This window comes from Nyctereutes procyonoides, unplaced genomic scaffold (assembly GCF_905146905.1).
Source record: "Nyctereutes procyonoides isolate TBG_1078 unplaced genomic scaffold, NYPRO_anot_genome, whole genome shotgun sequence".
In the NCBI taxonomy this organism is placed as follows: domain Eukaryota; kingdom Metazoa; phylum Chordata; class Mammalia; order Carnivora; family Canidae; genus Nyctereutes; species Nyctereutes procyonoides.
This window is the reverse complement of record NW_026575146.1, coordinates 69,202,649-69,274,737: the sequence shown is the minus strand read 5'-3', so window position 1 is coordinate 69,274,737 and position 72,089 is coordinate 69,202,649. Positions and strand designations below refer to the sequence as shown.

General features: G+C 43.0%; 2 protein-coding genes across 2 annotated transcripts; one reads left to right on the top strand and one right to left on the bottom strand.

Moving 5' to 3' along the window:
* Positions 1-11,980: 11,980 nt before the first annotated feature.
* Positions 11,981-34,647, top strand: NLRP2 (NLR family pyrin domain containing 2). Its single transcript, XM_055311300.1, has 10 exons — positions 11,981-12,260; positions 15,778-15,852; positions 15,999-17,610; positions 19,780-19,950; positions 21,891-22,055; positions 24,611-24,781; positions 25,142-25,312; positions 27,323-27,493; positions 31,761-31,931; positions 34,354-34,647. Exons 1-10 carry the CDS (start codon positions 11,981-11,983, stop codon positions 34,490-34,492), a joined length of 3,126 nt encoding a protein of 1,041 aa, XP_055167275.1. The 3' UTR covers positions 34,493-34,647.
* A 2,102-nt stretch (positions 34,648-36,749) lies between these two features.
* On the bottom strand, positions 36,750-70,401 carry GP6 (glycoprotein VI platelet). Its single transcript, XM_055310209.1, has 10 exons — positions 70,299-70,401; positions 67,711-67,746; positions 67,300-67,349; positions 59,623-59,770; positions 59,249-59,506; positions 56,844-57,128; positions 48,648-48,701; positions 39,417-39,476; positions 37,496-37,546; positions 36,750-36,985 (listed from the first exon to the last, which is right to left on the bottom strand). Exons 1-10 carry the CDS (start codon positions 70,399-70,401, stop codon positions 36,750-36,752), a joined length of 1,281 nt encoding a protein of 426 aa, XP_055166184.1.
* Between the last annotated feature and the right edge of the window lie 1,688 nt (positions 70,402-72,089).

Below are 72,089 nucleotides of genomic sequence, written 5' to 3'. Positions count from 1 at the left end.
AGGTGGTATCTCATTGTGGTTTTGATTTGCATTTCCCTGATGATTAGTGATTATGAGCATCTCTTCATGTGTCTGTTGGCCATCTGGATATCTTCTTTGGGAAAAATGTCTATTCATTCCTTCTGCACATTTTTTAAAATTAGGGTTATTTGTGTTTTGAGTGTTAGGTTGTGTAAGTTCTTTAAATCTTTTGGATACTAACTCTTTACCAGACAAATCATTACCAAATATTATTCTCTTATTCACTAGGTTGCCTTTTTGTTTTGTTGACTGTTTCCTTCACTGTGCAGAAGATTTTATCTTGATGAAGTCCCAATAGTTTCTTTTTGCTTTTACTTCCCCTGCCTCAAGAGACATATCTGGAAAGATGTTGCTATGGCTGATGTCAGAGAAATTACTGCCTGTTTTCTTCTAGGAGTTTTATGGTTTCATGTCTCACATTTAAGTATTTAATCCATTTTGAGTTCATTTTTGTGTATAGTGGTCCAGTTTCTTTCTCTTGCATGTTGCTGTCCATTTTTCCCAACACCATTTGTTGAAGAGACTGTCTTTTTCTCATTGAATATTCTTTCCTACTTTGTCAAAGATTAGTTGATCATAAAAGCATGGGTTTACCTTTAGGCTCTCTTTGTTCCCCTGATCTAGATATCTATTTCTGTGTCAGTACCAAACTGTTTTGATTCTTATAGCTTTGTAGTATATCTTGAAATCTAGGATACAATATCTCCATTTTTGTTCTTTTTCAAGATTGCTTTGGCTGTTTGGGGTCTTTTGTGGTTCCATACAAATTTTTTTAATAAATTAATTTTTATTGGTGTTCAATTTACCAACATACAGAATAACACCCAGTGCTCATCCCGTCAAGTGTCCCCCTCAGTGCCCGTCACCCATTCACCCCCACCCCCCGCCCTCCTCCCCTTCCACCACCCCTAGTTCGTTTCCCAGAGTTAGGAGTCTTTATGTTCTGTCTCCCTTTCTGATATTTCCCACACATTTCTTCTCCCTTCCCTTATATTCCCTTTCACTATTATTCATATTCCCCAAATGAATGAGAACATACACTGTTTGTCTTTCTCCGATTGACTTACTTCACTCAGCATAATACCCTCCAGTTCCATCCACGTTGAAGCAAATGGTGGGTATTTGTCGTTTCTAATGGCTGAGTAATATTCCATTGTATACATAAACCACATCTTCTTTATCCATTCATCTTTCGATGGACACCGAGGCTCCTCAAAGAGTTAAAAATAGACCTGCCCTATGACCCAGCAATTGCACTGTTAGGGATTTACCCCAAAGATTCAGATGCAATGAAACGCCGGGACACCTGCACCCCGATGTTTCTAGCAGCCATGTCCACAATAGCCAAACTGTGGAAGGAGCCTCGGTGTCCATACAAATTTTAGGATTATTTTTCTTAGTTCTATGAAAAACGTTGTTGGTATTTTTTTAAGATTTTATTTCTTTATTTGAGAGACAGACAGAAAGCATGAGAGAGAGAATTCTTTTTTTTTTTATAATTTTTTTTAAATTTTTATTTATTTATGATAGTCACAGAGAGAGAGAGAGAGGCAGAGACACAGGCAGAGGGAGAAGCAGGCTCCATGCACCGGGAGCCTGACGTGGGATTCGATCCCGGGTCTCCAGGATCGCGCCCTGGGCCAAAGGCAGGCACCAAACCGCTGCGCCACCGAGGGATCCCCGAGAGAGAGAATTCAAGCAGGGGGAGGTGGGCAAAGGGAGAGGAAGAAGCAGAATCCCTGCTGAACAGGGAGCCTGACATGGGGCTTCATCCCAGAACCCTGAGATTATGACTGAGTCACCTAGGCACCTCTGTTGTTGGTATTTTGATAGGGATTTCATTGAATCTATAGATTGCTTTGGGTAGTGTGGACATTTTAATAATAATTCTTCAATTTTGTGAGCATGGACTATCTTTCCATTCATTTGTGTCATGGAATCTATCATTTATGGCTCATTTAAAATGAGTACTAGGTAACAGTGTGAAACTTCAGAGTGATTCGGAGGGCTGGTGAATGAGCCACAAGCCTTATTCCCTAAATTCTCCATGCGTCAGGTCAGATATGGGCACTATTGTTTCTACCACAGATCACAACATGCCTTAGCTTCCACTACTGTGATATCAACAACAGGAGCCTTGTCTCACTGCAATTACTCATGTATAGCAATGCCAGCATCCCCACCCTGCAGCCACAAGGGGCATGGGTGCTCTATGCTCTATGTCACAGCTGGCTTATCCATCCATGTCCAGAGCAATGGATCTCATGGGACAGAGGCTGGGGGAGAACCACCTAGCATTTACTGTTCCTGTGGGGTAAGAAGTCACCACCATGCCCCAGGAAGAAAGCTAAAATGAGACTTGCCTGAACATGACATGGGTGTCAGATGCTGGTAAGTGTAAATAAACAGAGATGTTGAAGATCACCATGAAGGTGCATGTGTCTTCCATGTATCAATTGCTTTGCTCCTGAATTATCTCCATCTCCATGACCACTACCCTTCCGTTCTTAAAAAAAAAAAAAAAGAGAGAGAGACTTGACCAGGGTTCCTGGGTAGCTCAGATGGTTAAACGTCTGACTCTTGGTTTCAGTTCAAGTCATGATCTCAGAATCCTGGGATCCAGCCCTGTGTCAGGCTCTGTACTCAGTGGGGAGTCTTGGGATTCTCCCTCTCTCTGACCTTCTCCCTGCTCTCTCTTGCTCTCAAATAAATAAATAAATCTTTTAAAAAAGAGTGAGAGGGAGACTTGACTAAATTTCCATTTAACTCTTTTTTTTTTATTTATTTATGATAGGCACACAGTGAGAGAGAGAGAGGCAGAGACATAGGCAGAGGGAGAAGCAGGCTCCATACACCCGGAGCCCGACGTGGAATTCGATCCCGGGTCTCCGGGATCACGCCCTGGGCCAAAGGCAGGCGCTAAACCGCTGCGCCACCCAGGGATCCCCCATTTAACTCTTAAGTCAAGGCTTACTAGCCATTTTTTTAATAAATTTTTATTTATTTATGATAGTCACACAGAGAGAGAGAGAGAGAGACAGAGACACAGGCAGAGGGAGAAGCAGGCTCCATGCACCGGGAGCCCGACGTGGGATTCGATCCCGGGTCTCCAGGATCGCGCCCTGGGTCAAAGGCAGGCGCCAAACCGCTGCGCCACGCAGGGATCCCCTTACTAGCCATTTAATGTCATATCGGTGATTTACCTGACAGGTTGTCAAAGGAAGAGCATAATTCATCAGCTAGGAAAGGAATGAATATCAGTGGATGTATAAAAGGCCTCTGTATCCTCTACCTGAGAGGAGATCACATGTATATGAAATTGTAAGAAGAGTACTAGCATCATGTCAAGTGAAAACATGATCTTCCTATTTCCATATTTGGAAAGGAGGTATGGTTTAAAGGTGTGTGTTTAGAAACCAAGGTGACGAGGAGCAGACTGGTGGCTTTGCACTATGTCAATTTAGCTAAGCATGAACTATGTTTCCTAGAATTTTCTTCCCTCTGTGGTTCTGGGTCAGGGATGACAACAGAAATTAGCACAAGATGTAGAAGGTGGAAGCAAAGCCACAGGTATGCTGGCCCTCAGGTGTTGCATGCGGGAAGTATGGTGTCTGTTGTGTTGTAGCCCACACACATTTTACAGGACCTGCTGCCGTCCCCCCCCCCCATGAGTGTGAGCCCACTGCCATACCCACTGGCATCTGTACCAGCACTCTGGAAGGTGTGTAGTGAAGAACATCATGCATTATTGAGGTTGGAGATGGTGATAGACAGACTGACACTGATTTCTATTGAAGGTTATATAGCATGCCCTTGATCTGCCCCACACCACATCCAGCTTTTCCTCTCAACACCCAGTCTGGCTGGCCTTCAGTGGCATCAGGGTGACTACCAGATGCGTCTGCAACCAAAACCTCATCCATTCTAATCCCTGTTAAAAAAAAAAAAAAGCTGTGTTCCACATCACTCACAGTGGTCCTGATGTTCTGATGGAATCCTAACTGAAAAAGGCTTAGATCTACAGTATGATTACATGGATGACTATATAATTGGGGAAAATATAGCTACCAATCTTTTTGTGAAGATTAAATGCAAACCTACTCTATGTGATCTACCTGTGTGGAATAAAATGAAAATTCATAAAAGATTGGTTATGCATCATTTTAGGTTTTTTGCAATGGGAATATTATAGGGGAAGATTTTAAATCCCCACTACATGTTCATTCAAGAGAAAAGATGGCCTAGCTATTCAGGGAAGTTCAGCCAATGAGACCACTCCAAGAAGAAATATGTGACTTAACCTAATGTAGGTATCTTTAGGTTCACCATTGACACCCATGGACAGAATCAGTACTGACATTATGTTGGAAGTAGAGACAAAAGCAGAGTGTTAAAAGGGATAATGATTACACTACTGTCTCTAACAAGGTCTATTTGGGACAGCCTACATACTGTGTGACTGTAGCTTTTCAGGAACTCACTATCATTTCCTGGATCTTATATATAAAGAAGGGAATACAGAGTTAAGAAGCAAGGACCATAAGTTCACAGTATTTCAGAGCAGGGCTAGGACTGGAAATTATTTATTTCCTGTTCTTTATCTTGTGACTCTCTTACCCTTTGCATTATAGAAAGATTGAAATGTTGATATGGGATTTGGGAACAGGAAATAGGAATCAGATTAGACTGAGCATAGTTTGAAGCATAGTTTGAAGTCAGATAATTAACATCTTCATGATGTCAGGTGATTCTGCAAGACTCCTCCCCACCAAGAAAGGATTGCCTTTGCTCCCTGTCCAGAATGGGGTCACTCTCACACTTCCTGGGGCGTGAAGGTCTGTGTCACTTGCCAGAGAAGTCTGTTCCTCATACAAGCAGCATTGCTGAGGCCACGGGGTCTCTGGGATGTAGGAGCTTGTCCATGGTTCTTCCCATCCTGCTATTTCATGGTAAATCTGGGAGAAAAGGGTCAGGATAAAAATGGAAGTCTACAGAAGTGAAAGAAAATAGACTTGGGCAGCCCCGGTGGCCCAGTGGTTTAGCGCCACCTTCAGCCCAGGGCATGATCCTGGAGACCTGGGATCAAGTCCCACGTAGGGTTCTCTGCATGGAGCCTGCTTCTCCCTCTGCCTCTCTCTCTCTCTCTCTCTTTCTCTGTGTGTGTGTGTCTCATGAATAAATAGGTAAAATCTTAAAAAAAAAAGAAAGAAAGAAAGAAAGAAAGAAAGAAAGAAAGAAAGAAAGAAAGAAAGAAAAGAAAATAGACTTACCCCCCTTATGTTTTCTGTCAAGGGGATGTTTGTCAACATCTCATTTCATCTGAGGAATGTGAGGAAAATACTCCTATGAGGCAGGTGCTGTTGTTATCCCCATCTAACAAATAAGGAAATTGAGGCAGAGAGTTAGGAAACCTCCTCCTACCTCTTTACCGCCTCTTACTAAAAGACTCTTGACAGATAGGTCAAGAGTCCTGGAGAAATAAACTCATACCAGGAAACGAACCCTTTTGATCTCTTGACCCTCCTTCTTTCTAAAACCAGAGGTCATTTTCCTGTCCTTGGGTCTAGACCTAACCCATATGGTAGCCACTAGCCACATGTGGCTACTGAATAACAGAAATGTAGGTCATCTAAACTGAAATGTGCTATGAGTGTGAAGTACAGACCAGATTTTGAAGCCTTAGTATGAAAGGTTGAATGTAAGATATCCTAATTACTTTTACATTGACTACATGTAGAAATATTATTTTGAATATATTGGATGTAAAGTATTATAAAAAATAATTTTACCTAATTCCTTTTCCATTTTTAAAAAAATTTTATTTATTCATGAGAGACACACAGAGAGAGAGAGAGAGGCAGAGACATAGGCAGAGGGAGAAGCAGGCTCCATGTAGGAAGCGCAGTGTGGGACTCTGTCCTGGGACTTTGTGATCACGCCCTGATCCAAAGGCAGATGCTCAATCACTGAGCCATCCAGGTGTCCCTCTTTTTCCTTTTTTAATGTGTCAAAAAATTTAAAGTTACACATGTGGCTTATATTGCATGCATATTGTATTACTTTATTGTATTCCATTTATTGTATAGTATATTATATTGGCCTAGAGAATGAATTTGAGCAGATGAAAGATGTATACTTGTTCTAAAACACAAAAACTTCAAGCTCCAAAATTTTAAACTCTTATTTATATATCTACAAAAATTAATATTGTCAGTATAAAACTGGTGAACTTGGCTATTGATGTATCTTTTGTATTTACATGTCACTTACATTTAACATGAAATGTTGGTGGACTTTTAGATCTGGTATGACAGAAGGGGGTGGCTATTCACAGCTGAACTCCCTGAGCAGTGATTCTCAAGATTGGCTGCAATTAAAATCATCTGGAGATCTTTAAAGAACTTCAGTGACTGGGCAGCCCCCATCTGATTCACAAATCAGAGTATCTGGGAACCGACACTTTCAAATGATGCCCCAGGGAGGTGGGTTCTACATGTGGACAAGGTTAAGAACCTCTGGTCTAGGAGAAGGTGAGGCTCACACTAAGGAAATGGTCTCCACCTATCAGTAACCATGCTGGATGCAGGAAGTTCTTTGCAATGGGTCCCAAGGGCCAATCACAGAGCTTGAGGCAGAACAAGAGACTCCTTTATCGGAGGCTTTTTACACCTGCAGCACTCACAACCAGAGAGGAGCCCTGGTGCTGGAGAGGTAAGTAACATCCCTGCTTCTTTACTTCATTTCTCCATTTCCTTATTCAATTGTTAAATCCACAATAAAAATTCTTCCTCCCTTTCTTTGAATATTTGGGCGTCACACCTTTGAAGAGTTACTGAGATCTCAAATGAAACTCCTCTTTTGTGCAGAGGTTTCTCTCTCTTTTTTGTATATTTTTTTTATTGGAGTTTGACCTGCCAACATATACTATACACCCAGTGCTCATCCCATCAAGTGCCCCCCTCAGTGCCCATCACCCAGTCACCCCACCCCCCCCACCCGCGCCCTTCCCCTCCCACTACCCCTTGTTCCTTTCCCAGTTAGGAGTCTCTCATGTTTTGTCACCCTCTTTGATTTTTCCCACTCCTTTTCTCTCCTTTCCCCTATGATCCCTTTCGCTATTTTTTATATTCCCCGTATGAGTGAAACCATACGATGATTGTCCTTTTCTGATTGGCTTACTTCCTCTCTCTCAAGTTGAGTCTCTAGAAGTAGCATTCTATAGTCATATCCCCAAGAATTTTGTGTGTGTCTTTGTTCATTGCAATCTAGCTGCTCATCCTACTGTTCTCCTGAAATTGTTCTTCTTAAGATCTTGTCTGCTAAATGCAAAGAATATTTTTTTAGTCCTTCTCTGGCAAGTCTCCAAAATGTAGCTGAATCATTTTCTTATTAAATATGTCCTCTTGGGCAGCCCGGGTGGCTCAGCGGTTTAGCGCCACCTTCAGCCCAGGGCCTGATCCTGGAGACCCAGGATCGAGTCCCACATCGGGCTACCTGCATGGAGCCTGCTTCTCCCCCTGACTGTGTCTCTACCTCTGTGTGTGTGTGTGTGTGTGTGTGTGTGTGTGTGTGTGTGTCTCATGAATAAATAAATAAAATATTTTAATAAATAAATAAATATGTCCTCCTACAAATAAAATGCATGCTAATTAAAGACAGGGAGGCCAAGGCTGGCAATGAGAATCCCCCATTTCATTGCAATATAAATACAACTGCAGAATGTTTAGGTATATATATACTATTTCTATATAAGATCTTTGTTGCAATTGTAAGCAACATTGCAAGTATAACTTTTCTATTTGCACTCTATACAGTGAGTATTGTGTAATGGTCACTAGGCTTGAAAAATCTATAAAGTCTTGACACTTAATCTGTCTGCTGGCTTAACAGTATACTTTATTCTGTGTTTAACCAGGTGAATTTACTCTTCTGAATTGCCTTTATGTTTTCTATATAATTACTGCAGACTTTAGAGTGGCATCTATTTGAATCAATTAGAGGAATCAAGATCACACGTTCAGGGTAGAATATTGACTCAACACTTAACAGCTGGGGTGAGAACTGGCACTCACTCAACCTTTAAATTTCCCTTCACATTTTAAAGGATCACCTTTACATAATAACCCCACCCAACTCTTTCAACAAGGCTAAATATATGCTGAACACCTGACCTGATTGGCGTATAAATGGCATTTGGGAGGAGGATAATGCCATCATCGCTTTAAAAAAAAAAAAAAAGGAAGACCAATGAAAGACCTGTTGGTAAATGTGACCTAAAGTCAAATTTGAGGAGACCATAGGGCCAGGAAGGACTGCAAACTACTAGGGAGAGTCAAGGTGTTGAGGATCTTGAGCAGTGGCTCTCTCCCTTTAGAGAGAGGAAGGGAGTTGGAGAGGGAGGATCATAGTTGCCTATTAATATGAGAAGAAATGCTAAAAAAAAAAGTATTTTAAGCTGGCATAGGACTTCAGGTAGCTGATAAATACCTTAAAGTGTTGGGTGATTTTTTTTTTCCCCTTATGTTTAGGTCTTTAATCCATTATGAGTTAGTTTTTGCATACAATGTGTGACTACTTATGGGAACCTTTTAGAACAGGCAAATTCATGGAGATAGGAAGCAGACTGGTGGTGGCCAGGAGCTATAGGAAGGAAGAGAATGAGGAAAAACTGCTTAATCGATAGGGGTTTCCTTTAAGGGAGATGACAGTGTCTGGAACTAATCCAAGGTTGTGGTTGCACAACAGTGTGGATGTACTAAATGCCACTGACTGTTCATTTAAAATGGTTAATGATTACTTTTATGGTATGGCGGGGGGATGGAGTGACTGGATGATAGGCAGTGAGGGGGGCACTTGATGGGATGAGCACTGGGTGCTGTATTATATGTTGGCAAATCGAACTCCAATAAAATATATAAAAATTTATGCTATGTGAATTTTACCTTAAGCAAAGTGAAATACAGAAATTTACATGGAAAAAGAATTTGAGTGATCTACAGGATTTGTTTCAAACCCAACACAAATAGAATTATTAGCTGTGTATTCAAGCAGGCTTGGTGCCTGTGGAAGCTGGGATGAGTTTCCTGTTTTTAGAATAGGATGTTGACACCTGGGATGCTTCAGATGACTACTTCTCTCACACCAAGGTCTGGAGTAGATGCAGGTGCTACAAGCTAACCACATAGGGCCCAGCATCACTCTTGTAGCTCTACTGTAACTTCCTGCTACTTCCCAATTGGCCGTACCCTCTCCACATGCCTGGCAGGGTACAGGGACAAAGGTCAAAGGCCATCAGCTGTTTCTGCCCCCTTTTTATCAGGACAGAAATAACGTTCTCAAAAGCCCCACCAAAAAGACTTAAGTTAATCTCTTCGGCCAGCAATGTTCCATGACCACCCTTGGCTGAAACATGGTTTTGTGAATGGAGTTGGTTACAAATAAAGAAGCGAGTAGAATGGATGTGCACCTCAGGAACACCGTGGAGGGCCTGTTCTTGACCTTTACCCTAGACTCAACTGTTTCCTCACTGGGAAAGGTCATATGGAAATCCATGTGGCCCTAGCCTGGGGAGGTCCTCATACCCTCTTCCTCTCCTTCCCTCTGTGTCCAGAAAACATTGATTCCTCTCAAAAGATGTAATTCAATTAGTTCTCCACAACTGTACCTGAATCATACATCCTGATAGAGCGATTAAAACCTGGACTCTGGAGCTATTTGTTATACCTGGTTCAGAGTCCAGTTCTGCCACTTGGTGGTCCTGTGACCTTAAATGGTCTATCTGACCTCTCTGGTGCTTCAGCATCAATATCTGAAATAGGGAGATGCCTGGGTGACTCAGCAGTTGAGTACCTGCCTTTGGCCCAGGAGGGCATGATCCTAGAGTCCCAGAATTGAGTCCCACATTGGGCTCCCTGCATGGAGCCTGCTTTTCTCTCTGCCTATGTCTCTGCTTCTCTCTGTGTGTTTCTCATGAATAAATAAATAAAATCTTTTTTTAATAATTTATTTTTTATTGGTGTTCAATTTGCCAACATACAGAATAACACCCTGTGCTCATCCCGTCAAGTGCTCCCTCAGTGCCCACCACCCAGTCACCCCCACCCCCTGCCCTCCTCCCCTTCCACCACCCCTAGTTCGTTTTCCAGAGTTAGGAGTCTTCCATGTTCTAAAATCTTTTTTTTTAAATCTGAAATAGGGAGAATATAATACTTGGGGATATTGTAAGGATTAAGTGAGTCAAGTCTAAAGGACTGACTGCAGTGCCTAGGACCTTGCAGAGGTTACCAAGGTGTGACTTGACCCCACCATCCTCAAGATGAATTCAAAATCTTTGTCAGGCACTGGAGTCACCGTCTTGGGTGTTCTTTTACACTAGCTCTAGTCCTTGGGCTCTGTCCTTGGCCCACTTAGTCTAGCTTGAGCCAGAATCCTGCTGAGTCAGCTTAGCAAAAATTCCCTCACCTCTGGTATCTGATCACACCCCTCCTCTACCAGGTGACATGTGCTCACCCTGGTCTGCTCTCAGCATGAATCTTGTTGAATGGATCTACCTCTTGGTGACTGTCCACACACTGACCTCCTTGAATCTGCCCCACTTGTCCTGACTGCTCAGAACTGAGTTTCATGTCTCTCCCCTACCTCTGAACCCCAGCTGTAGTCCCTCTCTCCAGTAATGCCTTCCTTACCATATTCAATGGTCATGAAAAAGTTTTCCAGCTCCTTGGTGTATATCTCCATTCTCCCCTTGCAGCATAAGAAAGTGCCTCTGAGTTTTGGTCAGATTGTGGGGCATCCCCACTAGAAACCTCAGAATTACTTCCTGCTGTACCTGAAGTCAAATTTTGAAAATCCTAGTATAACCTACCACTGCCTTCATAATCAGAGGTTTGATCCTAGGCTTTGAGTCACATCCTGCGTTCCTCTGCTTCAGCGAGTGCACATGTTGAACTCCACTCAGTCCCAAGCTTTAGCACTTGTTCGCTCTGCTTAGACTTTACCCCCACAAAACTCCCTCAGCTGGCAGCTCCTTGCCTTCATGTTCTCAATGACCTATTTCCTCTGAGAAAATGTCCATACTCACATGATGCAAAATCCCCTGCACTCTACTTCTCTGTCATCCTGTCTTCATATTTTTGTCACTTGTTTTTGTTTGAATTTATCTGTGAAATGTCTGCTCCCACACCCTATATGCGTACCCAAATTGAGTATAAGCCCCAAGTGGGCAGAGTTCTTACACATTTTATAGCTGTCCCTTCAGTTCTAAAATTGTTCCTGGTACTCAGTGGGAATTTTTATTTGAATAAAGGAGTGCCCATGGGCACCTAATGAGTGAGTGATGACCTATTTGTTTTACAACTGGAAATCTGGTCATTTGAACTTTGGTTCAAATGCTCAACTGTTCAATGAATAGAATTTCAAATCCAGGTCTGTTGAGGTCAGGAAATGACTCTGTAAACAATGGTAAATTGAGAGGGTGTACCACTCAACTTCTTAGTGAGTTTCTGTTGAGATGTTTTCAACTCAAGATGGCTCTTTAGTCAAGGTCCATAAACATTAAGATAATGACATGTCAGGTTGTTCTGGAGAGCTAAAGTGGGTAGTTCTCATTAGGTCATTTGTATACCAAATTTACTAAAAGCTGACAGATGATCTGCTAGGTCCAGGAGATGTATCTGCATGGACTTCCTACCTACACTCAGGAATTTTTACGCTCTCTAAAGGGATCCCAGACTCTCAAAATGGGAACCACTGTGTCAAGACAAAAACTAAGGGAGTTCTATGTGAATTTTTTCTCTTTTTGGGAGTTGGTTCCTAAAGCAGCAGGTTGGGCAGTGATAATTGCCCAGTTCTTGGCACAGAGGCAACTGTCATTTGAGGTAGGAATATTGATTCGCTCTCTTTCATTTCTTCCCTTATTCTTCTTTAATGCCCAAAGCTCAGATCTCTCATGTAGAACAAGATGGAACCTTCTGCACAGCTGGGTTTCAACCTGCAGCCCCTTCTAGAACAGTTTGCCCAGGATGAGCTGAGCCAGTTCAAGTCTCTGTTGAGGTCCCTTTCCCTACAAGATGAATTACAGCACATCCCTGCGACAGAGGTAGAGGAGGCCAATGGGAAGCAGCTGGCAGAAATTCTTATCAACCACTGCCCCAGCCACTGGGTAGAGATGGTGACCATCCAGATTTTTGACAAGATGAACCGAACTGATCTGTCTGAGAGAGCAAAAGATGAGCTCAGGGGTAAGTAGAAACAAGCCCACATGGTGTCCTAGGAGGAAGGAGTAACCTCCAGGGTTTTTTATATGTAGGAATAGCATTGAACCTTGGAGAGGCCACCCACCTGTCCTGAACCCAAATGCTAGACCTTCATAAAGTCTAGTGGTGTCTTCCATTCTAGCTATTTCTGCTCTGTCCTGGTATTGTGTACCTCCCCTGGCCTCCTCACTCTATATCCCTTCTCCCGTCCAAGACTGCTCGCGGAGGATATTCAGGATCCCATTCTCTCATACATCCAAGATGTTAAATTATTACACACCCTCTGTTTGGTTTTTAGCTACCACTCATGTTTCCTCATGCACACTCACAAATGAAACCCTTACCTTCCCTTCAACCAGCACTAATAGCATTTGGAGCTGGATGAAGAGCTGTCTTTTGCATTGCAGGATATTTAGCAACACCTCTTGGACCCTGGTGCTAGCATCCCAGCACCTCCACCCATTAGAAGCTAACAGCACATTCTCTTCACTTGCAACAACCAAAAATGTCTCTAGACACTGGCAAATGTCACTTGAGTGGAGAACCATGTTTTAAGTCAGTGGTTGTCAACTTTCACTGTTCTGGGCAATCTCCTCAGGAACTTATATATACTAATGGCCAGAACCTATCGCCAGAGACACTGATTTAGCTAAATGATCTGTGTCTCCCCTAGGTATGGGGTTCTTGAAAGCTCCTTGTGACACCTGTGTGCACCCAAGGTTTTTTAAAATCCAGGGCTCTGCTGCCTAACAGAGTAGCCACATGTGGTTAGCACATATTTGAAACATGGCTGATTCAATTCAGACATGCTACAAGACTAGAATACACACAGACTTCTAACTGCATGGTTTTTTTTTAATTTTTTTTAAATTATTTATGATAGTAACCAGAGAGAGAGAGAGAGAGAGGCAGAGACACAGGCAGAGGGAGAAGCAGGCTCCATGCACCGGGAGCCCAACGTGGGATTCGATCCCGGGTCTCCAGGATCGCGTCCTGGGCCAAAGGCAGGCACCAAACCGCTGCGCCACCCAGGGATCCAAACTGCATGGTTTTATGTACTATCTCATGAGCAACTCTTAAAATGACAATAAATCGAAGTGCCAGCATTTTAGATAGATACATAAAAATTATGAAAACCAGGGTTGCAGAGATATGCTAGTCTTACAGCTGCCCAAGACACACTTCTGTACCCTTAATAAACCATTTCTTGTCAAGCTGGACTGGGTCAGCCTTTTTCTCAGTCTTAGGGTTCCTTGGGCCTTTGGAGATTATTCTGCATAAACCTCCTTGACATGGAACACTCACTGTGTGTTCTCAACTACACAGGAAGCAACCATAGGAAGCCAGAAGAGACCTAAGCCTGAGATAGTAACTTGACACATTTTAATATTATCTCTAGGATCAGGTTAATATTCTTTTTATGTAACTGGGGGTTTAAGTATGAGACCCAGTTGTCAACATGAGCATCCTTGAAGTCCTCTCTCCTAGGCAGAAGTTTAAGTACTAACATAGTTACAAGACTATAATGCCACCTCTTTTCTCAGGGATCACCAGGACTACAGAACCAAAATGTGCAAACCTGGAAGAACCCCCAGAGCATGTAGAAGAAAAAGATTCAGGTTGGTCTTAAAACACCCAGAGTTGGAACAAGCCAAGTGACACATACCCCACCGTGTTGTGTTCTCTCCACCCCCTTTCCTTTCTGGGAGCTCCATTTCCCCAACCTCATTTTCTTCACTACTAATAGTTCTCAGTTGTCTCACAGGAAATGCCTTCCTCCCTCACTTAACAACAAAGTGAGGAATGACCACTGAAGAGAACTGGAATTCTTTCAGTTCACAGAAAATTGGTGTACTGTATGGAGTTTCTCTTCAATTTTTCAATTTCAGATGCCCAGACTTTAGTAATCTCAACTCCCAGATGAGAACATTGAGATATGCTGTCAGTAGGTGACTTGCCTCAACCAGCACTGTGGTCAGTTTAATGTAAATGCATTGCTCAAGTCAGCCTGATAGTATTTTTGTCAATAGCCCTAGTGAAATACAACTTACCTATCCATAAATCTCACTCATTTTATGTGTACTACTAATTTTTAGTAAATGTACAGAGTTTTGCAACCATCACCACTACCCAATTTTACAATGTTTACATGGCCCCAAAAAGTTCCCTCATGTCCACATGTGGTCACTCCTTGGTCTCTGTCCTCCAATTTCAGGTGACCATTACTTTAGTTTTTGCATCTCTACACTTGACTTTTCTGGATGTATGTGATCTTTTGTGTCTATCTTTCATCGCTTAGCATATGTTTTGGAAGTTTGTACATATTTTTGTGTGTATCCCTGATCTGCCCTTTTTAAAATATATATATAATATATATAATATATATATATAAATAATATATACATGAGAGAGACGCAGAGGGAGAATCAGGCTCCATGCAGGGAGCCTGACGTGGGACTCGATCCCGGGTCTCCAGGATCGCACCCTGGGCCGAAAGTGGCGCTAAACCACTGAGACACCCGGGCTGCCCTGATCCTCCCTTTTTATTACAGAATTATATTCCATTGTATGGATATGCCACAGCTGATTGCCCATCATCAATGAATGGATGTTTGAATTTTTTTTCTGCTTTTTGACTACCTTACATAACACTACCATGAACCTTCATGTGCTAATCTTGGCATACACACATTTCCATTTACCTTGAGCAGATGCTCAGGAATTGTCTGGCATTCCACACAAGCATGATATCACTTGTTTACGGAGATACTTGAGCAGCCATAATGAGTTGAAGCTCTATCTTCTGATATACTGGTGCTTATCTAGTCAAGTGGGGAAGATAGACAAGTAGTTTTGATAGATCACATTGATTTTTTTAATTTATTTTTTAATTGGTGTTCAATTTGCCAACATATAGAATAACACCCAGTGCTCATCCCATCAAGTGCCTCCCTCAGTGCCCATCACCCAGTCACCTCCCCCCCACTCACCTCCCTTTCTACCACCCCTTGTTCGTTTCCCAGAACTAGGAGTCTCTCATGTTCTGTCTCCCTTTCTGATATTTCCCACTCATTTTTCTCCTTTCCCCTTTATTCCCTTTCACTATTTTTTATATTCCCCAAATGAATGAGACCATATAATGTTTGTCCTTCTCCAATTGACTTATTTCACTCAGCATAATACCCTCCAGTTCCATCTACGTTGAAGTAAATGGTGGGTATTTGTCATTTCTAATGGCTGAGTAATATTCCTCACATTTATTTTTTGATAGAGCAATTAAAACAAATGTTTATTGTTATAGGTCCACAGAGGAGAGGCATGTAACTTGGTTTAGAATGTCATTTGCTCTGTTATCTCTATAAACCTATCTGTCGCACCTGCCACATGTGATATGGACAAAGAGATTAGATTCTGCACTTCATGGAACCAGCTTTAACACTGTATCTCTGATAAAAGAAATTCATATTTTTGAGTCATGCTCACTTTAATTTGTATTTTGCAGCACTTACACAAGTACAGGAAGAAGATGTCACAAATCCAGAAGAAGCAAAGGAAGGTTTGAAAGGAGAAAAGCCAGGTCTGTATCCTATCTTCCTGGATGAGCTTAGTGTCAGGTAGTTCTTGATAACTTCTTTATTATCATGTTCTTACTTGACACAGGTATTTTTTTCCTAATGAATAACCAGCTATATCCTTCCTATTTCCAACCTCTTATCACTGAAGGTAAACAAGATAAGTATATAAGTATATTGAAAGAGAAGGTCCAGCAAATGTGGAAGAAGAACTTTTGGCCTGGAGCCAGTGAAAACATTCACACTGTCACCCAGAGATATGAGACAATGATCCCATTCTGTAATCCTAAAATGCTTGCAGGACCATTTCCACACACGGTGGTGCTGCATGGTCCCGCGGGCGTTGGGAAGACCACTCTGGCCAAGAAGTGCATGCTGGACTGGACAGAGGACAGCCTTGCACAGACCTGCCCCACTGCCTTCTATCTCAGCTGCAAGGCGCTCAGCCGCAAGGGGATGTGCTCCTTCATAGAACTCCTAGCCCAGAGTGCCCCAGACCTGCAGGATGCCCTTGCACAGGTCCTGACCCAGGCACAGAAACTCCTGTTTGTCATTGATGCTTTCGAGGAGCTGCGCGTGCCCTCAGGGATGGGGGTGCTGGTGCACGACCTGTGTGTGGACTGGAAGACACAGAGGCCTGCGTCCACCCTCCTGGGGAGCTTACTGAAGAGAAAGCTCTTACCCACAGCCACCCTACTGGTCACCACACGGCCCGAGGCCCTAAGGGAGCTGCGGGTCATGGTGGAGCAGCCACTCTTCGTGGAGATCGAGGGGCTCTCAGAGTGTGACAGGAAGGCGTATTTCCTGAGACACTTTGGAGAGGAGGCTCAGGCGCTGCGTGCTTTCCACCTGATGAAGAGCAATGCAACACTGTTCCAAATGGGTGCAGCACCCGCTGTGTGCTGGATGGTGTGCACCTGCCTGAAGCTGCAGATGGACGAGGGTGAGGACCCTGGCCCCACCTGCCAGACCACCACATCGTTGTTGCTGCGTTTCCTCTGCAGCCAGTTTGCACCTGCGCGGGGCAGCTGTCTGGGGCTGCACCTCAGGTCTACTCTGCACGCTCTGTGCCTGCTGGCCACTGAGGGTGTGTGGACACAGACCTCAGTGTTTGATGGACATGACCTGCTCAGGCTGGGTGTGCATGAGTCTGACCTGCACCCTTTCCTGAACAGGAATATCCTCCAGAAGAGCAGAGACTGTGAGGGCTGCTACTGCTTCCTCCACCTAAGTGTCCAGCAGTTCCTGGCTGCTGCCCTCTACATTCTGGGGAGCCAGGACCACCAAGACCTTCCAGCGGGAAGCCCTGGCTGGGACGTTGGGAATGTGCAGAGGCTCTTCTCCAAGGAAGAAGGACTCAAGAACCCCTACCTGGCCCCCGTGGGGCACTTCCTATTTGGCCTCACCAATGAAAAGAGGGCCAGGGAGCTGGGGATGACTTTTGGCTGCCTGGTGTCCACCAAGTTCAAGCAGGAGCTGCTGGAATGCAGGGTAGGGTCTCCTGAGAACAGACCCTTCTCCTCAGTGACAGACACGAAGGAGACTTTGCACTGTCTGTATGAATCCCAGGAGGAGCAGCTTGTGAAGGAAGCCATGGTACAGGTGACAGAAGTGTCCCTGCTTTTCAAAGATACCTCAGACATCATGCATGCATCCTTCTGCCTCAAGCATTGTGAAAGCTTGCAGAAAATGTGGCTGCAGATAGAAAAGGGGATGTTTCTGGAGAATGATGCTGTGTCAGAATCAGAGGATCAGGCTGACCGGTAAGAATCCTCACTGTTCACTCTGTTAGCTTACTTTTTCAGCCTCATCCCCTGCTGCATTAGAAACAGGGCAGAGTGTCCCCCCACTCCCTTGGCATAGGGTCATAATTTTCTTCTTGCCAGAATTTCTTCTGCTAGCTTGCTCTTCAAAGTGGGGAACACAATGTTCAGATTAGGGATGGGATCTTTCTTTGGAACCAGACCTGGTTTTGAGACCTGCCTCCTTTTTTGTCTTTAGCTGAGCAATTTTTGCAATTGGCTTGACCTTATTTCAGTCCACATGTTGGTTGTCCAGGTTGCCTGTTTGTATGGGATTGTTCCATTTGGCACAACAGATGGAAAAGCATTAAAGATATAAAGTCGGAGATTGATTCAACAAGGTTTCAAAAAGCTTCACCCCATCGTGATCATGGCGAGTCCTATCATGGGCACCTCACCCAATACCAGTGACATCATGAGATGACCCCAGTCAGTCATGAGGCTTTGTTATTCTTGATGTAGGCTCAAGTAACATTAACTGAGCTCATACAGTTTCCAAATACTGTTTCTCACCTGGTGGCTACTGGAAACGTACAGTCTTTCATGTTAGGCATGAAGATCCTGGTTTCAGAAAAGGGTGCTTGTGTGGGATTAGAACTCGTCTACTGGTTTATGACGTTCTCTCTTGGTCACAATCCAAGATCACTGCTCACGGTCCTATGTAGGGCACACACACACATACTGCTGTTTATCTTATCAGCTCACCTCTTTCTCAACCCTAGGTCACCATCCAAAATCAGTATCTGAAATACTCATGTATATTCATGGGGCCAGAATAAAACACCCTCTTTGCTTTCCTGGTGGTTATGTCTGTTTTACATATTCCCTTAATTTTTCCTTCACATTCCTTCCCCACTTAACAGAGAGCCATGAACTTGAGTTACCCCAGGAAGCATTATGACCATGACGGCTAGGCATGAACATTTCACCGCTTCAAATATCACCAGCAGTCTACAGACCTTATCCCTTCATCAGTATCCTGATTTTGTTTCTTCTCTCATCCAAGTGTTTACACAGGCCCACATGCTAGTTTACCTAAATCTTTCTTCTACAGGAGGGTTGTCAAAGAGCTCCTTTGAATGAAAATGAAATTTCATAAATAGCATCCTCTCTCTATCCCATCCAAGATCCCCAAGTCAAATAGTCTCTATTTTTCTTTTTTTTTTAATTTTTATTTATTTATAATAGTCACTGAGAGAGAGAGAGAGAGAGGCAGAGACACAGGCAGAGGGAGAAGCAGGCTCCATGCACCGGGAGCCCGACGTGGGATTCGATCCCGGGTCTCCAGGATCGTGCCCCGGGCCAAAGGCAGGCGCCAAACCGCTGCGCCACCCAGGGATCCCTCTATTTTTCTTTTTAATCTTGGTTTGGTTCTATGCAATGGCTTGATGATCTCATCTTGATAAGACACTTGCACTAACCCTACACAGATTTCTTTCCCCAGGGCATATAGACCAGACTCTTTGAAAGTCACAACTAGGTTTATCACAACTTGTCTTCCTCCTGTTGCTTCAAGTTTTACAATAAGGTCACTTATTTTATTTTTCCCCCTTTTTAAAATTTAAGTTCAATTAGCCAATGTATAGTACATCATTAGTTTCAGATGTAGTGTTCAATAATTCATCAGCTCCATATAACATCCAGTGCTCATCACATCACGTGCCCACCTTCATGCCTATCACTCAGTCACCCCATCCCTTCACTCCCCTCCCCTCCAGCAGCCTTGAGTTTTTTTCCCCCCGGAGTTAAGAAGTGTCTTGTGGTTTGTCTTCCTTTGATTTTTTTTTTCCCCATTCAGTTATCAATGATCTGCTTCGAGCACTGGGTGTTATACTATATGTTGGCAAATCGAACTCCAATTTAAAAATATACAAAAAAAAGAATTTTGGCTTATTCTAACCCTCTGTAAGATTGTTGTGCAAGAAATTTGAGTTCTTTTTCCAGTGACATGTCTTAGGTGATGAATTGTCTGATAGTGACGCTAAGTCATTAAATCATCTGATTTTAGAGTTCTATTTACTAGGGGTGTGTGCCCAGAGCAACCCTAAATATCTTCATGATGTTGGACAAATGTTATATTTTCTCTCCAGCAATATTTGGTAAATTCCTTCCTTTGCCTTTTCCCAACAGGTCCCAGAATGATCAACACGTGCTTCCTTTCTGGATAGACTTCTGTTCCATGTTTGACTCAAATAAAAACCTGATATTTCTAGATATCAGTCAGAGCTTCCTTAGTGCCTCATCTGTGAGGATTCTCTGTGAAAAAATAGCCTCTGCTACCCATAATCTTCAGAAAGTGGTGTAAGTAGAAGCTAACCCCTGGATGAAAACCCCTATGGCATAACCAAGCACCTTACATTTTTAAGGCTTCATTTTTATTGGAGCAATATTTGAATTCCTTTTCCAGAACCCAACTGGGCATTCAAGACATAAGAAGTTGAGATGGTCCATACCATACATTTGTCTACTGAAGCATATGAAGTAATTTTTTCCAATGTTTTATTGTGGTATAACATAAAACTTATCATCTTAACCATTCTTTTTTTCTTGAAATTTTATTTATCATGAGAGACGCACAGAGAGAGGCAGAGACATAGGGAGAGAAGCAGGCTCCGTGCAGGGAGCCCCATGTGGGACTCAGTTCTGGATCTCTAGGATCACATCCTGGGCTGAAGGCAGGCACTCAATTGCTGAGCCCCCAGACATCCCATCTTAACCATTCTTAAGTGCACGGTTATGCACTTTAAATGTATAAGTATGCAACCACCACCACCATCCATCTCCAGGACTCTTCAAAACTGAAACTCTGTCCCCAGTAAACAGTAATTCCCCATGATCCCTTCTCCACAGCCCTTGGCAAGCACTATTTGACTTTTTCTGATAAAGTAATTTTAATACAGTGTGAAATATGATTGGGATGACTACAAAACACTATGAGGAACATCCAGATCCTGGGGGCAGCTTTAATCCCTTTAAGACAACCATAGGACTATGTGTAAAGCAGGATTTCTCAGCCTCTGCTAACACTGGGGTTGGGCTCCTGCACATCATAGGATTTTTTGGCAGCAGTCCCAGCCTCTACCTTCCAAATGCCAGTGGCACCCACACTCTAGTTGCGACAACCTAAAATGTCTCCAGACATTGTCAGGTGTCCTGGGGGGGAGGAGGTTACAGAATCACTCCTAACTAGGAGCACCATTGGAGAGATGGTATCAGTGTGCTGTGTCCCAGGCCTGGGGCCTGGGTTGGGTGGGAATATGATCCAAAAATCTATGTAGTTGAATGAAGTTGGGAAGAAATGATGGGGTTCAGAAGCTCCAGAAAAAGGTAAGTACACAAGTTAAATACTTGTAATCAAGAGTAGAGTGTGCCCCTATCCACCTATGACAGAGTCCTCCTGTGGAGCTCCTCTGTGCAGCTCATGTACTAGGAAAGTCCTGCAAGCTTACACGTGGGCAGGCTGCTGGAGATGTTTAGAGAAAGAGAGAAAACATGATTTAGTCAACAAAGTAGGCTTCGGGACCAAGGAGACCTCCTCCAGACACAGATGTCCTCTTTCATAGGTTTCTTTCTCAATGCAGAGAAAGAAGGAGATGTTTATGCTCACTTGTGTTTCACCAGCTATGCAATCCTGATTCTAAATGCAAGATATTGAGCAGGACATAGCACTCCTGAAATGTGCCCATTGGTAATACTTCAGGGGAAAAAAATTACCACCGTTCCTTATTTATTTCAAAAAGCCATAGAACAGCTTCTGTCTGAAACAATGTTCATGACCAACTTCTCTTTTCCCAAAGTTTGAGATCATGAAAGTATGGAACTTCCAATAGTTTCTAAAATTATATCTCAGTCAAGCAGCACCAAGTTTCAGTTAAAGCAAAATGAGTGAGTTCTGGAGACCTAACTGTGCGCTAGTGAGACAACAGTTAACAATCCTGCATTGTATACTTGAAATTTGCTAAAAGACTTGATCTCAAGTGTTTTTGCCACACAGACACAAAAAGGAAAATGGTGATTATGTGAATTGATAGGTATGTTCACTAGCTTGATTATGGGGATGATTTCACAAGGTAGTAATATATCAAAACATTAAATTGTACACTTTAATATATACAGTTTGTGACCACACCTCAATGGAGGTGAAAAATATGGACAAAGTTTCCAGTGTTTAAACCTGTTGCAGCCCTTTGTTCTCATGTATATATAAATGCAAGATTTCACCTTTCTTATCCTTTCCCTAGCCTCAAAAATATTTTCCCAGCTGACGCTTATAGAAACTTCTGCATTGCTTTTGGTGGTCATGAGACTCTCACGCATCTGACTCTCCAAGGAAATGACCAGAATGATATGCTTCCCATTTTGTGTGAAATCTTGAGACACCCAAAATGTAATCTGCAATACCTCAGGTATATCTCCCCATCACTGAAAACTTCCAGCATGTGAACAGAGTTCCTACAAGCCTATATAGCAATTTTGAATAAAGTAGGAGGGGTGGGAAAATCCCTTATTCTGATTAGAAACTGTACTCCTCCAGGCACATGCCACAGAACAGAAAATGGGCTAGACTTTAATTTCCCCTTGTACTGATCATTGAGCAACCTGGGCAACCATCCACAACAGACTTGAGTCCAAAAAAAATGGTCTGAGACTGGATACCATCCTCTATCAGAGAGAATTGGTTTATGGTTTGTTTCTCCTGCCATGATTCAGAATACCAGATTCTGTCCAGTATCCTCTGTCCAGGCAAAGATACTTTGGGAGCAACAGATTTTCCTTCTCTTGGTAGTCCTCTGGGTTGAAAGATCTCCCCTTGGGATATTCTCCACATGATTGCTCTGGTGAGGATTGTCATTACTCATCATGAGGTTCCATTGATCCTTGCTTGACCACATTTGATAATAGGAACACAGTTTAAGGTGATCTGTTGGTCTCAGATGGTGGTTCTGCCTATGCTGGTATGGTCTTGGGCTATTTAATTAGGTCTTATCCCCATCAGTAGGATGGAGTATTGCACATATCCCGAGGGTTTGAGGACTGAATGAAACAAAGTCTAAGCACACATGTATTCATTGTTGCGTTACTGATAGTAGGCACTGTCATAATTGACTATTACTAATGGCCTTCATTTCTTTTTCCAGTGAAGAATAATCAGGAAAAGAAAGTGTGCAATTTGAAGATTTTGGTCATTAGCTTGTTTCTTAAGGAGTGTAATGGACACCCAAAATGGAAGGAGGAGACTCTATATAAATTTGGCTTATTTTATTGGAAGCCATTAGATATTCTTTTTTTTAATTTAATTTTATTTTTTTAATAAATTAATTTTTATTGGTGTTCGATTTACCAACATACAGAATAACACCCAGTGCTCATCCCGTCAAGTGTCTCCTTCAGTGCCGGTCACCCATTCACCCCCACCCCCCGCCCTCCTCCCCTTCCACCACCCCTAGTTCATTTCCCAGAGTTAGGAGTCTTTATGTTCTGTCTCCCTTTCTGATATTTCCCACACATTTCTTCTCCCTTCGCTTATATTCCCTTTCACTACTATTCATATTCCCCAAATGAATGAGAACATACACTGTTTGTCCTTCTCCGATTGACTTACTTCACTCAGCATAATACCCTCCAGTTCCATCCATGTTGAAGCAAATGGTGGGTATTTGTTGTTTCTAATGGCTGAGGAATATTCCATTGTATACATAAACCACATCTTTATCCATTCGTCTTTCGGCCATTAGATATTCTATTGTGTTCCAATGCCCAGGTTAACTTTGGTTCCTCTATTATTTTTTAATAATTTTTTAAAGATTTTCTTCATTCATGAGAGACACAGAGAGAGAGAGGCAAGAGACATAGGTAGAGGGAGAAGCAGGCTCCCTGCAGGGAGTCCTGATGTGGGACTTGATCCTGGGAACCCGAGATCATGACCTGAGCCAAAGGCAGATGCTCAACCACTGAGCCACCAACAGTGCAAGAGGGTTCCCCTTTCTCCATATCCTCTCCAACATTTCTGATTTCCTGTCAATCATTCTATGGTTTCACTCATACAGGGAATATTAAAAATAGTAAAAGGGATTATGGGGAAAAGGAGAGAAAATGAGTGGGAAAAATTAGGGTGGCAAAACATGAAACACTCCTAAGTCTGGGAAACAAACCAAGGGGTAGTGGAAGGGGAGGTGGGCAAGAGGATGGGGCGACTGGGTGATGGGCACTTAAGGGGGCACTTGATGGGCTGAGCACTGGGTGTTATATGTTGGCAAATTGAACTCCAATTTTAAAAAATTTCTTTTCTAAAGGCCTAGTGATACCTCCAGGTCCTTGGAATTTTTTTTGTTATTAATACAACCATACCAAATAATGAAAAAAATAAAGATGGAAATAAGTTTTGATAAAGTTAAGTAATTTGGCCACATGTTCATATACAGTAAATGGCAGAATCAGCATTTTTTTAAAAAAAAACCCACTCGAAAGGCCATGATACACATAATGTCCCAATGAAATTCCTTTCATCCATGGTAAGAAAATTCTCTCCAGTTAATAAAGTATGGGCACCTTGTTGCCTGATATGCTTGATTGAGTGGTTTTCTAATTAAGTAGTTCTCAACATGCAGTCTCCAGATCAGCAGCAGCTGCATCACCTGGGAACTTGTTAAAACACAAATTCTTGGGCCTCACCCAGATCTTCTGAATCAACTTCTGACTATGTGGCCCAGGAATCATTGAGGTGGTGCAGGACACCCTAAAACAGAAATCAGTGGATTCTGCATCTGGAGTTTCTGAGGATTTGTGTTTCTAACTGCTTGCCAGATGATGCTGATGCAGCTGGTCCAGGGACCACACTTTGCCACTGCTCTACGTAATTTATTCTAGGACATGACATAATGTGGTAGAATGAGGGGTAAACCTGGAGACTGTTATCAAGCGTTTGGTTCTCAAGAATGATGTGTTCCCATTCTTCTGGCAGGTTGGTATCTTGTTCTGCCACCACTCAGCAATGGGCCCATCTCTCCTCCTCCCTCAAAATCAACCGGTCCCTGACATGCCTGAACCTCACAGCCAATGAGCTCCCAGATGAGAGTGCCAAGTTGCTGTGTACAACTCTGAGACACCCAAAATGCTTCCTGCAGAGACTGTCGTAAGTACTGCCTCTCTCCCTGGGAGCATCTCTTTTCCTATGTTTGGGGCCACATAGGGAAGAGCAGTGGGTAAAATCTGGATTAGCTGGACTACCCATATGGGACCTCCTACTGATGTGGACACCTGGTTCCCATTTCTGGTCCCAGGTATGTGGCTCATGCATCTTATCATTCCCTCATCCTTGTCCTTCATGATTGAGTGTTAAGCACATGATGAGAGCTATAGATGCTATAGATGAGCTATAGATGTTAAGCACAAGATGAGCTATAGATGGGGCCTCTGGCCTTTAGGGACAGCCAAGAAAATTGGGTTTTGGAAATGTTCTCACCCTCTTACCATTTGTGTGGTGCTTTGGCAGGTTGGAAAACTGTCAACTTACAGAAGCCTGTTGCAAAGAGCTCTCTTCAGCTTTGATTGTCAACCAGAGGCTGACGCACCTGAGTTTGGCAAAGAACACTCTGGGAGATGATGGGATAAAGCTTCTGTGTGAAGGCTTGAGTTACCCTGACTGTCAACTACAGATGCTGGTGTAAGTCCATGCTAGCTATTTGTGTGCATGTGCATACTGGATTCAAGTAGGACAGATGCAAGCATTTAATAGCTTCTCTGGATACCCCAAGTATGATACTGACAGATCTGATGAGACCTGGCAAGAGGATGTTTAAAAAAAAATGCAAGACATAGTGTCAGTATCCCATAGGAATTTTGGGGATGTAGCTGATTTCCAGGGTTTTTATGCATGTTTTTAGTGCCACATAACATAAGCTCTGCCTGCAACTGGCTGTAGATGGATGGTTTTTTTATAAATTTATTTTTATTGGTGTTCAATTTTCCAACATCTAGAATAATACCCAAAGCTCATCTCATCAAGTGGCCACCTCAGTGCCCAACACCCAGTCACCCCCACCCCCCACCCACCTCCCCTTCCACCACCCCTAGTTCGTTTCCCAGAGTTAGGAGTCTTTCATGTTCTGTCTCCCTTTCTGATATTTCCCACTCATTTTTCTCCTTTCCCCTTTATTCCCTTTCATTATTTTTTATATTCCCCAAATGAATAAGACCATATAATGTTTGTCCTTCTCATGTTTGACTTATTTCACTCAGCATAATACCCCCCAGTTCCATCCATGTTGAAGCAAATGGTGGGTATTTGTCATTTCTAATGGCTGAGGAATATTCCATTGTATACATAAACCACATCTTCTTTATCCATTCATCTTTCGATGGTCACCAAGGCTCCTTCCACAGTTTGGCTATTGTGGACATTGCTGCTATAAACATTGGGGTGCAGGTGTCCCGGCGTTTCACTGCATCTGTATCTTTGGGGAAAATCCCCAGCAGTGCAATTGCTGGGTCATAGTTTTTAGTGCCACATAACATAAGCTCTACCTGCAACTGGCTGTAAATGGAGTTATGCCAACAAGCTCATTAAAAACATTAAAATCATAGGACAAATTTTGAGAAAAGAATAGAGCTGCATTAACTATTTCTACTCAGATTCTATTCAGTGTTAACATCTCCAGTGTTCTTGCCATCTACAAAATCACCTTTGACGGTAACTGCATTTCCTATAAACTAGTTTTAACCTAGCATATGCCTTAAGATACACAGTATCTAAAAACTCACTCACTTAAAATTTCACAAAGCATTCAGTCGTGGTTGGAGAAAGGTGGAAGAAAGAATTTTACCCCACTATCTCAGCCCCCAAGCACTAAAATAATATGAAGTTCCACTCACCAGCCTTCCCCTAATAGAAGTTGCAAGCCAGGGCAAGATGGATATTCTCTGCCCCATAGTTAGGGTAGAAAGAATATGTACCACTTGTATTGATTCCCTAACTGTTTTTATAATAGTTTGTAACAAATTGTGTTGTTTTAAGCTTTTTAATTTGTGACAAACTCATTGTCTTAAAGTTCTGGATGCCAGAAGTCCAAAATGGGTTTCACTAGGCTAAAATCAAGGTGTCTACCAGGCTGTGTTTCTTCTGAGGTCTTCAGGGAAGAATCCATTTCGTGGCCTTCTACAGTTCTAGCCTGCATCCCTTGGCTCATGGCCCCTTCCTTCATGGCCAAAGCCAGCAGCATAGTGTCTTCAAATGTCCTTCTGTCTGTCTCATCACCTTTCCCCCTGCTGGCTTTGACTCTCATTCTCCTTCTTATAAGGATCCTTGTAATTACCTTGGCTCACCTGGATAATCTCCCCACCTCCTAGATCCTTTATTCAACCACACCTGCAAAGTTCCCTTTGTATGTAACATAACATATTCACAGGGACCAGGGATTATCATATAGACATCTTTGCATGTATGGAATGGGGTTGGGTGAGTGTGGATCAGCATGTAGACCCCTACATCTGGAGGGGATGGGATGGCCTATATAATTGCTTATATAGTGATTATAACTTTGCCATGATTTCATTTCCATGTCTCGTTGTCTGAAAGCTTGTCTAAATCCTGCAGCTTGAGGTCAACAACATTGGTTTTGGTGTATCTCCTCAGGGAAGACTCAGAGTTTACTTTCTTCATGTGATTGATTTCTAGGCTTTGGTATTGCAGCATAACCAGTGGTGGCTGCAATCATCTGTCAACACTTCTCCAGCAAAATTCAAACCTTACCCACTTGGATCTGGGGCTGAATCACATAGGGATTACTGGACTGAAGTTTCTGTGTGAGGCTTTGAAGAACCCAATGTGTAACCTCAAATGCCTATGGTAAGTTATGTTTTTTTTAATTTTAATCTGTATATGAAATAAAATATTATATAGCAAATCCCCCCAGCTCTAATACAAGAGATTGGAACAAATTTGTTTTGTAAATTTATTTTTTATTGGTGTTCAATTTGCCAACATATAGAATAACACCCAGTGCTCATCCCGTCAAGTGCCCACCTCAGTGCCCAACACCCAGTCACCCCCCACCCACCTCCCCTTCCACCACCCCTAGTTTGTTTCCCAGAGTTAGGAGTCTTTCATGTTCTGTCTCCCTTTCTGATATTTCCCACTCATTTTTTCTCCTTTCCCCTTTATTCCCTTTCACTATTTTTATATCCCCCAAATGAATGAGACCATATAATGTTTGTCCTTCTCAGATTGACTTATTTCACTCAGCATAATACCCTCCAGTTCCATCCACGTTGAAGCAAATGTGGGTATTTGTCGTTTCTAATGGCTGAGTAATATTCCATTGTATAATTGTACTTCTGAATTGGCTTTCTGACATTGAATTGTAATCCAAATTTTGTAACTCTGTGGGAGAGAGGACTGTTTCTGATTCTTTCTTTTGAGGTGAATTTTTCCTTCTAGTCATTTTGCTCAGTGCAGAGTGGCCAAAAACAAGTTGTATTGGGAAAAGGAGAAAAAGAGAGAAGAGAAAAAAGAAAGAAGAAGAAGAAGAGGAGGAAGAGAAAAAAGGAGGGAAGCAAATAGAAAACAAAAAACAAGGGGGAATATCCTCTGATTCTATATACTGTAAATCCCTCGACTTCCCCTGGAACTTTCCAGTGCTGCTTGGTCAATAACTTGCTTTTCCCCTGTCCGTCTAGCTGGTCTTCTGGGGGAGGGGCCTGCTATGCTGAGTCTCAGGTGTGAGCACCTGGGGTAGCTGCTCAGCCCCCTGCCTGGTGCCCGACTCAGTGAAAATTGTTTAACCTGTTTATCCTGTGAGGCCGCTGTGAAGCTCAGTGGGGTTGTTTATCCTGTGAGGCCCCAGGAGGAACAACAACAGTGGAGGCGGCCAGCTCTCCAGCGCTAGAGTCAGCTCCTGCAGTAACTACCAGAGCTCTCAGTCTGCAGGGACCTGGATGCTCCTGGCGGGGGCAGCTGATCTGCACAGCTCTGGGCGCCCGGTGGCAGGAATGTCTTTGCTGTCCTGTGCCCTCCTGGCCTTCTGCCTGTTCCAGGGGGCAGGGGGTTGGGAAGCGCTGGATCTTGGGCTGTGTCCCTGGCACCCTGGGCTCCGTGGCCTGCGCTACTGGAATCGCGCCTTCGCATGGAGGCTCTGCCAGAGCCCCTCCGAACTGCTCCTGGGTCCAGCCAAGTGCCCGCTGCAGCCCTTTAGGGAGCTCGGCCGTGGTGTGTGGTGCCCAGTGGTGCCCAGTGGCAGGAGAGTTCTTGCTGTCTTGTGCCCTCCCCACTTCCACCTGTCCCTGGGGGAACACAGGATCATGGGCTTTGTCGGCTTTGTGCCCTGGGGTCAGGGCCTGTGCTGCTGGAATCCCGCTCCCGGGTGCGTGCTCCCGAAGGCAGCAGGGCACAGACCCCCTCCGTCTGGAGCCCCCGCCTAACCAAGTGGCTTCTCCCAAATGTCCAGTGGGCTGTGTTCTCCAGATCTTTACCGAGATCGGTCCACATTTTGTGGTGCACTTTCCCTGGGCGCACTGCTACTAGTGGCTCTGGGAAACTGAAGGCTTCACTGTTCCTCCTGTGATTCTGCCCAATTTCCCTGCTAAACACTTTTTTGCCTGGGAAGAATCCAATGCAGATTTTTAAAATTTCCGCTTCTCCGGGACTGGGCTTTCCTGTCCTGGAGGCTTTGGTTGCCCAGGTTTACTTTAGCCTGGCTCTTCATGGTGCCCCTCCTCCACTTGATAGATAGATAGATAGATAGATAGATAGATAGATAGATAGATAGATAGATAACTATTATTTATTTGTTTGTTTATTGCTAGAAGTGAAAACCCTTCTCTCTGTAGCATTCAGGCTGTTCTCTCTTTAAATCTCAGGTAGAATTTGTAGGTATTCAGGATGTTTTGAAAGTTATCTAGGTAAGTTGGTGGGACCAGGTGAGTTGAGGACCCCTATTCTTCTGCCATCTTGCCACACACCCCCAGAAACTTCTATTTTTAAACAACAAAAAAATCTCTCAGCAAATAGTATTCTCACATTTTTTAAAAGGAATTATGTGAGTTGACAGATGTGTTAATTAACTTGATTGTGGTGATCACAGTGTGTACCTATATTAAATCATCCTTGTATGCCTTAAATACATACGACTTTTGTTTGTCAATTATAGGTCAGTAAAGCTGGGGGAGATAATTCACTAGAATAGTTAAAGGAATAGCCTCTAGTCTAGGTCATCTCAAGGTAACCCATGGACCATGTTAAAGATGCAACACTTATGGCATCAAGAAGGAATGGCTGCCTCAGATACCAGCCTCCAGAGTGGTAAGAATTCAATACTGCAGAAAATGTCACCTCCACAAGCAGATAAATGGCCTCAACTCAGTTCTGCCTCACGATCCTGCATGAGTTAGGTACCATCATTCAGACACACTTGAATCTGGAACTTTACCTGTAAAGAAGCTGGTTTTCTGGCCTCTACATCACAAGAAGGTAAGGCAGAGTCATGGCGTTTAACCTCTACCATGTACTAGAAATGCTTGCAGCTTTGAGAATCCTGACACCCAGGCTGTACCTCAGACCTCTGAAATTGAGAGCTCCACAAGTAAGACCCAAACAATAGTATCTGTAAAGTTCCCAGCATGAATACAGTTTGCATTGGTGAGGATGCCAACTGAATAAATCCTAGAGCTCACAGGTGGGAAAATTCTGATTGTTACCATTCATGGCAGGTGCCTGTTTGCAAGAGGGTGCTGATGTTAATGATGGCAGGGAGGATGCTCTCTCAACCACACACGCATACTGGCATGGGGAAGTATCTAGTGAGCTGTGACTTCCCGATGGCATAATCTGCTTTGCATTTTAGGAAATGGAGTTGGTTGTATCCATCAGAAATGTTGGTTATGATAATGAAATATGTTTGTGTGTTATTCGGGGTGCCAGGAAGTATGCTAAATGTTTGATGTTACGTTTAGCCTCTTCTAAATCCTAGGGAATTCTTTTTTTTTTTTTTATGATAGTCACACGGGGGGGGGCAGAGACATAGGCAGAGGGAGAAGCAGGCTCCATGCACCGGGAGCCCAACGTGGGATTCGATCTCAGGTCCCCAGGATCGCGCCCTGGGCCAAAGGCAGGTGCTGAACCACTGCGCCACCCAGGAATCCCGGGAATTCTTTTTTTAATAATAATAAATTTATTTTTTATTGGTGTTCAATTTGCCAACATACAGAATAACACCCAGTGCTCATCCCATCAAGTGCCCCCCTCAGTGCCTGTCACCCATTCACCCCCACCCCCTGCCCTCCTCCCCTTCCACCACCCCTAGTTCGTTTCCCAGAGTTAGGAGTCTTCATGTTCTGTCTCCCTTTCTGATATTTCCTACCCATTTCTTCTCCCTTCCCTTCCAGAATGAAATCCTTAATTCCTTCTTTCAAATGTCAAATCCAAGCCTTTTTAAAATCTGGCTACCATCTTCCTGATATCTAGAATCTGTTTTCGTACCCCTACATCTCCTGGTAACTTCTGGGTTGTTGTATAGCCCACAGCCTGGTCTGTATATGCCATCTCTACTCCCCTACAGTTTTTCAACTAAGCACTAAGAATAACTCCTAAGGTGCAACTCTTTGTCATGCTTCTGGTCAAAATCTCCAGTGGTTCCCCATCTCGTCCCAAGTAAAATCTGAAGTTTACAATGGCCTAAGGGCCTTTTGTGAGATGGCTCCCTCTTATCTGTGACCTCATCTCTTACAACCCTCCCTGGTTCACTCTCAAGCTGGCTGCCTTGATATTGTTTTATATGATAATCCTCCATGACCTCAGGACCTTTGCATAAGCTGTTTCTCTGCCTGAGGAGCTCCTACTCCAGATCTCTCTATGGTTCATTCTCTTCACCCCTGAGGTCTTCCTATTGACCTATAGGTCAACTATTGTAGTGAGCATCCCCCAATTCTCCTTTTGCCTTTCATGACCCTTATTGGATATGGCACACCACATATATCTGTTTCCTATTAGCACATGAGCTCAGAGGGAAGAGACTTCTGTTGTTCCCTGTTGGATCCCCAACACCCAGGCCTATGTCTGGCATATAGGATGGTATCAGTAAACATTGGTTGAATGACCTAATTTTGTGTCTCCCCTATAGGTTGTGGGGATGTGCCATCACTCCTTTCAGCTCTGAAATCCTCTCATCTGCCCTTGGCAGAAATCAGAGCCTGGTCACACTGGACCTGGGCCAGAATTCCTTGGGGTATAGTGGAATAAAGATGCTGTGTGATACCTTGAAACTTCACTGTTCCTCCCTCCGAACACTCAGGTATGATCCTCCTGCTGTTCAGTGTTTTTCCTCCATGATGGTAGGTTTGCAAGGGGAGCACAAACCACAGGAATTGTTGTAGGCAACTACTAATAATATTCAGCCTTCATCCATTAATGTTTGGTCACCTGATAATTCTCCCATTGGTCTCTTCTGTTGCTTTAGCCAGTAAGATGAGCCAAAGGAGGGATGCCTGGGTGGCTCAGCGGTTGAGCACCTGCCTTCAGCCCAGGGTGTGATCCTGAAGTCCTGGGATCAAGTGCCACATCGGACTCCCTGCATGGAGTCTGCTTCTCTGCCTATGTCTCTGCCTCTCTCTCACTATGTCTCTCATGAAAAAATAAATCTTAAAAAAAAAAAGATGAGCCGAAGGATGAGACCCAAACCTAGTCTGAAGTCAAGAATCTGGACTAGGACTTCTCTAAGAGAATGAAGAGTTATGGTGGCCAGCCATTGTCATGTTAGGAAAATCAGACTGCAGCTCTCCTGCAGTATTCTGAAAAAGAGTTTGTGTTGGGGCTGTATTAGTTACAGAGGTCTAGCAATTGGTCCACCTTAAAGGCATGTTCTGTGGAGTGAGTCCACTGTTGAATGAAAGGAGTCTGTTCTCTGTTGTTCATCAAAGCAAGTTGCTATTGACCTGTTGTCTACTTGCTACCATGGCAACAAAGAACAGTACAACTTTTCTTGGTCTTACCCAAGCTTGCTTAAATACTCAGATGCAAAAAAGCAAACAAAAAAAAAATACTCAGATGCAATGTAGACAACCAATGGCTTGAAATGATAATTATGTAGAAGGAACAGATTCTATATGTACTCAACAGGTAGCTTGCTAGTTAAAAGAAGGGATTTATAGACTCTGACATTTGTTTCTGTTTAGCCCCTTTTTGGTGAGCTAGTCCTCTCACTTTATGTAATATCAGTGACTTTTAATCTAGGTGTAAAGCCCTAGAGACAATATTGTAGCTGTTTCTTTAGATGTTCTTTCCTGAGTCTTTGAATCTCAAAATGAGCCATTCAAGGGCAGGGGCGGGAGTGGGGGGGCCTTCCTGAATCACAGATCCTTTACAGGCATGAAAATCCTAGATTCAGAATTTGATTTTTAGTTCTTTGACTTTTTCATCTACCCCGTATCCTTCTAAGATATTCTTTTAAGTTAACTGGAGTCTTTTCCTCTTGCTTGGAATCAAAGAGCCCTACCATCATACCTCATTCTTAGTCCTGGTGTGGTTCACACCCTGTTTCTGATTCCTTTATCACTTGACCAGACACAAATTGACTATAGGAACTAATCCTGTGCTTCTACAGCAGACCATGACCAACCTCCAACAATCACAAATAGACACAATTGCATCTGACCTTGGAGGGTCATGTTGAAAATATTTTGAAGCTCGTTGGTCCTTACTTTAAGTGAAGTTATTTTTATTGTGATTTTGGTATATGTAAACATTGTAACATTATCACCATAATCAAGTTAATTAATACATCCATCACTTCATATAAGTTACCTTTTATGTATATGTGTGTGGTGAGAACACTTAAGATCTACTATCCTAGCAAGTTTCAGGTATACTTGTCAGTATTATTGTCACTGTGCTATACATTAGACCTCTGGAATTTCTAACTGAAGGTTTATTGTGTGGATATTTTATGAATCTTAAACAGCAAAACAAAAATTAATTAATATTCTAGCAAAACCAGGGCACCTGGCTGGCTCAGTCAGTAGAGCATGTGCTCTTGATCTCAAGGCCATAAGTTCAAGGCCCACATTGGGTGTAGAGATTACTTTAGAAAAAAATATATATATATATCCTAGCAAAACCAGAACTATAATGCCAACAAGAAACATCACAGCTAATATCTTCAATCTCTTACTTTTATACATATTTTCCTTTAATCCCTCTTGCTTTGTCCTCACCCTGTTCCCCATCTCCATATCACAGAGATGAATACCAAAAGGTGAATTCCACAAATGAGGCTGCTATTATCACAAGTCAAATAAAAGGTATTGGTCAGCTATATCATGTAGCCAAGGGGGGACAAAATCTGGTCTGACTGCCTTGGTTCACGAGTGTGTGTCTTGTCCTGGGTCCACGAAATAGAAGTTACCAAAGGGAGCTGTGTAGTAGGCAGGTATTAGAATTAAATCCTGGATGTATCAATCAATTCCATCTCTCCAAACATGATACGAGATCACCCAGATCATCCAACCATGCAAAAGCATTACAACATTAACCTGGTATTCTCTCTTTCCCTACCAAATCAATATGGGACCCTGCTTTGCAGCATACAGTAATCAGTAAATATTGCCCCTGCCCCTGCTCTAAAGTATGAGACTTGCAGGCACTTGGGCATTTGGAATGAATCTCCTTGAAGCCTTGAAGACAAAATAAACCTTCCTTTTGTCCCATTGTAACTCCAGGTTGAAGATAGATGAATCTGATCCTCGAATCCAGAAGCTGCTAAAAGAAATCCAAGAATATGACCCACAACTGACCATCGAGAGTGATGACCAAGATCCAACCAATAACCGGCCTTCTTCACATGACTTCATTTTCTGAATCCCCTGGACTTATTCCTTCCCAAGTAAAATCCAGGATCATCAACATGATGGTGAACTTCCTCTGAGCCCTCTCAGTGATGTTATGTGCTGGGCCAGATGTTACTGTATCCCTGGTTGTGCCTCAGCTTCTATGAAACATGCACAGGTGGTTTACTTACCCCTATTATGGACAGAATGCCTATATCTTGAGTCTATCAAGAGCAATAAAGGTGTGAATGCATTCATGAAGGAGGTTCTTTATTAATGGATTCTGACCAAACATAGACAGAAAAATACTTTATTTGGGGAGAACCTAACACAGAAGGAAAAACAGGGACGGAAATGTTTGTGATCGCATTGGTCTGTCCACCTTGCCAGTCACTGCCCAGTTCTGGCATTCCTTGATCTGTGTGGGTAGCTGCCTGATGGTCTTCCTCAGTATTTCTCCTACCAATCCTACAACAGTTTGTAGCATTCTTAAGTGCTTCATTGAAGCCCATATATGATCATTTCTTTGCTCTGATCAACTTTTTAGTAATTCCAACCTCAGGGTACTGGGTGGCTCAGTTGGTTAAGCATCTGCCTTCCGGTCAGGTCATATCTCAGAGTCCTGGAACTGAGCCCCACATTGGGCTCCCTGCTCAGCAGGGAGTCTGTTTCTCCCTACCCTCTGCCACTCTCCCTATTCTCTCTCTCTCTCTCTCTGTCTCTCTCTCTCTCTCTCTGTCTCTCTCCCTCTCTCCCTCTCCCCCTCTCCCCCCCTCAAATACAATCTTTTAAAAAGGTACTTTAAAAAAAATAGTCCCAACCTTATAAAAAGCATAGCTCCATGGCATGCACAGCTCTCCCCCCGCCCCTAACCACTTACTTCCTTATGGTATACAGAATCCCAAAAGTCTGCACAACAACTGTAAGAATCACTTTGTTAGGCACTAATTTTTACATTTTTCTCCCTGTCATCCTACTTCCCCTTCTTCACTGGGATCCATTGGTTCATCATTCTCACCAAATACACCACATTCCCAGACCTCCCCTTCAAACCTCCCTTTAACAGGCTCACGTGCCATCATCTCCCTGATGTCCCTGTGTACAGTATGGGCTCCCAGGTTTTCCTACAATTTCCTATTTCTCGAGACCTCTTGTTCAGCTGAATATAGGTCTTTCCTAGAGATATTCTCATTCTTATGGTCTGAGGGGTGGTGGGTGCCTTCAGTGGGAGTGGGTCAGGTTGTTAAAAGAAAAAATAAAGGCACATAATTTTTTGAAGGCTAGGAAGGAATTTCAAGGTCTTCTAAGAGTTTAAGTCTCTGCTATTGACACTTGGGGCCAGATAATTTTTTTGTTATCTTAAGCATATCAAAAGAATATACTCTTGAGAGAGTGCCCTGTGCATTCATAAAATGTTACCCTCTACCTACTAAATCCCAGCACCTCCCTCCCCCAAAAATATCTCCAGGTGCTGGCAAATATCCCTTGAATGCAAATATCCCAATGTTGCCCCTTTTAAGGGAAAAGAAATCGAGTAGCCTCCCTGCATCAATTTAGGAATGGATACTCTGCCCATTTTACCTGTGACTTAGAGATTCTGTGAGGGTGGTTATTAACTATAGAGCAAGACAGGAGGAGGATGTGGCCATAAATTGATGAAACCAGAGCCCATGTCTAAGGAAATGGCATTTGGGATCAAAGGGTAAGAGAAAGGTATCCTCAGGGTGGGGAGATATGATAGAGCAAGGCCTCAGAACTCACACATGTCACCAAATGTTTCTGGTTAGGAGAGAGGCTGGGCTGATAGGCTCAGGAAATGAATACTAGTCTGAATTAACCAGCTAAGCTATGGGTTAGGTTCGTGGATACACAGAAAAAAAAACAAAAAATACTGGAGCCTACAGGGAACCATGGGAGTGTTTTGTGCAGAGGATAGAACAGGGTCATCCATGAGGCTTGGGGATACAGAGGTCAATCCATAACATGTATTAGGAAAGGCTGAAGAGGTCAGTATGATGGTCCAGTTAGGTTGCCATAATATCTGTGATGTGCAAGCTATGAGTGAAAGGATGCTGGCATCCATTAGATACTCCCTATCCCAAATGAACAGAGTCCTTGGACAGAAAACCAAATAGACACCAACAACTCCTTTATGGGGCATCACGGAGAAGACCCGTGACCCTCCTTCTCTACAGTCATAACCCCTATCTTCCTGCTCTTATATTCCACACACTCCAAGCATGGTCTTTACACTCCCTACCTCATAGATACAACCAAGCCTTGAAGTTCTAATGGTGGGACCCATGGTTATGACCATCTGGTCGACCCCCATCCTGATGACTGTGTGGTTTCTGGGTCTGTGGGAGGGGTGGAAGTGGCCTGTGGACAGCTCTGACCCGGAGCAACAGGGGTTTCTTTCTGCTGTGCCAATCTTCTGCCAGAATTCCCACCAGGAGTATTAGAATCACAGCTCCAAGGCATATCCGGACCAGATTGCCCTTGGTGTAGTGTTGGTGAGCAAGACCTGGAAGAATGAAGAGAGACAGGAGCAGGTGACAAAAGCCTATCTCCAGGACCCACTTCAAGGTGCATCTTGAGCTTCCATTAGCCATATCTCTCATTTGAGGTCCTATTATTCTCTGCTATCTAGAATGCCAGTCTCCTTCCTAGAGGGTTCCTCCCCTCCTCACCAAGGATCTGGGCTAGATAAGCCAAATTCTCTAAATATCACTTCCACACACCCTCATGGGCCTCTGATGCAACCCCTCCACACACACACAGACACTACCTGGTTATTTGGCTAATTGCATTAAAAAAAACTGTCATAAGGGGCAGATAAAGAGATGGAATTTCTCTTTCCCTGATCCTTTGGAAATTCTCAACCTTCCCACCTGATCTTATTGCCCAATTCTGAGTTCCAAGTGCTTATATTTACCCTCCCCTTAATATTTTATATACCAGGACCCAAAATCAGAGCTATAGCCTCTGCACAGGGGTGAGAATGAAGAGGGTCCAGAGAGGACCACTTACTCACCAGTTGGAGAGTCTGACCCCTTTGGAGAGACAGTGATAGTCCTAGAAGGCACTGGGAATCAAAAAGGAAAGTATAAAGGAGTAAGACCATCTCCCATACCCCGTTCCTGCCCCATCCCGAACACGTGCCCTTGTGAGGCAGAATCCCATGACTATAAGAGGAGCATAAACTACAGAGTTGGGCATCTAGATTTCAACCCCAGATCTATCCCTAATTAGATGTGGGGCCTCTACCAAATGACTTAACATCTATGAGCCAGTTTTCCCATCTGTAAATGAAAATAATTATAATACATCACAGGTTAATGTGAAATTTAAATCAATAGCAATAATAACAGCACAAGGCACAGTTCTTGACATATGATAAGCATCCCACACGTGGCAGCTTGCGTCTCATTCCAAAAGTACCTCCAGAGACTTACCAGGTGTTCAGCCATATGCATCAGACAGGTGCATATTTTAATATACTGTGAAAATTGCCATAACAGGCAGTCCATAGGACAGAGGAAGCTATACAACCCAGTGTCATAAAAGGCTTTCCTGAGAGACTGAGGCCATGAGGAAATGGAAGGAAAAACAGAGCAAGTGGCTTGGATGCAGAATCAGGAAAAGATGCCAAGGATCCAGAGAGCTTTATCTGACTCTGTGTGGCTAAGATTTGCATGAGGAATGAAGACAAGAGGATCAACTGTGTCTTGGATGAGCAGTGGCTGATCTAAGGGCATTGGGCCTAAAAGCATTGAATATCAAGCTAAGAAACCCTGGCTACTCTGACCCAGCAATTGCACTGCTGGGGATTTACCCCAAAGATACAGATGCAATGAAATGCCAGGACACCTGCACCCCAATGTTTATAGCAGCAATGTCCACAATATGTGGAAGGAGCCTCGGTGTCCATCCAAAGATGAATGGATAAAGAAGATGTGGTCTATGTATACAATGGAATATTACTCAGCCATTAGAAACGACAAATACCCACCATTTGCTTCGACGTGGATGGAACTGGAGGGTATTATGCTCAGTGAAATAAGTCAATCAGAGAAGGACAAACATTATATGGTCTCATTCATTTGGGGAATATAAAAAATAGTGAAAGAGAATAAAGGGGAAAGGAGAAAAATGAGTAGGAAATATCAGAAAGGGAGACAGAACATGAGACTCCTAACTCTGAGAAACGAACTAGGGGTGGTGGAAGGGGAGGTGGGCAGGGGGTGGGGGTGACTGGGTGGCAGGCACTGAGGGGGGCACTTGATGGGATGAGTACTGGGTGTTATTCTATATGTTGGCAAGTTGAACACCAATAAAAAATAAATTTATAAAAAAAAAGAAACCCTGGCTATATCCTAAGGTTGACTGGCAACCCAGAAGTATTTTGAACAGAGGATGGCAAAGAATCTCATCAGAGTTTTAGAATTTGCTGGCATCAGGAATCTAGCAGAAAGCTAGAGTCAGGTGGACCCAGTGGAGATATCAGAACTATCCTCAGGGGATCTGTCAAGGTTTTCTGTCTTGAGGAAAATTGATACTTTTCTAAGAAAAGGAAGGGGAAAGAGAGCTACAGCATGAGGGAAGTATGTTGCACAGAACTGCAGGAGTAAGAGGAGGCAGTGAGCAATAGGGGACAAAGCTTACACACATGGATCAGAGCAAAGTCAGAATAGCAGCGTGTAGGAATGAGCAATGGTCTTTCCCATCAGCCCCCTGGCTCCACCATCTTTGAAATGGCACATTATCCAGAAACCTTATCTGTCTGCACACTCAGAGCTCACCTCCATCCCATCCTTGATCCTCAAACCAAGGACTTTATTTGGAAGAGTCAAGTTATCTCCTGAAGCCGACTTAAAGCCTACGGCCTTAGATGATGAGAAAGAAATCTATCTACATACTCCTTTCTACTGGGTTCCGAGTGCCTGATTACTCACCAATTGTGGAGCTCTTGTTGAGGTGCAAGTTGCTCCGTTTTCTGGAGGCTTCTGGGAATTCTAAGCAAGAGTGTAATGAAAACATGGATAACATTAGATCTTCCCAGTGAGTCCCTACTCTGCATATCCTTTCTGAGCTGTCTGGGAAGCCCAGAACCCCTTTCTCTGGCACACACTGCATGAACACTGAGGAGAGACAAAAGCAGAGGGCTATAAGACATGTTCTCTTCTATCTCTCAGTGGGTGCATAAGAAATGGATCCATTCATCCACTGATGGACATTACATTATTTCCTTTTTGGGGCTACTATGAATAATGTTGCCATGAACATTTATACACATTTTTATGAACATGCATTTTTTAATTTCTTAATTTGGGGGGAGCATATAGCTACAAGTGGAATAGCTGAGTCCTGTGATAATTTTATGATATGGTCATAGGATATTCTTTTGAGGAAATGCTGAACTGTTTTCCACAGCAGCAACACGATGTTTCATTCCCATCAACAATGTGTGAGGGTTCCAATTTCCCCACATCCTCAACAATACCTGTTGTTGTGCTTTATTATTATTATTACTATTATTATTATTATTGCCATTCTGGTGGGTGTGATGAATTTCATGGTTTGTGACATATCTAAATTTAAAAAATAAGTAGAGGTGCCTTGGTGGTTCAGTTGGTTAAGCATCTACCTTCAGCTCAGATGACGATCCCATGGTAATGGATTGAGCCCTGAATCCAAGCCCCTGCTCAGTGGGGACTCCATCTCCCTCTCCATCTCCCTCTGTGATCTCTCTGGCTCTCATTCTCAAAGTGAATCAGTATATCTGTACAAGCTCAGTGGTTTATGCCATCTTCTGAGTATAAGAGGCTCCCCTCCTAACTAAGGCCATTTTCTTAACCAGGGACTGCCCTGGTTACATGGGCACCAAAACATTTCCTAAAAACCTTCAACCTATAAATATGTAGCTCCTACCAAGAGTGGGGACTATCTTGGTGGGCCTTTTTATGTTAAAGCCAGCTCATCAAAGCCTACCTATCTGTGGTATAATAAGAGCTTGCATATTATTTGTTCTGTTATTTCTCTTCCTGTAAGTCTCATTTATAAATTTTGTTTGAGGGGCACCTGGATGTCTCAGTCCATTAAGTGTCCACCTCTTGGTTTCCATCAGGTGATGATCTCAGGGTTATGATATTGAGCCCTGTGTGGATCCACACTGACCAGGAAGCCTGCTTAAGGTTCTCTCTCTCCCTCTGCCCCTATCCACATCACATGCATGCACTTTCTCTTCTCTTACTCTCTCAAAAATAAAAATAATAATAATAATAAATAAATTTTTGTTTTGAATTTAGATTAAACATGAGATGGTACATGTAAACCATGGAATACCACTCAACCAAAAAAGGAATACATTATCGATGCACACAATAACTTGGATGGATCTCAAGGGCATTGCGCTGAATGAGAAAACCCAATCTCAAAAAACATGCTAGGTGAATCTTTCCACTGATATATATAACACTGTGAAAATGACAAAATTAAATAAAGAACAATTAATACTTGTCAGGAGGTAGGAACTGTAGGAGGGGAGAGGGTAGATGTAACTATAAAGGGGTATCCTGAGGGTAATGCTCATGGGGATGGAGTAGTGGAGGAAAGTAGTGGTTACATGGATCTACACATGTGATAAATTGCCATGGAACTAAAGACAGAAGATAGCAGAAGAGTAGAGGTCCTCAACTCACCTGGTCCCACCAACTTACCTAGATAACTTTCAAAACATCCTGAACACCTACAAATTCTACCTGAGATTTAAAGAGAGAACAGCTCGAATGCTACAGAGAGAAGGGTTTTCACTCCTAGCAAGGTAGGAAGGCGGAAAAATACATACATACATAAATACATAAATAAATAAGAATCAAGCATGGAGGGGTGACGTGAAGAGCCAGGCTAAAGTAAACCTGGGCAGCCAAAGCTTCCAGGACAGGAGGACAGGAAAGCCCAGCCCTGGAGAAGTGGAAATTTTAAAAATCTGTGCTGGATTCTTCCCAGACAGAAACGTGTTTAGCAGGAAAATCGGGCAGAATTACAATAGAAGCAGTGAAGCCTTCAGTTTCCCAGAGCCACTAATAGCACTGCACCCAGGAAAGTGCACCACAAAATATGGACTGATCTTGGTAAAGACCTGGAGGGCACAGCCCCCCCCCCACGTTTGGGAGAAGCCACTTGGTTAGGTGGGTGGCTCCAGATGGAGGTGTCTGTGCCCTGCTGCCTTCCGGAGCCACGCACCCCGGGAGCGGGATTCCAGCAGCACAGGCCCTGACCCCAGGGCACAAAGCCGACAAAGCCCATGATCCTGTGTTCCCCCAGGGACAGGTGGAAGCGAGGAGGACATAGGACATCCAGAACTCTCCTGCCACTGGGTGCCCTGCAAGCTGTGCCAAGATCAGAGCACCCGCGCCGGCCCCTGGAGCATCCAGGCCAGTGCGGACTGGGAGGTGGCCCTCATTTGTTACTAGTCCTCATTAGTTACTAGTGAGGAGCTGACTCCAGAGCTGGAAATCTGGCCGCTGCCGTTGTTATTTTTTCCTCCTTGTTTCACCATGTGCCTGGGAGAGACGGGGTCACCAGGGAACAAAGACCTCAAGGATAAACATCTCCCACTGAGCCAGGCATCTCCACGCAGGCACACACGCAGGCCCACACGCCTAAGAATCAGCACAGCAGACCCCTCCCCCAGAAGACCAGCTCGAAGAACAGGGTAAGAGCAAGTTCTTCACCAAGCAGCTCTGGAAAGTTCCAGGGGAAGTTGAGGGATTTATAGTATATAGAACTAGAGTACCCTTCCTTTTTCCTCCTTTTCCAGTACAACTCATTTTTATATCAGTCTTAATATTTCCAATATTTTTTCTCTTTTCCCACCTTAACTACAATATTTTACCACCTCTTCATTTTTAAGTTTCTTCCTTTTTGACTTTCATATTTCTACAATTACATGTCTTAAATATCTTTTCCATTTCTAGATTCCCTTCAACATACTCAATTTAATTTTGGGAAATATACAAGATATGGCTTTTTGTTTTGTGTTTTTGTTTTCTCTGCTTCATTTGGTTCTACAATGCTGGAAGTTAATACCTTCTAAAACATGACCGCATGCACCCAGAAACAAGTGGTATACCATGCTGGTTCATTCTGCGAGATTATATTCTCTCTTCATTCCCATTCTGCCCCCCTCTTTTATCTCCTATATGCTTTGGTGGTCAATGTTGGGGCTTCCTAAAAGTATTGCTGGTTTATATACATTTGGGACTGAGCATCTTCTAACAAATAGAACTTAAAACACTCAGAACCAAGAGGATCACCCTCTAGGACCCGTCAGGTAGACTACATTCTCCCTCCACTACAACTTCTCCACCACCACCATCTCCCAGTCTCCTTTTTTTTTCTTTTTTTTTTTTTCCTCTTTACTTTGGTCTTTTTTTTTTCTCTTCTTTTTTTTCTTTTTTCTTTTTTTACGACTTCTTTGGGATTCTTGTCCTTTTTTTTTTCTTACTACTGTGTTTTAAAATTTCTTTTTCACCTTAGTGGTCCTGTTGTTTTATTTTGTCCTGATCTTCGTTTTGATTTTCTGGTCTTTGACCTTGTCAGAATCATCTAGGGTGAAATTTAGTTAGCTTGTGCTTGATATTCTTGACTCAGCCGGCTCATACAGTCACTCTGCACTGAGCAAAATGACTTGTGGTGAATTCTTCCTTCTAAAGAAAGAAGCAGAAACAGTACTCTCTGCCACAGAGTTACAGAATTTAGATTACAATTTGATGTCAGAAAGCCAATTCAGAAGCACAACTATAGCTATTGATGGCTCTGGAAAAAAGCGTAAAGGATTCTAGAGACTTCATGACTGCAGAAGTTTGAGCTAATCAGGCCAAAATTAAAAATCAGTTAAATGAGATGCAACCCAAACTGGAGGTCCTAACGATGAGGGTTAATGAGGTGGAGGAAAGTGTGAGCAACATAGAAGACAAGTTGATGGCAAGGAGGGAAGCTGAAGAAAAAAGAGAGAACCAATTAAGAGACCAAGAGGAAAGGTTAAGGGAAATAAATGACAGCCTCAGAAGAAAGAATCTACTTATAATTGGGGTTCCAGGAAACGCCAAGAGGGCCACAGGGCCAGAAAGCATATTTGAACAAATCATAACTGAGAAATTCCCTAATTTGGGGAGGGAAAAAGGCACGCAGATCCAGGAGATAGGTTCCCCCCCCCCCACAAATCAATAAAAACCATTCAACACATCGACATTTAATAGTGAAACTTGCAAATTCCAAAGATAGAGAGAAAATCTTTAAAGCAGTGAGAGATAAGAGATTCTTAACTTATATGGGAGAAATATCAGATTAACAGCAGACCTCTCCACAGAGACCTGGCAGGTCAGAAAGGGCTGGCAGGATATATTCAAGGTACTAAATGAGAAAAACATGCAACCAAGAATACTATATCCACCAAGGCTCTCATTCAGAATAGAAGGAGAGATAAAGAGATTACAGGATAGGCAGAAACTGAGAGGATATGTGACCACCAAACCAGCTCTGCAAGAACTATTAAGGGGGACCCTGTAAAAGAAAGAGGAAGCCCAAAGAAATAATCCACAAAAACAGGGACTGAATAGGTATTACGAAGACATTAAATTCATATCTTTCAATAGTTACTCTGAATGTGAATGGGCTAAATGATCCCATCAAAAGATGCAGGGCTTCAGACTGGATAAAAAAGCAAGACCCATCTATTTGCTGTCTACTCAATTAGACCTAAGGACACCTCCAGCCTGAAAATGAAAGGTTGGAGAACCATTTACCATTCAAATGGTCCTCACAAGAAAGCTGGGGTAGCAATCCTCATATCAGATGAATTAAAGTTTATCCCAAAGACTATAGTGGGAGATGAAGAGGGACACTATATCATACTTAAAGGGTCTATCCAACAAGAATACCTAACAATCATGAGTATTTATGTCCCTAATGTGGGAGCTGCCAAGTATAGCAATCAACTAATAACCAAAATAAAGGCATACTTAGATAATAATACACTAATAGCAGGAGACTTCAACATGGCGCTTTCTGCAAATGACAGATATTCTAGTACAACATCACCAAAGAAACAAAGGCTTTAAACGATACACTGAAGCAGATGATTTCACAGCAATATACAGAACTTTGCATCTGAACGCAACTGAATACACATTGTTCTCAACTGCACATGGAACATTCTCCAGAATAGACAGGGTCACAAGTCAGGTCTCAACTGATACCAAAAGATTGGGATTGTCCCCTGCATATTTCAGACCACAATGCTTTGAAACTAGAACTCAATCACAAGAGGAAATTTGGAAGAAACTCAAGCACTTGAAGGTTAAAGAGCATCTTACTAAAAGATGAATGAGTCAACCAAGAAATTAGAGAAGAATTAAAAAGGTTCATGGAAACTAATGAAAATGTAGATACAGCCATTCAAAATATTTGGGATATGGCTAAATCATTCCTAAGAGGGAAATACATCGCAATACAAGCATCCCTCAAAAATTGGAAAAAACTCAAATACACAAGCTGACCTCATAGCTAAAGAAACTGGAGAAAGAACAGCAAATAAAATTTACACCAAGCAGAAGAACAGAGATAATAAAGATTCAAGCAGAACTCAATGAAAATGAGACAGGAAGAACTGTAGAACAGATCAACCAAACCAAGAGTTAGTCTTCGAAAGAATTAGAAAGATAGATAAGCCATTAACCAGCTTTATTTAAAAGAAAAAAGACTCGAATTAATAAAATCATGAATGAAAGAGGAGAGATCACAACCAATACCAAGAAAATACAAACTATTTTAAAACGTATTATGAGCAGCTATATGCCAATATATTACACAATCTAGAAGAAATGGAAACATTTCTGTAAAACTACAAACTACCAAACTGGAACAGCAAAAAATAGAAAACATGAACAGGCCAATAACCAGGGAGGAAATTGAAGCAGTCATCAAAAACCTCCCAAAACACAAAAGTCCAGGGCCAGATGGCTTCCCAGAGAATTCTTTCAAACATTTAAAGAAGAAACCATACCTATTCTACTAAAGCTGTTCGGAAAGATAGAAAGGGATGAATTCCTTCCAAACTCGTTCTATGAGGCCAGCATCACCTTAATCCCAAAACCAGACAAAGACCCACCAAAAAGCAGAATTATAGGCCAATATCCCTGATGAACACAGCTGCAAAAAATTCTCAACAAGATACTAGCCAGTAGGATCCAGCAGTACATTAAGAATATTATTCACCATCACCAAGTGGGATTTATCCCTGGGATGCAAGGCTGGTTCAACACTCGTAAAGCAATCCATGTGATAGATCACAACAGATCATATCAACAAGAGAAAAAAACAAGAACCATATGATCCTCTCAATAGATGCAGAGAAAGCAGTTGACAAAATATAGCATCCATTCCTGATCAAAACTCTTCAGAGTGTAGGGATGGAGGGAACATTCCTCAGAATCTTAAAATCAAAGGCATTCAAATTGACAAAGAAGAAGTCAAACTCTCTCTCTTCGCAGATAACCTAATACTCTACCTAGAAAACCCAAAAGACTCCATCCCAAGATTGCTAGAACTCATACAGCAATTCAGCAGTGTGGCAGGATATAAAATCAATGCCCAGAAATCAGTGGCATTTCTATACACTAACAATGAGACTGAAGAAAGAGAAATTAAGGAGTCAATCCCATTTACAATTGCACCGAAAAGCATACCTAGGAATAAACCTAACCAAAGAGGTAAAGGATCTATACCCTAAAAACTACAGAACACTTCTGAAAGAGATTGAAGAAGACACAAAGAGATGGAAAAATATTCCATGCTCATGGATTGAAAGAATTAACATTGTGAAAATATCAATGTTACCCAGGGCAATTTACACATTTAATGCAATCCCTATCAAAATACCATTGGCTTTCTTCAGAGTGTTGGAACAAATCATCTTCAGATTTGTGTGGAATCAGAGAATACTCTGAATAGCCAGGGCAATATTAAAAAAGAAAACCAGGGGATCCCTGGGTGGCACAGCGGTTTGGCACCTGCCTTTGGCCCAGGGCGCGATCCTGGAGACCTGGGATGGAATCGGGCTCCCGGTGCATGGGGCCTGCTTCTCCCTCTGCCTGTGTCTCTGCCTCTCTCTCTCTCTCTGTGTGTGACTATCATAAATAAATAAAAATTTTAAAAAAAAAGAAAAGAAAATGCTCTGCATCACGGGCCATCAGGGAAATACAAATAAAACCACAATGAGATACCACCTCACACCAGTGAGAATGGGGAAAATTAACAAGGCAGGAAACCACAAATGTTGGAGAAGATGTGGAGAAAGGGGAGCCCTCTTGCACTGTTGGTGGGAATGTGAACTGGTGCAGCCACTCTGGAGAACTGTGTGGAGTTTCCTCAAAGAGTTAAAAATAGATCTGCCCTATGACCCAGCAATTGCACTGCTGGGGATTTACCCCAAAGATACAGATGCAGTGTAATGCCAGAACACCTGCACCCTGATGTTTATAGCAGCAATGTCCACAGTAGCCAAACTGTGGAAGGAGCCTCGGTGTCCATCGAAAGATGAATGGATAAAGAAGATGTGGTCTATGTATACAATGGAATATTACTCAGCCATTAGAAATGACAAATACCCACCATTGCTTCGATGTGGATGGAACTGGCGGGTATTACGCTGAGTGAAATAAGTCAATCAGAGGACAAACACTATATGGTCTCATTCATTTGGGGAATATAAAAAATAGCGAAAGGGAATAAAGGGGAAAGGAGAGAAAATGAGTGGGAAATATCAGTGAGAATGACAGAACATGAGAGACTCCTAGCTCTGGGAAGCGAACAAGGCTAGTGGAATTGGAGGTGGGTGGGGAGTTGGGGTGACTGGGTGATGGGCACCGGAGGGGCATCATTGACAGAATGATCACTGGGTGATATGCTATATGTTGGCAAATTGAACTCCAATAAAAATGGGGTGGTGGAAAGGGATTTGGTGGGGGATTGGGGTGACTGCATGATGGGCACTGAGGGGGTCCCTGAGGGGAGCACTTGATGGGATGAGCACTGGGTGTTATGCTATATGTTGGCAAATCGAACTCCAATAAAAAATGTACAACGAAATAAATAAAATAAAATGGGTAAAGTCTTCAAAAAATAAATAAATAAAATAAAATTCCAATGAGAATTACATGCACATGCATGTGGGTGCGTGCATACACATACACACATATAGTGTGCCTCATTTGGCATGACAGCCCCCATACTGCCCTCAGCCACACATGTCTGCACATTCTTGTCCAACTTGGCTCTTTTCAACAGGCTTCTGTTCCTGTGTTAGAGATGCCACAGACCAATGCCCAATTTCTTAAGGCACAGGCTGGTATCCAACACATGAAATCAACTGAGATGCCTTGAAGATGGGAGAAAATGATGGCTCACACAAAATTTTGTGCAGTCCTTCTCAAAGTGATATCCCCAGATCAGCAGTATCAGTGTCACCTGGAAACTTGTTAAAAATAAACATCACTGGACCCCACCGCAGACCTTCTGAATCAGGAATTATTGGGATCCAGAGCCTCAGCCCCCCCCCTCCAATGTTTTTAGAGCCACTGGCCAATGGAATCAGAGACTCAAAAATAGAGTCCAGGAATCTACAGTCTTATAAGCGACTCAGATTATTCTTTTCCACATTAGACATCATAAACCATGACCCTAAGGCTGGATAGAAATGGGGATCCCTGGGTGGCGCAGCGGTTTGGTGCCTGCCTTTGGCCCAGGGCGCGATCCTGGAGACCCGGGATCGAATCCCACGTGGGCTTCCGGTGCATGGAGCCTGCTTCTCCCTCTCCCTCTGCCTGTGTCTCTGTCTCTCTCTCTCTCTCTCTCTCTCTCTCTCTCTCTCTCTCTCTCTCTCATTGACTATCATAAATAAATAAAAATTTAAAAAAAAGAAATGGGGATGTAGGGCAGCATAGTAATGTCTAATATCATTATACCCACCTTATTTACAGGCAGAAATCAGTGATTTTTTAAATAAATCAAATTTGTGAAAGAGACAAGTGAATTAAATTGAGAAATCTAGATAAAGGGGGAAAAGAAAAAAAGGGTCTATGGGTCTATATCCCAGACACCAGGATGAACCCTCCAGAATTTACCTGTCACAGAGGAAGGTGGTTCTCTGGATAACAAACCGGGGGTCACAGAAGTCCCTGTGAAATCAGAAAAAAAGAGAATTCTGTGCTCTCTGGGCTATGGGTCCTGGGCAAATAATAAAGCATTTCTGCGACCCACTTTCCTCACCTAGAAAATGAATCCAAAGAAGCTCACATCGCTAGACTGTCATGGGTGTTAAATAGCACACCTAGCACATTCTGGAACTAATTAATAATGGTGGGCTTTGTAGCTGCCTCCCTGCTTTTCGAACCTCAGCTCTGCCCTTTTCTAGATCTCTGTGACCTGCACCTTACATTGCCCCTAGTAGCAAAACCGGCTCTTAAATCCTAGAAAGCAGATAAGGAGGCAGAAGCTGGGAGATACATGCATGGAGAAAGGGTGATGCCCGTGTAAGAAAACACAGCCCTTTTCTGCCCCCACCACCCTACCAACCTCCTTTCACCCTAGGACATTTGCTCATACAGTTCTGAACACCTGCAACTCATCCCACTACTGCACCCAACTGGTTACCTCTTATTCTGCCCTAAGATATAGGTCAAACATTGACTGCTCAGAGAAGTCTCCCCAGATTGTCTCCCTGTCTCAGTTCTAACAGCACTATGTACTTCCAATTCGTAATGCATATCAGAGCAACAACTATATAGGTGTTGGATATGTCCTTAAGACTGTTTGCTCTAATTACTATATGTATCCATTATGTGTATATACGTGTGTATGTGTGTATAAAGGAAAAGATACCACAAAGAGAGAGAGAGAGAGAGTTTCAAGCAGTTGGCAGCAAAGCACAGCCACAACATAGGCACTTTTTAAATATATTCAGTGAAAGAAGCAATAAGTGAGCAGGGACCAAAAAAAAAAAAAGACAAATCTATACAGCAGGAGAATTAGTGGTTTTCTTGGGCTGGAGGGAGTGGGAGGTAGTGGCTGTATATGGACAATGAAGTATATTATAGGGTGGTAGAAATGTTCCATAAGCGGATTGTGGTGGGGACCACGCAACTCTGTAAATGTACTAAAAAGTGACTTGTACACTTAAAACAGGTGACTATATGTTAAGCTCCTACTATATGTGAGGAATTATTGTTGGTTTGAGGAATACAGCAGAAAAGAAAACTAGTTTCCAAGATCTATAAAGAACTTCTTAAACTCAACAGCAAAGAAACAAACAATCCAATCATGAAATGGGCAAAAGACATGAAGAGAAATCTCACAGAGGAAGACATAGACATGGCCAACATGCACATGAGAAAATGCTCTGCATCACTTGCCATCAGGGAAATACAAATCAAAACCACAATGAGATACCACCTCACACCAGTGAGAATGGGGAAAATTAACAAGGCAGGAAACAACAAATGTTGGAGAGGATGCGGAGAAAAGGGAACCCTCTTGCACTGTTGGTGGAAATGTGAACTGGTGCAGCCACTCTGGAAAACTGTGTGGAGGTTCCTCAAAGAATTAAAAATAGACCTGCCCTATGACCCAGCAATTGCACTGTTAGGGATTTACCCCAAAGATTCAGATGCAATGAAACGCCGGGACACCTGCACCCCGATGTTTCTAGCAGCCATGTCCACAATAGCCAAACTGTGGAAGGAGCCTCGGTGCCCATCGAAAGATGAATGGATAAAGAAGATGTGGTTTATGTATACAATGGAATATTACTCAGCCATTAGAAACGACAAATACCCACCATTTGCTTCAACGTGGATGGAACTGGAGGGTATTATGCTGAGTGAAGTAAGTCAATCGGAGAAGGACAAACAGGGTATGTTCTCATTCATTTGGGGAATATGAATAATAGTGAAGGGGAATATAAGGGAAGGGAGAAGAAATGTGTGGGAGATATCAGAAAGGGAGACAGAACATAAAGACTTCTAACTCTGGGAAATGAACTAGGGGTGGTGGAAGGGGAGGAGGGCGGGGGGTGGGGGTGAATGGGTACGGGCACGGAGGGGGACACTTGACGGGATGAGCACTGGGTGTTATTCTGTATGTTGGTAAATTGAACACCAATAAAAATTAATTTATTTAAAAAAAAAAGAAAAGAAAACACAAATGTCTGTCCTTCTGGAACTTACATTCCAGGGTGCAGGGGGCAGACAGATGATAAACACCATAAATCAGTACAATGTATGCATAGCCCTTAGGTGCTTTGGAGAAAAATTAGGCAAACAAGGTGGCAGAGAGCATCAGAGACACAAGAATGTGACCTTTGATTGAAGACCTGAAGGAAGCAATGGATTGAGCCATAAGATCTGGAGAAAGCATCCCAGCAAATGCAAGGTCTCTGAGGACCTAGTGAGACTCCATATTCAAGGAAAAGCAAGATGGGGTGCAGTCAATAATATCGGAACCACTTTGTATGGTCACAGATGGTAATTGAGCTTATTGTGGTAACCATTTCATAAATGTATATAAATATCAAAACAGGGTGCCTGGGTGGCTCAGTCACTTGGGCATCCACCCTCAGCTCAGGTCATGATCCCGGTGTCCTGGGATCCGGTCCTGCATCATGCTCGCTGCTCAGTGGGGTGTCTGCTCTCCCTCTGCCCCTCACCCTGCTTGTGCTCTCTCTTGCTTCCTCTCTGTGTCTCTCAAATAAAGATAAAATCTTTGATATATATATATATATAATATATATATATATAATCACTATGCTGTACACCTGAAACTAATACAACATTGTATGTCAATTAGTCTTCAACTCAAAAAGGAGGGAAAGCAAGATACTGACGTATCTGAGGCAGACTGGGTGAGGGTGGAGCATCGGGTCAAGTGATGATGGGTGAAGGAGGGGTTTGATGAGGAGTGAGGAGGGAGTGCTATGGGCTTTGAGCAAGGGTATGAAATTATCTGATTTTAACCCTTTCTTTTTTAAGATTTTATTTATTTATTCATAAGAGACACAGAGAGAGAGGCAGAGACATAGGCAGAGGGAGAAGCAGGCTCTCCATGGGGAGCCCGATATAGGACTCAATCCTGGGACTGGGGGATCATGAACTGAACCAAAGGCAGACTCAACCTCTGAGCCACCCAGGTGCCCTGATTTTAACCTTTTATAAAAGGATTTCTCTTGCCGTAGTTTTGCAAACATTCTAAAGGGGGGCAAAGGTATCAAGTCTTATAAACTTCCAACCAGTAGATAATTGAGTCCTGAAGATTAATGCACAAAACTATATTACAGACTCGAAAGTTGCTAAAAGACCAGATATTTAGTGTTCTCACCACAAAAAAGCAATGGCAATTAATGTGATGTGGTGGAGGTGTTAGCTAATGCAATAATGGTAATTGTGTTGCAATATATAAATGTATCAAATCAACATGGGCTACATCTTAAATTTATACAATGCCATGTGTCAATTATATCTCAATTAATTTTCTTTTTATTTAAATTCAATTTGCCAACATACAATATAACACCAAGTGCTCACCCCATCAAGTGCCCTCCTTAGTGCCTGTCACCCAGTTACCCCATCCCCCCACCCCTTCTGCAACCCCTTCTGCAGAAGGCCTCCCCTTCTGCAACTCTTTGTTTGTTTCCCAGAATTAGGAATCTCTAATGGTTTGTCTACCTCTCTAATTCTTCCCACTCAGTTACCCTCCTTTCCCTTATAATCCCTTTCACTATTCCTTATTTTCCACATATGAGTGAAACCATATGATGATTGTCCTTTAAAAAATTAACTGATGCAGTGAAATGCCGGGACACCTGCACCCCAATGTTTATAGCAGCAATGTCCCCAATAGCCAAACTGTGGAAGGAGCCTCGGTGTCCATCAAAAGATGAATGGATAAAGAAGATGTGGTTATATGTATACAATGGAATATTCCTCAGCCATTAGAAATGACAAATACCCACCATTTGCTTCAACGTGGATGGAACTGTAGGGTATTATGCTGAGTGAAATAAGTCAATCGGAAAAGGACAATCATTATATGGTCTCGTTCATTTGGGGAATATAAAAAATAACGAAAGGGAATAAAGTGGAAAGGATAGAAAATGAGTGAAAATATCAGTGAGGGTGACAAAACATGAGAGACACCTAACTCTGGGAAATGAACAAGGAGTAATGGAAGGGGAGGTGGGCGGGGGGTGGGAGTGACTGGGTGATGGGCACTGAGGGGGGCACTTGGCGAGATGAGCACTGGGTGTTATGCTATATGTTGGCAAATTGAACTCCAATAAAAAATTTTTTAAAAGAAAATATTGGGATCCCTGGGTGGCGCAGCGGTTTGGCGCCTGCCTTTGGCCCAGGGCGTGATCCTGGAGACCCGGGATCGATTCCCACGTTGGGCTCCCGGTGCATGGAGCCTGCTTCTCCCTCTCTCTCTCTCTCTCTCTCTCTCTCTATATATATATATATATATATATATATATATATATATCATAAATAAATAAAAAATTTAAAAAAGAAGAAAATATCAGTGAGGATGACAGAACATGAGAGACTCCTAACTGGGAAACGAACAAGGGGTAGTGGAAAGGGAGGTGGGTGGGGGTGGGGGATTGGGGTGACTAGGTAACGGGCACTGAGGGGGGCACTTGGCGGGATGAGCACTGGGTGATATGCTATATGTTGGCAAATTGAACTCCAATTTTTAAAAAAAGGGCAAGTGTGGATACAGAGAGACCAGTATGGAGTAACCCAGTTCTAGGTGATGGATGGTAGAGCCATGGAGAGAAGTTGTCAGATTGGGGACAGGTTTCAAAGATGTAGGAAGCATGAGGTAGGCAAAGACACCAAGGTTTATGAGAAAATGCCCCTGAGTATTATAGCAGAAAAATGTGTCTTTTTTTAATTTTCGTGTTATTTTTAAGTGTACGTTAAATGTACCATCTCAAACATTTAAGCGTACAGTTCAGTAGTACAAAGTACATTCACATTGTTGTGCAAGAAATCTCACAACTTTTTCATCTGCAAAACTGAAATTCCTATTAAAAGCTAATTTCCCTTCTCCCCTTCCCCAGCCATTAGCAACCCCCTCTCTACTCTCTGCCTCTATAATTTTGACTGCTTTCAAATGCCTCATATGAGTGGAATCAGACAGTAGATGTCCTTTTGTGACCAGCTTATTTTATATATTGTAATGTCCTACAGGTTCATACATACTGTAGGACACAACAGGATTGCCTTCCTTTTAGGGCTGCATAAAATTCCATTGTGTATATGCACTACATTTTCTCTATGAACTGTGCTGTCCTCTTTTGAAAGACGTATGCTTTAAGAATGAAAGATAAGGGAAGGGAGAAGAAATGTGTGGGAGATATCAGAAAGGGACACAGAACATAAAGACTTCTAACTCTGGGAAATGAACTAGGGGTGGTGGAAGGGGAGGAGGGCGGGGGTTGGGGGTGAATGGGTGACGGGCACGGAGGGGGACACTTGACGGGATGAGCACTGGGTGTTATTCTGTATGTTGGTAAATTGAACACCAATAAAAATTAATTTATAAAAAAAAATAAATAAATAAAAAAATAAAAAAAAGAATGAAAGATTGATACCACTACCATTTGAACAAACCTCAAAAACATTAGCTAAGTGAAAGAAGCTGGTCACAAAAGACTCCATATATGTGAAATTCCCCCAAAGAGGCAATTTTTTTTTAAGATTTATTTGTTTATTCATAAGAGACAGAGAGAGAGGCAGAGACACAGGCAGAGAGAGAAGCAGGCTCCCTGCAGGGAGCCCAGTGCAGGACTCGATCCCAAATCCTGGGACCATCCCCTGAGCCAAAGGCAGATGCTCAATTACCAAGCCACCCAGGCATTCCCCCCAAAGAGGCAAGTTTATAGAAATAGAAGGTAGTTTGTGGTTAAATGGAAAATGGCTGCAAACAGGCACTAGACCTTCGGAGGTGATGGAAGTGGGCTGAGTTGTGGTGATGGTTGCACAATTCTTTGAACTCACTAAAAACCATGAACACTTAAAGTGGGTAACCTTGTAGGTATAGAAACCTTTATACCTGAATAAAAGTTGCTTTGAAAACAAAGAATGGATGGGGCATCTGGGTGTCTCAGTGGTTGAGCATCTGCCTTTGGCTCAGGTCGTGATCCTGGGGTCCTGGGATCAAGTCTCGCATCAGGTACCCCACAGGGAATCTGCTTCTCCCTTTGCCTATGTCTCTGCCCTCTCTCTATGTCTCTCATGAACAAATAAATAAAATCTTAACAAAAATAAAAAATAAAAACAAAAAATGGAAGGCAATTTCTAGTGAATAATGACCTCACTAGATTTCAATGAAAAAAGTCTGAATACAAGTACATTTTCATTTTACCCTGTACTGTATTAATCCACTGAAGACCAAAAGGATAAAAATTTTCCATTTGCTAGTGGTTAGAGTTGTTAGTTTTTTGTATATTGAAGCATTTCGGTTTTTTAAATATTTTATTTATTTACTTTAGAGAGCACGTGTGAGCAGAGGGTAGGGAAAAGTGGGAGGGAGAGGAAGAGGGAAAGAAGCCTGAGCAGCCTCCATGCTGAGCATAGAGCCCCACGCAGGGCTCCATCTCATGACCCTGAGATCATGACCTGAGCCAAAACCAATAGTCCGATGCTTAACCTGGTGCCTCTGTTAAGGCATTTTAAATAATTCGGTTGTGGGGGTACCTGGGTGGCTCAGTCAGAAGAGCATGCAACTCTTGATCTCAGGGTCATGAGTTCAAGCCCCACAATGGGTGTAGAGATTATAAAAAGTAAATAAATAAACTTTGCAGCCCCAGTGTGATGCAGTGGGTTGAGCATCCAACTCTTAGTTTCAGCTCAGGTCATGATCATATCAGGCTCCACATGAGGTTCCATGCTCAGCACAGAGTCTGCTAAAGTTTCTCCCTTCCTCTCCCTCTGCCCTTCCCTGTTCTCTCTCTTATAAATAAATAAATATTTTTTTAAAAAATAAAATACACTGAGGGGGGCACTTGGGATGAGCACTGGGTGTTATACTATATGTTGGCAAATCGAACTCCAACAAAAATATATTAAAAAAAAGAAATTGGGGAAGAAAACTAAAAAATAATCAATCAAAATAAAATAAAACAATCTTTAATTCAGTTGCTTCAGTACTTGTGAAGGCACATAACAGTAAAAAACAGTTAAAAGAAAACATCAACAATGATTTTTAAATTACATCAGTTGATATAAAGGATTTAGCAGCAAGCTTTGTTGTAGAGATACTTTGTACTTAGACTACTACAAATAAGAAAGATTGAATGTATGTTGGTGGTATAAAAAGAGTCAAATTTCCTTCCTATTATGGCATTTTTAAAGTAATTTCCATAAATTTTTTGCTGCTTTTTGTTTGTTTGAAAACCTAGACAAGACACAAAACATTATCCCTGGTATTAAGAATTATTTTTTCTAAGAACACCTGAGTGGCTCAGTGGTTGAGCATCTGCCTTCGGCCCAGGGTGTGATCCCGGAGTGCTGGGATCGAGTCCCACATCGGGCTCCCTGCATGGAGCCTGCTTCTCCTTCTGCCTGTGTTTCTGCCTCTCTCTGTGTTTCTCATGAATAAATAATTAAATATTTTTAAAAGAATTAGTTTTTCTAGAGTATATACTCTATAGTAGACAGAATAAGAGCCTCCCAAATATGCTCATGTCCTAATCTGCAGGCCTGTGAATATGGCATCTTACATGGTAAATGGGACTTTGCAGTTGTGCTTAAGGATGTGGAGGTGGAAAAAAGTATCCAGAATTATCCAGGTGGCCCCAGTGTGATCACAGGGTCCTTAAATGTGGAAGCATGAGGCAGGGCAGCATAAGAGTCTGAGACAGAGACCAAGATGCCACACTGCTGGCTTTCATGATAAAGGAAGGGACCATGGGAGCCAAGGGATGCAGGCACCTCTAAAAACTGAAAAAGGCACCGGACAGATTCTCCCCTGGAGCCTCTAGAAAGAACATAACCCAGCTGACACCTTTGTTTTGTCCCAGTGAGACCCATTTGTCACCTGACCTCCAGAAATGTAAGATAATAATACATTTATGGTTTTTTAAACCAGTGCATTTGTGGTGATTTGTGACAGCAGCACTAAGAAATGAATAAATACACCCTCCAAAGCCTCAGGCTTCTCCTCGCCTCCCACCCCCTTCACACCTGTTGGACCCTCCCCTGGAACTTCCACCAGAGTATGCAAGAGCTGAAGAAGAAAGGCTTGGACTGCATCTCCCTCACCTGTTACCACAAGCTCCAGGGGGTCGCTGGGGGCTGACCACAGGTACGGGAACTTGCTGGAAAAGCTATAGCATCGGTAGATCCCACTGTGGGCAACAGTCACTGCGGTGATGGGGAAATTGGCCCAGTACTGTTCTGCAGATCGCTTGTGGGGCTCAGTGTCCCCCTCCTTGTACAGAGCGAATTGGTCAAAACTGTATTGACTCTGACATCGTAGAGTGACATCCCCTCCTTGGGACACAGCCAGGCTGGGCTGGGCTGAGAGTGAGGGCTTAGCATAAACTCCTGGGTGAAAAGAGAGCTCTGGTGTTAAAGACCATGGCAAGTGTGTTGACCATGGGGGTAGGAAGATTCCCCCCACCTCCTAAGAGCTAGGAAACTCTTCAGGTATATCCATTCTAGAGAACCCACTCACCCTGCTACCAACTCACAAAAGGGTTAAAGGGAGCATGACCAAGATCATATCACAGTTCCCAGGCTCAAATCGCTTAGGGGCTGTGTGATCCTGGAGATAAACCTACCCCTCTATCTGTGTGCCTCAGTGTTCTTTACTGAATGAAGCAAATAACAGAGTTGCCTAATGCATAGGGAGCTCCCAAACTATGATGGTAGTAACAAAATAGCTTAATATTTTAATGCAATTTTTAAACCAAAATTAATGCAAATAATTCATAGTGAACAAAATATGAAGTTTTTAAAGATTTTATTTATTTGAGAGCAAGTGAGAGTATGAGTTGGGGTGGCAGAAGAGAGAGAAGCAGACTCCCCACTGAGCAGGGAGCCCCCCTCAACTGGGTTCAAACCCAGGACCCTATCCCAGGACCCTAGGATCATGACCTGAACTGAAGGCAGAAGCTTAACCAACTGAGCCACCCAGGTGCCTCAAAACATCAAGATTTTAAACAAAAAGAGACTCCAACTGTGCCTAGCAGAGATGCAGAAGGCTCAAAACACTTTTATGTATTTTTATGGTTAATTTTTTCCACACTATTGATTCAAATTCAGGACTTGTGACTCTGAGTTACTTATTGCACATTGCTGTAAGTAGTGTGAGCTGTGTACATAATCACGTGGAGGCCAGTGCAGTTTGAGCCTGGACTTCACATTTGACAATGGATGTACTATCAAATAAAGTTTTTGTGTACTAAAAAAATTTTCCAGGCTATTAACAGTTGAAAAAATTGAAAAACTTTAAAGTAGGCTATTAAAACTCACAAATTATTTTAAGTTTAAGTATTTTATTTATACAAAAAAATACTTTTTAAAGAATTTATTATCCTTTTAATTCTCCTAACTTTAGGGAAACAAATTCATCAATGATATTTTCAAAATCTGTTCGGAAAATAACCATTTTAAAATGCTTTAGAGGGACACCTGGGTGGCTCAGCAGTTGGGCATCTGTCTTTGGCTCAGGGCGTGATCCCAGTCCAGGGATAAAGCCCCACATTGGGCTCTCTGTGAGCCCCTGTCTACTTCTCCCTCTATGTCTCTGCTTCTCTCTGTATTTCTCAGGAATAAATAAACAAAATCCTTTAAAACAATAAAATAAAATAAATAAAAATGCATTAGAAATAAAAGCATAAGCTGAGAACACTTTATTCCACCAAAAAAATAAAAATAAAAAATAATGCATTAGAACGTAGATAGAGGGTATACATGTTGCCTTTTGCATAAGGCTTAAGTATGGCTTGAAAGGACACTGCCAGGGATCCCTTGGTGGCGCGGCAGTTTAGCACCTGCCTTTGGCCCAGGGCGCGATCCTAGAGACCCAGGATCAAATCCCACGTCGGGCTCCCGGTGCATGGAGCCTGCTTCTCCCTCTGCCTGTGTCTCTGCCTCTGTTTCTCTCTCTCTCTCTCTCTCTCTCTCTCTCTCTCTCTCTCTCTGTGTGTGTGTGTGTGTGTGTGACTATCATAAATAAATAAAGGTTTTTTTTTAAAAATTCTTAAAAAAAAAAAAGAAAGAAAGGACACTGCCAGGTTCTGTCTTTACTTAAAATGTTTTGCGGGACCTGGGTGGCTCAGTTGGTTAAGCAACTGCTTTCAGTTCAGGTCATGATCCTGGGGTCTTGAATCAGCTCGGGTTCCAGCTTCCTGCTCAGAGGGGAGTCTGCTTCTCCCTCTCTTCTCGCTCTCAAATAAATAAATAAAATCTTCTTTTAAAAAAAGTATGATGCTTTGTTCAGTGTGGATGTTTTCGCATTGATTTTGATTGTTTTGGAAAGGTATTGCATTGACATATTCCTTATGTGAATCACTGTGGATTTTGCCACCTCCCCTAAACATAGCTCCCCACCCTAACCCCAGCCTCCCGGGACTCGGGGTTCGCTGTCATCATCATCCCCCTCTTCACCCTCCTGGAGCCCCGAGGCCACAGGTGGCTCCCTCCCATGCCCCTCCAGGTACCAGTGGCCACCAGCTCCAGCCGGTTGCTGGGGGGAGACCAGAGGGTCCCGTTCTGATAGGAGCAGCGGTAACACCCAGCGAAACTTTCCTCCATGGTCTTGATGAAAAGGACAGGCCGATCCTGGTACTTCCGGGACCTCAGCTTCTCCAGGCGGTACAAGTCCACGTCTGGAGGCCCCTGGCAGTGGATGGTCACCTGCGTCTTCAGGGGTGCTAGGGAGCTAGGCAGAGCCTGGAGGGAGGGCTTGGGCAGGGTACCTGGAAGGGAAGCAGAATTTCCAAACAGACACCTCCTCCTGGGTGCTCCCCTCCTCCCACCCTCCTGGCCGTTGTGCAGGCACCCAGATCCAGAGGATTCCAAGGGAAGGACTCACCAAGCTGTGCTTGCACCACCTGCCCCAGACACAGCCCTGAGCAGAGAAGAAAAGCACCACCTGCTAGCATCTCCTGGAGGCCACACTTCTGCACGCAGAGCAGGTAATGCCACATCTTCAGGCAGTCACTTTCTTCTGTCCTCATTTGCTTAAGGACACACACTCACATAATTTGAGTGCCAGAAGAAGCCAGCCACAGAAGGCCACATATTGTATGATTCCATTTATCTGAAACATGCTCACTAGGTAAATCTGCTCAGACATGGAGAGATTAGTGGTTGCCAGAAGCTGGGGGGTGGGTGGCAGGGGCATTGAGGAGTGATTTTCATGGGCATGATTTCCTTTTAGACTGGTGACAGTGCCTTAGAATGAGAGAAGTGATGGTTGTATGCATTGTGAATGTACTAAATGTCATTAATGATAAAGTTTATGTTGAGTTTGTTATTTTATTACAATTTTTAAAAAGCCAGTCACGAATTCCTTGCCCCTCCTCCCCATGCACACACTGGTTGACAACTGTAAAGGGAATTATCTCCTCTCTGGAAAGGGGGCTGTGTGCAGGATGTGGTCTTTATTTTTTTTCTCAGCTTTATCAAGATATAATTGATATACGATACACAACATTGTGTAAATTTAAGGTGTAGGTGTTGATTTAATACACTTATATATCATAAAATGATTACCACCACAACATTAAGTAATACTTCCATCCTTCTGTCACATAATTACCATTTCTTTTTTGTGGTGAGAACATTTAGAATGTTCAGCAACAGGGTGCTCTTGGCTATAATCACCATGCTGTGCAGTAAGTCCAGATAGGCTCTCTTGCATTGTATCATGTCTAGAGATCACTGGCTGTGTTAATCATGAATTTCCCATTGTTTTAATTTTTGTTTAAATCAATATCCTGCAATTATTATGATTGTGCAAACATTATTCACACCTCAGGAGTGTAGTATTGCACCTGTATATTTTTCCTAATTATTTTCCCTAGAAGCAATATTTGTCCAGTTTAGTGCCTCTGCATAGTTTTTCCTCGACCCTGTGTCTAATTCTTTCCACAGTTCTAAATAGTCTCCCCATGTACTTTTGCACACCTATCAAACCAGATAATCTATAGATTCCATTTTCTGCCTTGCAGGTAACTTTGCCGCATTTTGCCTTCTACCTTCTCTACATTGACCAACGCTTTTCTTCTTTCAAGCTGAACTTTTTTTTGTTCAACTTTTTTGTTGTGTTGGTAGCATTCCCCATTTTAGCCTTGCTAGGATTGCCAGATTTAGCAAATAAAAACATAGGACTCCCATTTAAATATGAATTTCCGATAAACAATGAATTTTTTTGTATAGTATGACCCATGAAATATAATGGTATATACTTAGACTTTAAAAATTATTTGTTGTTTATCTGAAATTAAATTTCACTGAGCATGCTGTACTTTACCTGGTATGCATATGCACGCTCATGTGTGCACACCTGCTGGAAGGAGAGGCAGTTATTGTTTCCATGATAAACGTAAGGAAACTGGGCAGAGAGGCTAAGCAGTTTCTTTTAGCTCACACAGCCAGGAATTGTCCGAATCTGGATTGTCCCTGACTTCAGAGCCCCGGGGGTGACACACTTGTCTCCAGCCCCCTCTGAGCCTCTGTCCACACCAGGTTCTGCTCCCTGTACCCAAGCTCTACCCACATCTTTGTCCGCTGCCCAACACAACCCCACCTTGGTCCTTTTGTGGGTTTCTACTCCAAACTTCTAACAGGACCAGAAATACTCCCAGCACCCTTCTGAGCACTTCTATATGGACTCTGAATCACCACAGTACTACTGGTTAGGGACCATGATTAGTCCCATTTCATAATCGGGCCATGGAGACGAGACAGTATCCTGTCCACCATTCTACAGCTGGGAAGAGGTAGACTCAGACACCAGCCACATATTTTAGTTACCAACAATGTGAACTTGGCACTAAACTCAAATAAACTTAGTTTATTTGATCCCTAGATGTGTGACCTAAACAAGTTCCTAAACTGCCTCTGAGCCTCAGCCTTCTCCTCTGTAAAATGGGGGTATTGAGAGGGCCTACCTTGTCAGTATCTAGCCCACAGTAAGTGCCACATGAGTGTGTGTTAATGACTGACTGACAGGCGGTTTGTGCTCGTGGTTTGTTTTCTTATCCACATAATACAGCTGTTCCTTCCTGCTTGGCCTTGGAGCTTCTGTCCTTTTAGCAATAAGGCTCTTCTGAATAAGGAAACTGTGCACAAGACCTGCAGGAGCAGGCAATAAAAAAACACATAATCCTACCACCAATCTCATTCTGAGAGACTCTTACTCCAGCCTTATGGAAGTATAAGTGGCAAAGAAAAACTGTCTATCTAGGGTATCTGACATGATGATTTGATAGATGTACACACTGTCAAATGATCACCACAATCAACCTAATTAACCCATCTTCCACCTTGCATAGATTGGTTTGGTTTGGTTTGGTTTGGTTTGATGAAAATGCTTAAGATCTACTCTCTCAGTAAATTTCAAGTATATTCTGTAGTATTATTGCCTATAGTCACTGTGCTGTGCATTAGATCCCCAGAGTTTATTCATCTTATAACTAGAAGCTTGTACTCTGTCCACCTATCTCCCTGTTTTTCCCCTCCCCTAGCCCCTGGCAACCACCAGTCTACTCTCTGCCTTAGTGAGTTTGACTTTTTTAGATTCCACATATAAGTGAGATCATGCAGCATTTTCTTTCCATGTCTGGCTAATTTCACTTAGCATAATGCCCTCAGGGAACATTCATGTTGTTGCAAATGGCAGGATTATTTTCTCCAGGGCCATCAGGTTTGCTGACAAATCTATAATCTACTCCTGATGTCACCAAGTCCACATAAAAAAAATTTAAATAGGGATGCATGGGTGGCTCAGCGGTTGAGCACCTGCCTTTGACTCAGGGTGCAATCCCATAGTCCCGGGATTAAGTCCCACATAGGCTCCCTGCATGGAGCCTGCTTCTCCCTCTGCCTATTTCTCTGCCTCTCTCTGTGTGTCTCGTGAATAAATAAATAACATCTTTTTTAAAAATTAAATGAATAAATAAATAATTTTTAAAAACACAGTGTATAGAGACAAAGTTGTAGCCAAAACTGGAAGACCTGTTTATTTCCTGACCTAACCAAGAAGGGAATAGAACAGAATAACAGACAAACACCACCTCCCAGGTCCCAGTTTTCCCAACCAAGAAATGAAGGGGCCCTCAGAGGTCACCAATTGCCCTGAAATTCATTTCTGATGCAATTTTTTTAACATTCTTAGTCTCATAGCCTACTGCTTGTCCCTCAGCATTTCCCAGATCAATCCTCAGTACTCACCAAGACACAGAAGGGCAGGCAGGGATGGGGCCATGGTTCTTCAGTCCATCCAAAGCTCTGTAACCCAGGAGGGAAACTGCAGGGGCTGGAGCAGAGACACCGGATGTGATGAGGATGCAGAGCCCTCTCCTCCCTTCCTGGATCTGCCTGGCTTTTCCTAAGTGAGGATCATCAAGCTGGAGCCATGCCCTCAGTAGAGTGACTTGCACACAAGCTCACAGAAGCTCATTTATCTTCGGTCACCAGCCTAGAGCCACACCATGTCTGCATCTTCAGGCATGGAGTAGGAATATTATCTGATGGATCTCATTAACAGGAACAGTTTCATGGAGCTTTCCTTTGGAGGGGTGACATTTGAGATTATACCTGGTGATGAGAAATATTCATGAATGAAGAACAATACATTCAGCATTGCCCCAAAGCCTTGATGAGGCAAAGAGCCTGGCATTTTCAAGTAAGTGGGAAGTGATTAATGTGGCTAGAATCAAGGAGCATAAAGCCGAGACTGAAGAGATTATAGGGGTCAGATCAGGGTATCCCAACATTGACAGTGTTGACATTTGGAACCAGGTCCTGTTGGAGTTGGGGTGGGCTGTCTTGTGCTTCTGCAAGGCTCAGCAGTATCTCTGGCCTCCATCCACTAGAAATCACTAGCACAACTCCCCCTCCAGTTGTGATGACCAACGAGTCTCTGGACATCTTCAGATGTCCCCTGGGAGACAAAACCATGGCCAGTTGAGAACCACTGGGTTAGATCACTGAAGGACTCTGAGGACAAGATAAACTTGGGTACACAAATATCTCTGTAAACCTACTCACTTTTCAGTCACTACTTCGTTGACCCTCACACAAGACTGAGAAACAGGTGGACCTTTAGTCCCATTCAAACAGGGAAACATGAACTTAGAAGAAAATGTATTTTGGGGGTAGCCCGGGTGGCTCAGTGGTTTAGCGCCGCCTTCAGCCCAGGGCGTGATCCTGGAGACCCGGTATAGAGTCCCATGTCAGGCTCCCTGAATGGAGCCTGCTTCTCCCTCTGCCTGTGTCTCTGCCTCTGTGTATGTGTGTGTGTGTGTGTGTGTGTGTGTGTGTGTGTGTGTCATGAAGAAATAAATAAAATCTTTAAAAAAGAAAGAAAATGTATTTTTCTAGTTAGAGCTTGGGTTCTGGGAGCTGAATAATCGATTTCCTTTGGTTTAGCACAGGCACACATGCATCTAGGTAATCACTCTCTTCTGTAATTCATCTCTTCCCTATGGTTCTCATTTTGATTCTCCATCTCCAAGGAGCAGCTCTGAAATAGTCCAAGTGAATTTATTCATCCCTGCAAAGCTTTATTTTGTATCTTTTAAATTGTATTGTGTAGTAAGTTGTGTAATGCTGTGGAAGTCGTTGTCTTTCCATTGCACACTCAGCGTTTTCAGACCATTCATAAGTCTGCAGAACAGGTACTTGCTTCAACACATTGGTCCTCTCACTGTCCCAATGATGGACAGCCACATTATGTCTAAATATCTCTGCTGCAAACAATGCTGAGATAAATATCATTCCTCATGCACCCCTCTGGACATATGTGAGAATATCTTTAAAATATGTATCCAACAGGAAATTGTCAAATCTTGAGTTAGGTGCATCTTCAATTTACTCACTGCCAAATGGCCATCCAGATTCTCTGTACTGGTTCCTTCTCCCACAGCAGTTCAAGAGGGTCCCCATACCTCCCCATACACCCAAAACCTGCAGTTGCCCAACTTCCTAATCTTTGGCAGTCTGATAACATGTTAGTTTTCCAGAACTGCCAAAGTATCACTAACTGAGCCACTTACACAACAGAAATGTATTGTCTCATAGTTCTGAGATGAAAGTGTCTGTAGGGATGGCTCCTTCTGAGAACCAAGAGATAGAACCTAATCCATGCCTCCGTTCTTGCTTCCAGTGGCTGCTGGCAAGCTTTGGTGCTTGTTGGCTTGTAGATGCATCAACTCCAGTCTCTGCCTCCAGGTTCATGTGGCATTCTCCCTGTGTGCATGTCTCTGCCCAAATTTCTCTTTTTTTTATTAGGACACAAGTTATATTGGATTCGGAGTCTATCCTATTCCAGTATGACCTTACCTTCTCTTAACTAACTACTTCTGCAGTGACCCTATTTCCAAAGAAAGTCCCACTATGAGGTAATGGTGGTTAGACCTCAGTGTATGAATTTGGAGGGGACACAGTTCAGCCCACAGCAGGTGGGTATGGAGTAATATCACATCATTGTTGTCATCTTCTTTTCTCTAATTTCTCGTGAGGTTGAGCATCTCATCACATGCTTTCCTGAGCTTGGAGTTTTCTCTCTGTAAAATACTAACGTCTTTCTGACTTAGAGAATCATTTTTTTAAGATTTTATTTATTTATTCATGAAAGACAGAGAGAGAGAGAGAGAGAGAGAGAGAGAGACGCAGGCAGAGGGAGAAGCAGGCTCTATGCAGGGAGCCCATGGGACTCAATCCCGGGTCTCCAGGATCACACCCTGGGCTGAAGGTGGTGCTAAACCGCTGAGCCACCCAGGCTGCCCTAGAGAATCACTTTTAAATGTGTACATGGTCATGCAGCCAGTGGTTGCAGAAGGAGAATTTGAACTCAGGTTAGCTCATCTACTCCAGAGTCTATACTCTTACCTGATAGACTGTTCCACCAAAGGTTAGCCATCTCTCACTCCCTACTGTCTTCCATATTATTTCCTCCCCTCAGTTATTTCTATTCACCAACAGACATACTGAATTCTCCTCTACTACTTTTACCCCTCACTCCAAACCACCTCTCCAATTCTCACTATACCTGCCATTAGCTTTCTACTCTATTCTTTTGTCAAAATTTATTGAAAAAGTTACTGTTAATACCAACCTCGGGGTCTCTCTTCTCATCCATATCTTTTTTTAATTATGTTCTATTTATTTTAATTGCATAATTGAAAAGAGGAAACTCATCAAAACCAGGGGAAACCATATATCTCTCTCCACACACTCTCTACACCACTCCCCTCCTCTGGAGTAACCCTTCCTGTGGCCAATTTGTTTTGTTTTGCAATTTGGTTCTCTCACAAAGAAGCTTCTTTATTCATTTTCAGTACTTTGAAGGCTTTGGCTCTCAGCAACACCTAGAACATTGGGCCAAAATGCCATTGAGAACTTTCTCCCTGCCCAAATTGACTTTCACTTTATGACTTTCCTTTGTATTTGGTACCAATGAGTGCTCTTTAAACATGCCTAGACATTATGTCTGCTCAGTGACCCAAAGCATCTTTACACCTGCTCCTGTGGGTCACTCCACTTTGCTTTCTTTTTTTTTAAATATATTTTTAATTGAAGTTCGATTTGCCAACATATAGTATGACACCCAATGCTCATCCCGTCGAGTGCCCTCCTCAGTCCCCGTCACCCAGTCACCCCATCCCCCTACCTGCCTCCCCTTCTACTACTCCTTGTTCATTTCCCAGTTAGGAGTCTCTCATGTTTTGTCACCCTCTCTAATTTTTCCCACTCATTTTCCCTCCTTTCCCCTGTAATCCCTTTCACTATTTTTTATATTCCCCGTATGAGTGAAACCATATAATGATTGTCCTTCTCCAATTGACTTACTTCACTCAGAATAATACCCTCCAGTTCCACCCATGTCGAAGCAAATGATAGGTATTCATCCTTTCCGATGGGTGAGTAACCCCTTTGCTTTCTAAGGGCCAGATCACGGCTTGCCTTGCTCAGTAGACCAGTAGTTTCAGGAGTCCTTGAAACTAGAAGCCTATCTCACTACTATGTATATCCCCAGCACAGATCCAAGGAAAGTGTTAACTTCTGTAAATATTTGTTGAATATACAAGTGAATGGGTAACTGTACAAGGAACCAGCAATCTGTTGAGAGATATTTGATCGGTCCTGGAATTTCTTTACAGTTGACAAGTTGACTCTAGTCTTGAGTCTTTGGGGAGCTACAAGCTGATAGCTTGTGTTGAGGGACATAGTAGGACACCCCATTGAGCTGCACCTTTGTTAAGGCTCACTTGAATACTGGAGTCTATATGAGCAGTCCTGGCTCTGGACTCAGGACAAGGTGAGGGTAGCATACACACAGGGCTGGCCAGAGAAGTCCTCATTAGTTCAGGAGAAAAATGTATCCACACTCCTCGTGAGGGTCTTCTGGTGTACCTGAACATAGGTCACCTCTTGAGTGTCTTCCTCTATAGGGTCCTGTCAGCACAGAAATACAAAGTAAAAAAGAGAATCTGTGGAAGGTGATTAGAGCAGGAGAAGGGGTAGCTGAGGAGAGACTCACATGTATGTCCATCTGTCTGTCCTCAAGTTGGATGTCCTCCAAGACATCACCTGCAAGGAGAAATGCGGGGTTAAGCCTCCAGAGAGACCCTGAAAATTATCCAATCCTGTAATCAGTATTTCAGGGATGGCTGACTGAAATATGTAAGGCAATGACACCACATCCAGTAGGGTGGTTCCCCCCACCCCAACACTTTTCTGCTCCCTCCAGGATGTCTTCTATCTTCCCTGAACATATTCTTTCCCCCAATCTAGCTGCCCCTCATTCTCACTCCCCTTTACATTGATTTCTTCCCGGAAGTCCATAACTGGGGTGTAGCTGAGTAAAAGAACATAAAAGTATTAAGGCAGGTCTGAGAAATAAGATATAAAATTTTCTATGAGGGAGAGTCCAAATTCTCCTCCCTCTTACACTTCACCTGGTTCTTGGTCTCATTGTCAATGTTTCCTGTGGAAAGCCAGCAATCAGTGTTGGTAGGGGACCCACCAAAGCCCTCCCTGGTTAACCCTCCCATCTTTAAGACATACCATGTCTGACCCAATGACAACATCAGCAGAGGAGGAAGAGGAGAATTAAGACAACAATGGCCAAGACCCCAATCACAATGGGAAGGTATCCATTTTCAGGGGCAAGTGGATCTAGGAATTAATAAACAGTGAAGATCTGTTATTGAGTTCTTGTTGGATTAATTTATCCATTCAATAAACATTTATTGAGTGCCTTCCCTATATGAGGCAAGTTTTTGGACATTTGGGAAACCATAGTAAACATACCCAACAACAAAATCTATGCCTGTGAACCAATGCATAGAAGTATTTTTACACATAGAGATAAATTCTAGGATGAGACCATTTACACTGCATTATAAGAAAAGATTTCTTTAAGTCAATTGGAAAAGGACAAACATTATATGGTCTCATTCATTTGGGGAATATAAAAAATAGTGAAAGGTAATAAAGGGGAAAGGAGAGAAAATGAGTAGGAAATACCAGAGAGGGTGACAGAATATAAGAGACTCCTAACTCTGGGAAACTAACAAGGGGTAATGGAAAGGGAGGTGGGCAGGGGGCTGGGGTGACTGGGTGATGGGCACTGAGGAGGGGCACTTGACGGGATGAGCACTGGGTGATATGCTATATGTTGGCAAATTGAACTCCAATAAAAAATTTTTAAAAAGAAAAAAAAAGAAAATATTTCTTTGGAGGATGAGCCCTGAAGATAAGAAACACCCAGATCTCTGAAGTGCAAGGAGAATTGCACTTCAACATAACCAAACTCAGAGGTAAGAAAGAGGTGACCCAGATGCAGAAAAGACAAATGGTGCATGAAGGGAAGAGTAGCTCCTGATAGAGGTGGAAAGGTCAGGAGAGATCAGCAAAAATCCAAAACTATAGAGCAGTGTCTAGATTTAAGTTTAAATGCAAAAATGAACCACAAAGGGGCTGACAAAAATACTGGATTTTCTGTGTGACGTATGGACTTAAGGGACCAAGTGGAAAGGGCTGCAGGGTGTGGTTGTGTCCTAACAGTGTGGTGGTGGTGGAAGAAAGAAGGAAATGGACTTGAGTTTTTGAGAATAGAAATGATGAGATTTGAGATTTGGTGATGGAATATGTGGGCATTGGGAGCAGAAGAGGAGCATCAAATATCACTCTCAGTGATGTGATCATTGGAGAGAATGGATGGCACCTACTGAGATGGGAGGATCAGTATAAGGAGGAGGTTTTAAGATTTGTCCATTAAGATCCCTGCTGAGATGCTTATTAGGTGTCTGAGTAGATATCCAATAATCTATGGATATGATATCCATAGGAGCATTTTTTACTGGAGTGATAAGTTGACAGCCATCAGCAGATACTGAACAACTAAATCAGGTTATCTTTATTCCACCCAGCACCCCTGCCTTCAGGCTGGTCATGCACAAACTTCTCCAGGCACCACTACCCTTTTCAACTCTATCCCTGCCATTTTCTCCTCAGGTCCCTGCCTCCATTCCTAAGCCATGCATCTCCCCACACACACACCATAATTAACCTGTAGTTCCCAGAATGCACCAGGCAGGCCCATCTCATACCTGTGCTTCCATCGCCTCTGCTCCCCTGATTGGACATGGTTCCCTCCCTTGAAACCATGAAAACTCTCAGCCAACTAGGAAAGTTATGGCTTACAGAACTCCACCCCCATCCACCAGGATAGCCAAACTGCCCCTGCCTACATAACTCTGTAGGATCTTGACCATAAAGCCATCTTGTACATTGTTCTGTAAACTTTCTGCTTTCTCTGTTGTCTTGGTGACTAATGAGAGACAGCACTATGGTATCAGAATCACCCACAAAATTTTGTGGCTGATAGAGAGCTCATGAAAATAGCCTTGAATGAAGAAACTAGTATGGCCACTCCTTTTACTTTTTCTGTCGCTATCAGCTACTTTTTTAAAAAAGATTTCATTTTTTTATTCATGAGAGACACAGAGACATAGGCAGAGGGAGAATCAGGCTCACCGCAAGGAGCCCAATGTGGAACTCCATCCCAGACCCCGGGATCACACCCTGAGTCAAAGGCAGACACTCAACCACTGAGCTACCCAGGCATCCCTGTCACTATCAGCTACTGATGACACTCAGTCACCTACCCATCTGCAGAAGGCACCACCTAAGGAGAGGACTAGGAAGGGTATGAAGGATGATGACATACCCACACATTGCATGGTGCACCCACCTCTCACTCTGCTTCTCAAGAATCGCCACAGAGCACTTCTGTGTACATGGTTAAAGACATCTCTTCCCAAGGAAAATATTCTTATATGCATGCCAAATTGTCCTAATCAATATACTAAACTTCAGGGTCTCTAAATTGAATGGAGTGATTGTAGCAGGGGTCCTCTTATATGCCAGACAGCCTACATATCAGACAACATGGAACAGATTCCTCACATCACACATCACGCAGGACATCCTTGAGCAGAGAGCAGAAAGGTAACAGTCGGCATCTTTCCTCACTTGTGACCAAAAGCTTAACAGGGTTGCTAGGTAGGGACCATCTGTAGGAGGAGATTTTAGAAGAACCACAGCATTTATAGGTACCCCCATGGGCAAGAGTCATGGGGGAGATAAGGTAGGTCTTATGGTTCTGAAGTAAAAATTCCTGGGTAGAGGCATTTCTTCCATCTTTAGACAGATTAAAGATGTGGTAGTATTGAGATGCTTGACAAAGGAGGGCCACATTCTCTCCTAAGGTCACATTGGGGCCTGGAGAAGCAGTTAGGGAGGGTGTGTCCTTGTATACACCTCAAAGGGAAGAGAATCTCTTATCATTAACCACACACAAAACCACCATTCTCTTGTTTGGCCCTAAAAGAAAGAAGAAAGAAAGTAGGTGAAAGTCAACTATTGCTGCTATACGGTGATCACAAGAACAAGACAAACAAACCAACACTTTTCTTTAAGATTTTATTTATTTATTCATGAGAGACACAGAGAGAGAGAGAGGCAGAGACACAGGCAGAGGGAGAAGCAGACTCCACGCAGGAAGCCCAATGCGGGATTTGGTCCGGGGTCTCCAGGATCACACTCTCAGCCAAAGGTGGCGCTAAACCACTGAGCCAGACTGCCAGGAAACCAACACTTTTCAATTTACCCACAACCCAGGACCAGAGAGAGTGGCCATATGCATGGAGGGGGAGCTGAGTGTCTATCCCCATGAGATGTGGTCCCTTTTGGGACTCCAGCAGCCTCCCTGAAGGGATATGGGACCAGAGTCAGGACACAGAGAGTGAGACCCCAATGGATAAAATGTAAGGACAAGGATCTATGATAGACGCACAGCTGGTCCAATGTGTGGAGCAGCAGAGATGGAAGCTGGGCTGTGCCCTTGGGGGAGTCCCTTACCTGCCACCACCAGATCCATTGAGTCACTGGGTCCTGACCAGCCTCCTCGCTTCTGGTACACAGAATAGTAAATCCCTGCATTGATGTATGTCACAGGCTGGGTGAAAAACATGGGAAGTCCCTGAGTTCCCTGTGAGATTCTGTTGTACCATGTGACAGGAAGTCCTTCTCTTAAGTAGCTGCCATCTGAGCACTCTGGGAGGCCTCTTGCAGTAGATGGTCACAGAACTGTCCTGGGGAATCTCAGCCCCTGGGGATGTCCAGATGGAGAGCCGCAGTAATAATAATCATGGAAGACAAATAGGACATGAAGCCCAAACATCCTGATGTCAGGAAACCCCTTTTCCTCAACCCCAGGATGTGAGAGACAACTTCTACCACCTCCACTTTAACCTCTGTCTGCACTTTCTAATCCCAGGACCCCAGGATCACAACCGGAGCCAAAGGCAGATGCTCGACCACTGAACCACCTGGGTGCCCCTCAAGTGCCCTCCTTGATGCTCATCACCCAGTTACCCCATCCCCCCCACCCACATATCCTCCAGTAACCCTCAGTTTGTTCTCTAGAGCTAAGACTCTCTTATGGTTTATCTCCCTCTCTGATTTTCTTATTTTATTTTTCCTTCCCTTCCCTTTTCCTATGATCCTCAGTTTTGTTTCTTAAATTCCACATATGAGTGCGATCATATGATATTGTCTTTCTCTGACTGACTTATTTCACTTAGTATAATGCCCTCTAGTTCCAACCACATCATTACAAATGGCAAGATTTCATTCTTTTTGATGGCTGAGTAATATTCCATTGTGTATATATATACAACATATCTTCTTTATCCATTCATCTGTCGATGGACATCTCAGCCCTTTCCATAGTTTGGCTACTGTGAACATTTCTGCTATAAA

Excerpts from the sequence above, each read along its gene's own strand:
- NLRP2 (XM_055311300.1), top strand. The coding sequence starts at position 11,981 with ATGGAACCTTCTGCACAGCTGGGTTTCAACCTGCAGCCCCTTCTAGAA. Across the intron at positions 15,853-15,998 it reads TTTGAAAGGAGAAAAGCCAG|GTAAACAAGATAAGTATATA; the intron begins GTCTGTATCCTA and ends TTATCACTGAAG. Across the intron at positions 19,951-21,890 it reads CATAATCTTCAGAAAGTGGT|CCTCAAAAATATTTTCCCAG; the intron begins GTAAGTAGAAGC and ends TCCTTTCCCTAG.
- GP6 (XM_055310209.1), bottom strand. The coding sequence starts at position 70,401 with ATGACTCTTGCCCATGGGGGTACCTATAAATGCTGTGGTTCTTCTAAA. Across the intron at positions 67,350-67,710 it reads GACCAAGAACCAGGTGAAGT|GTGATGTCTTGGAGGACATC; the intron begins GTAAGAGGGAGG and ends TTCTCCTTGCAG. Across the intron at positions 59,507-59,622 it reads GGTGGTGCAAGCACAGCTTG|GTACCCTGCCCAAGCCCTCC; the intron begins GTGAGTCCTTCC and ends CTTCCCTTCCAG.